Source organism: Erithacus rubecula (assembly GCF_903797595.1).
Source record: "Erithacus rubecula genome assembly, contig: SUPER_W_unloc_3, whole genome shotgun sequence".
NCBI classification, from domain to species: domain Eukaryota; kingdom Metazoa; phylum Chordata; class Aves; order Passeriformes; family Muscicapidae; genus Erithacus; species Erithacus rubecula.
In genome coordinates this window covers 154,476-226,027 of record NW_027636312.1, presented here as the reverse complement: position 1 = coordinate 226,027, position 71,552 = coordinate 154,476, and the positions used below count along the sequence as shown (strand labels likewise).

General features: G+C 45.3%; 1 protein-coding gene and 1 long non-coding RNA gene across 2 annotated transcripts; both read left to right on the top strand.

Annotated features, from left to right (window-relative positions):
• Positions 1–30,983: 30,983 nt before the first annotated feature.
• LOC306814093 lies at positions 30,984–34,130 on the top strand. The gene is made up of 4 exons (XR_013777088.1): positions 30,984–31,175; positions 33,047–33,130; positions 33,684–33,745; positions 34,031–34,130. It is a non-coding gene; the product is annotated as an uncharacterized lncRNA (long non-coding RNA).
• Positions 34,131–55,399: 21,269 nt separating this feature from the next.
• On the top strand, positions 55,400–63,339 carry LOC306814092 (ATP synthase subunit alpha, mitochondrial-like). Its single transcript, XM_079329814.1, has 12 exons — positions 55,400–55,678; positions 56,721–56,799; positions 57,833–58,002; positions 58,765–58,938; positions 59,018–59,184; positions 59,290–59,438; positions 60,348–60,499; positions 60,629–60,853; positions 60,960–61,067; positions 62,236–62,380; positions 62,604–62,754; positions 63,128–63,339. The coding sequence occupies exons 1-12, from the start codon at positions 55,619–55,621 to the stop codon at positions 63,207–63,209; spliced, it is 1,662 nt and encodes a 553-aa protein (XP_079185940.1). The 5' UTR covers positions 55,400–55,618; the 3' UTR covers positions 63,210–63,339.
• Positions 63,340–71,552: the final 8,213 nt, after the last annotated feature.

Here is a 71,552-nt window from a genome sequence, read left to right as displayed (position 1 = left end):
AAATTAAATTTTAAAGTTTGAATAAAACATACACATCAATGTAAAGATAATAATGCATCATCTCTTTCCACAATTCACTTTAAGATTTCGTGTGCTAGAAATTTTGTGCTGAATTGTAACATATTTCTCTCTCAAAATATTTTTTTAAGGGCTCTGAATGGTATGCAAGTTCTCTCATACAGAAATAAATGTAATGGTCAGCTCTTTGACACAAATGTCAAGGAAACTTAACAAAATCCATCTTTATCCAAACATAACTTGGAAAAACTATTCTTACAGAGAATCTCTGTTATTAATCCCTACTTCAAGATTTTGTACTGATGATGAATCTATCATAGCTGTTTTCTCACGCCCCTGGAAATGCACCTTGAGTGATTTAGGAGAATAAATGACATTTTGAATAAATTCAACATATTTTAGCAAAGCTGCAGCAGCAGCAAGAGTAATACCTTAGAAAAAAACAATATTTTATGAATGTTGAATACTGCTATTGGAATACCACAAAAGTAGTGAACTACAGCAATAACACTCACACTACTCACTTTGTGTTCCCAAGTCATCCTGTAATTCATCACCTGCACTAGTGCAGACCAATCTGACATAGGGAAGTAACATATCCGGCTCTTAAGCTCCAAGCCACATGTCCCCGATGTAAACGGAAGTCAAAAACACAAAAACAGCTGTGGAAGGAAGATGAGAGAAAAAATCAGAAGAGATATTCTTCTGTTTCCATGCAGAAATACTGAGCCAAGCTGTTCACCTCCAGGACTATGTTTTAAAATAGTTCCCTAATGCTTTTCTGTCGTGGTTTGAAAGGACAGGTGTCTGCCAGTAAGGGCAGAAGTTTTGCTTTGAGACAGAGACTTTGGTTCCACTCCCCCCCAAGTATTATAATTGTTTGAATCAAGGACTCTGAGGCAGAGATAAGGGGGTGGGAATAACAGCTCTTTTACTAATATATCTAACTGTACAAGCAGAAAACAACAGCAGTTGTTAAAATTGATAACAGAACAGAATAGATAACATGGTGTCAGTCCCTTTAGATAGAAGCACCCTGTTTCTGTGCTTAGTCCCAGCCCATAGTTGCCGAGGGGCAGGCGGGAACGGAGGCAGGAGGCGGGGGGGGGGCGGCAGCGGCCATGCCGGTCTCGGGTGGGAACGGGCTGGAGCGGTGGCTCCTCGCTCACCGTTTGTGTTCGGGTGATCAGCTGTGTCCGCAGAGGCAGGAGGCTGGAACGGGGCAGATGCAGGGCAGGTGATCACAGAGGGTCTGGCTCTGATGTGCTCCGGCCGCGTGGGCTGAAGATCCAGGCGTCCTCCTCTGAGATCTCTGGAAACACGAGTCCCCTCCCGGAAGCCTCAGAGGCCCCTCCGGGAGCCGCGGCAATTGACACCTTTTGTGTGGAGACATCAGAGATCCTGGGTGTAGCCCGGCCAGCTCCATTGTCATGATAATGAGAAAAATTTTTTCAATTGACACAGTAATAGAAAAAACACTCAACCCCCAACATTATAGACCCCGAATTTTTTTCATGCCAACATGCTACATCATATTGAAACCTTTAAATTATATACATACATGTAGTTACAGGCACAGTATCATAGATAGTTCACCCTAGAACAAGGTCCCCTTGGGGTATGCATCGGGTCTCTCCATCCTTTTGCATCACCCACCAAGGGCAACCTGGTCCTTGAGCGAAAACCACCCCACGAACAGGATTGTCTTTGCTGGAAGCAGAATTCACCCAGACAGTTTTCCCTAACATGTCTCTCAGGTGTACCACTGGAACCTTATCTCCATCTGCTGCTCCCAAGGGCTCTGATTGGGCAGGGCCTGCTCGGTTAGTGGAACCTCTGGTATTCACTAACCATGTGGCCTTTGGTAGATTGATCTCCCAGTTCTTGAAAGTCCCCCCACCAAGTGCCTTTAAGGTGGTTTTAAGCAGACCATTGCATCGTTCGAATTTCCCAGCCGCTGGTGCATGGTAGGGAATATGGTACACCCACTCGATGCCATGTTCTTTAGCCCAGGTGTTTATAAGGCTATTTTTGAATTGAGTCCCATTGTCTGACTCAATTCTTTCAGGGGTACCATGCCTCCAGAGGACTTGCTTTTCCAGGCCCAGGATGGTGTTCCGAGCAGTGGCGTGGGGCACAGCGTAGGTCTCCAACCATCCGGTGGTGGCTTCCACCATGGTCAGCACGTAGCGCTTGCCCTGGCGCGTCTGAGGCAGTGTGATATAGTCAATCTGCCCGGCCTCTCCATACTTATATTTGGACCATCGCCCCCCATACCAGAGGGGCTTCACCCGCTTGGCCTGTTTGATGGCAGCGCATGTGTTACAGTCATGAATAACCTGAGAGATGCTATCCAAGGTTAGATCCACCCCTCGGTCTTGTGCCCACTTATAGGTGGTGTCCCTACCCTGATGGCCTGAGGCATGGTGGGCCCATCGAGCCAGGAACACTTCTCCCTTATGTTCCCAATCTAAGTCTGTCTTTGAGACCTCTATCTGTGCAGCCTGATCTACCTGCTTGTTGTGCCTATGTTCTTCATTAGCCCGACTCTTGGGATCATGGGCATCGACATGACGGACTTTCACGGGGAGCTTCTCTACCCGAGTGGCAATGTCTTTCCACTCATCCGCAGCCCAGATTGGTTTTCCTCTACGTTGCCAGTCAGCCTTTTTCCACCTTTGCAGCCAATCCCACAGAGCATTGGCTACCATCCACGAATCAGTGTAAAGGTAGAGCTTTGGCCATTTCTCTCTCTCAGCAATGTCCAAGGCCAGCTGAACAGCTTTGAGTTCAGCAAGTTGACTCGATCCACTTTCTCCTTCGGTAGCTTGTGCAACCTGTCGTGTGGGGCTCCATAAGCAGCTTTCCACTTCCGGTTCATCCCCACAATGCGGCAGAAACCGTCGATTAAAAGGGCGTAGCATGTTTCATCTGCTGGCAGCTGGTTGTACGGTGGAGCTTCTTCAGCTTGGGTGACTTGCTTCTGCTCCTCTTCATCAGCGAGACCAAAATCTTCACCTTCTGGCCAGTTTGTAATTATCCTCAAAATCCCAGGGCGATTCGGGTTGCCAATGCAGGCACGCTGCAGGATGAGGGCAATCCACTTGCTCCATGTGGCGTCAGTGGTGTGGTGAGTAGAGGGAACCTTTCTTTTGAACATCCACCCCAGCACTGGCAATCATGGTGCCAGGAGAAGCTGTGCTTCTGTGCCAATCACCTCTGAGGCAGCTTGAACTCCCTCATAGGCAGCCAAGATTTCCTTCTCTGTGGGAGTGTAATTGGCTTCAGATCCTTTGTAGCTTCTGCTCCAGAATCCCAGGGGTCGGCCTCGGGTCTCGCCAGGCACCTTCTTCCAAAGGCTCCAGGACAGACCATGGTTCCCAGCTGCAGAGTAGAGCACATTCTTTACCTCTGGTCCTGTCCTGACTGGGCCAAGGGCCACTGCATGAGCGATTTCCTGTTTGATCTGGGTGAAGGCTTGCTGTTGTTCAGGGCCCCAATGGAAATCGTTCTTCTTGCGAGTGACCTGGTAGAGAGGGATCACAATCTGGCTGTACTCAGGGACGTGCATTCTCCAAAAGCCTATGGCACCTAGGAAAGCTTGTGTCTCCTTCTTGCTTGTTGGTGGAGACATTGCAGTGATCTTATTGATGACCTCAGTAGGGATCTGGTGCCGTCCATCCTGCCACTTCACTCCCAGGAACTGGATGTCTCAGGCAGGTCCTTTGACTTTGCTCTTTTTAATGGCGAAACCGGCTCCCAGCAAAATCTGGATGATCTTCTCTTCTTTCTCAAATACCTCCATTGCTGTGTTCCCCCACACAATGATGTCATCGATGTACTGCAAATGTTCTGGAGCCTCACCCTTCTCCAGTGCAGCCTGGATCAGTCCGTGGCAGATGGTGGGGCTGTGCTTCCACCCCTGGGGCAGTTGGTTCCAGGTGTACTGCACTCCTCTCCAGGTGAAAGCAAACTGAGGCCTGCACTCTGCTGCCAAAGGAATGGAGAAAAATGCATTTTCTATGTCAATGGTGGCATACCACCTTGCTGCCTTGGACTCCATCTTGTACTGGAGTTCCAGCATGTCCGGCACGGCAGCGCTCAGCGGTGGAGTCACTTCATTCAATGCCCGATAGTCCACAGTCAGTCTCCATTCTCCATCAGATTTCTGCACAGGCCAAATAGGACTGTTGAAGGGTGAGTGGCTCTTGCTGACCACCCCTTGGCTCTCTAGATCACGGATCATCTTTTGGATGGGGATCACAGCATCTCGATTTGTCCGGTACTGTCGGCGGTGCACTGTCATGGTGGCAATTGGCACCTGTTACTCTGTCACTTTCAGGAGTCCTACTGCAGAGGGGTTTTCTGACAGTCCAGGCAAGGTGTTCAACTGCTTAATGCTCTCTGTCGCTACAGCAGCTATTCCAAAAGCCCACCTGAACCCCTTTGGGTCTTTGTAGTAGCCGTTCCTGAGGAAGTCTATGTCTAGAATGCACGGTGCCCCTGGGCCAGTTACAATTGGATGTTTCTGCCACCCCTTCCCTGTCAGGCTAATCTCAGCTTCCAGCAAAGTGAATTCCTGTGATCCCCCCGTCACCCCAACAATGGACACCTGTACCTTCCCCACATGTTCTGATGGTATCAGGGTGCATTGTGAACCAGTATCAACTAGCACTTTATATTTCTGTGGCTTTGATGTGCCAGGCTATCGCACCCACACTATCCAATAAATCCTGTCATCCCATGCCTCTCCCTGGCTAGAGGCAGGGCCCCTCTAGCCCTGATTATTATTTCTTTCCTGGGCATACATAGTGGAGGTTCCTTTCTGGGGATCTGAGAGAACATCCTCCTTGCTGTAATACCCTGCATCTTGCTTGTGGGAGGTTGAGGCTGCCTTCATTTTAGTGCGGTTCCCTCAGTTAGCATTTCCCTCCCGGAGCTGACGCACCCGTGCTGCCAGGACAGAAGTGGGTTTCCCATCCCATTTTCCCATGTCTTCCCCATGGTCTCGCAGGAAAAACCACAGGTCAGCTCGTGAGGTGTACCCTCTCTCCCTAGCTGGGGGACGTGAAGCTCTGACTTGGGGGCCTGTGACTCGTACTGGTGCTATGCTGATCTTCCTCACCTCCTCAATTCTCTCCATCATCTCCTCTCTCATATCCCTCATCCTATCTTCGACCTGTTGGAGGTCCCTGGCCACGGCAGAGACATTGGCCTGCATTGGGCTATTCATCATGCTCTCAAAATTTCTGAGTTTCTTGGCAACAGAACACACTGTCTCTGGGTGGTTATCAGCATTAATCATTGCTATGTAGGTGGTATATTGAGATGGACCCAAGGTTGCCAAATTCGATAACATCTGCCCTGTGCACTTGACCTTGTCAGGGTCATTGTCATGCTGTCCATCCCTCCCAAAGAGTACCTCTAATACTGCTGTCTCTCTCAGCTGCTGGATCCCTTCCTCAAGGGTCTTCCAGCGCATCCTACGGTGGTGCTCCTGCATTCTCTCTCTGTGTACAAACTTCTCTCTCACACTCATTAAAAGCTGGTCCCAGAGGGAAAGGAGGCCCTGCTCCCTTATGAATATCTGGTCCACACCTGAATCCTGGGCCAAGGATCCCAAATTCCTGGCCTCAGTTCCATCCAGTTGTACACCTGTTCCTGTAAGGTCCCAGACCTGGAGTAACCAAGTTGTAAAGGGCTCACGGCCCCGCCGAGCAACGTTTTTACGCAGGTTACGGAGACTATCGTATGAGAGGGACTCGGTGACAATCTCAACCTCTGGCTCCCTTGCTGGTTGTGAGGACCCTCCTTGCTGATCCCCATTAACTAAGTGCCTTGTTTTAATCTTAGATTTCCTAGTTTCCACAGGAGCAACTGCTGCTGGCTGTGGCTGCTCCTGTGATCCAGCTGGAACCTGGACAGATACAACATCTACGGGTTCCACTGCAGCACCATCTGACTCTCCCTCTTTAGGGCAGGGGGAGGGTTTCTCACCAGCTGGAGAAAAATGCTCCTTCATCATCTGGCTGTGCTCCTTAAAGATCTGGCTATGCTCCTTCAACATTTGGCCTATATCCTTCACTAGAGCCCCCACCCACTCTGGGTGGCTCATTTCTGCGGTGGGCTGTGGGGCAGGGTTAGGCTCTGGGGCAGCATTCCTAGTCCCTGGGGCAGAGGCAGGTTCTGGGGCAACATCCCTAGTCTCAGGGGCAGGCTCTGGGGCAGCATCCCTAGTCCCTGAGGCAGAGGCAGGTTCTGGGGCAGCATCCCTAGTCCCTGGGGCGGAGGCAGGTTCTGGGGCAATATCCCTAGTCCCTGGGGCAGGTATCAGAGTTGTTGTCCAATCCAATATTCTCTTGTTTCTGAATGCTAAGTAGAACAGGCCTATCAGCAACACCAGCCACTGATTAATAACACTAGCAATTAAAGCAGATCTGAAATCCTTGAGAATTGGTGGGGTAGCCTCAAAAAACTGGGTGATGGGTTGGGAGAAAATTTCCCTTGCACTCATTATCTCACAGTAAGTACCATTACTGAAATAACCCCAGAGACACGCATTTAAGAGTACGATAGCTCCAGATCCATGCAACCGCTTCCCAGAAAAAATTAAAAACCCATGAATTCCTGACATAATCAATCCACTAAACAAATCGGATACTAGCTACAATAACTTTGGTGAGGGGGCCCAAATTCAAATAAGGGCTTGCAAATTGGAGGGAGATGGCTGTGACCACATGGAACACAAACCAGATTAAACCAGACAACATATTGCCAGTTAAGAGAGCTGTTATTCCTGTCTTAACTCTCAACTCAGTGCTCTCTGTCCCACGTCTGGGCGCCAAAATCTGTCCTGGTTTGAAAGGACAGGTGTCTGCCAGTAAGGGCAGAAGTTTCCCTTTGTATCAGAGATTTTGGTTCCACCCCCCCCCCCAAGTATTATAATTGTTTGAATCAAGGACTCTGAGGCAGAGATAAGGGGGTGGGAATAACAGCTCTTTTACTAATATATCTAACTGTACAAGCAGAAATACAACAGCAGTTGTTAAAATTGCTAACAGAACAGAATAGATAACATGGTGTCAGTCCCTTTAGATGCAAGCACGCTGTCTCTGTGCTTAGTCCACAGCCCGGAGCTGCCGAGGGCAGGCGGGAACGGACACAGGAGGAGGGGGCGGCAGTGGCCACGCCGGTCTCGGGTGGGAACGGGCTGGAGCGGCAGCTCCTGCTCACCGTGTGTGTCCGGGTGATCAGCTGTGTCCGCAGAGGCAGGAGGCTGGAACAGGGCAGATGCAGGGCAGGTGGTCACAGAGGGACTGGCTGTCCTGTGCTCTGGCCGCGTGGGCTGAAGATCCGGGCGTCCTCCTCCGAGCCCCCCGGAAACACGAGTCCCCTCCCGGAAGCCTCAGAGGCCCCTCCGGGCCATTCCCACCTATCCCTTTTGTCTGGAGTCATCAGAGATCCTGGGTGTAACCCAGCCAGCTCCATTGGCATGATAATGGGAAAAATTCTTTCAATTGACACAGTAATAGAAAAAAACACTCAACCCCCAACACCGCCCTTCCCCAAGAAATCTGAGGATCCACTCATGATCTATTTTGTACTGGAAGCTGCAAGGAAAAATACCATCATGAGACATTTCAACATTTCCAAACAATACCTGCTCCTAAGAGCACAAAAACCTGGTTCCCTGTGAGTGTCAGCTCAGGGCTTACCACAGCTTGCTCTGGACTTCTCAATTTCCATTCCTATAAAATTTCATCACTAACATCCATTAGGAACAGTCATTCTGGAGCCCAAACATGCAGTGGAAATGGAATATTACATGTTGCTGTTCCTAAAATACCTCAGTTGAGCTCAATGACACTAATCTAAACTCAAAGATGAATGTAGCCTAGCTGGGGCAGAATATTTTGATTACTGTATTGTTCTCACAGAGCATACACAGCACAACTCACTCTGTATTAGTATTAAGAAAACAACAAAAGCTCCAGAGAAATCACATTTTTAATTCCAATATGAAACAAAAGAAAGATGCCAGATGCCTCTAATTATCCACCTATGGGAGAATGAGATTTCATTGTATCTTTATGGTTTTTTTCTATACATTTCTGAAGAATTACTGGATACCTAAAATGGGATTCTTACCTCAAAATCAAAACTGTAGAAAACCTGGAAAAAATCTGGTGCTTTCCTCAGGTCCAAATACTGGTGTGACAGAAGGAATCTGTTTACCTTTATATACATGTGCTCCTCTGTGAAGAGAAAAAAGTGGCACCATGGAGGAGGACAACGTTCCCAACCCACAACCACGGACAGCAATAAATGGAAGCTGCACTGCGCAAAGTTCCAAGCTGGGAGAACAGCCCAGGAACTGCAGAAGGCCTTTGCTCTGAGGCTCATTATATTGCTGTTCATCCCTCCCCTTCTCTTCCACAGAATGAAAAGCTCAGTCAAGAGTTCATGAACACAGAGCAGCTGAGGAGATCAACATTCCCCAAGGCTCCACTTTCCACCCCAGCAGTGACACATGCAGTAAGTTCCCATACCTGGCTTCAACATCTGCTGTGCCACACGAGCAATGTTGAGGGTCAGGGAGAAGGTGAACCTGAGCTTTGGCTGCCTGATTCCATTCTGCACAGCATCCAAGAGATACAGCAACTGCAAGAGCCCAGGGAGAGAAGCCTAAGCCACAGCCCAAATGAACACAACAGGAGCGTGAACATATAAATTAACTTCTGGGACATTTCATAGACCATGTAGGTCAAATATCAATTCCATCAGCATTTCCATTCCTACAAACAAAATTCCCAAGAATTTCTACAATGCATTTCCCACTTTCTCAGTCTGCAGATTATAACAGGAGGAAACACAAAGTAGCAGAGGAGAAACAAGGGGAGAGAGCAATGATAAAAGCTTCTTTTAGCTGTCTCACCACACACACGTAAGTGGCTGAGCAAGGCAACATCTCTCCCACACACATCCATGACCTATAAGGTTTCACCTGCCAAACTGGCCTTACCTGGCTCTTCTCTCAAAAGCGAGCCCCTTCCAGATGGGAGCGGAAGGAAGCCAGGACAAAATATGCGGCCACTCTCATGTTGGGGTCATAGCTGCTCAGGGCAGCCACTGTGAGACCCAGGGCGAGGAAACGGCCTCATGTGATCCCAGGGGAAGTTCAGGCTGGATATTGGGAAGTCTCATTGTGGAAAGGCTGTCCAGGACTGCCACAGCTGCCCAGGGCAGTGGTGGAGGCTTCATCCCTGGAGGACAGCTGCCTCCTGCTGGCTGCTCCTGGCTGCGGGCAGGGCGATGGCTCAGGCAGCTCTGCGGACTGTTCTTTCTTCCTCGATGCATTTGTGTTTTCTCCATTTCCCCGGGCCGGAGGGGAGTGAGGGAGGGAGCGCAAAAAGCCGGCGGGAGGAAACGGGTGATTCTCAAGATGGCAGCCGCAGCAGGACCCCGTCAGAGAGCGGCATCCGCACCGCTGCCTGTCGGCGCCCGCCCGGCTCCCGCGCACCCCCGGCACTGCTGAGCCCATAGCCCATGTCCACGCGCCTGTAAATGCCGTGGAAAATCGCCCCGGGCGCGGTGTCGGCGTAGGTGTCACGCACAGGCAGCCAACTAGACAAAGCGGAGTCCTTGCTGTCCCGCCCTTTTTCGTCCCTACCCAAGGTGCATGGGCGGGTTGCCTCCATCCTTGGAAGGTCAGTAATTTCATTTAAATTGTTCTCCCATCTGGAGCAGGCGAGGTGGGGTAGGTGTTGCCAGCTGTGTCTCGCTGCGCAGGAACGTGGCGGCCCGGCGGTAGCAGCCCCGTGGCTCAGCCGTGCCCTGAGCCCGCCTGGGTGCAGAGGGGGTGCGGAGAGTTCAGAGCGGGCAGTGCCGTGTCTGCTCCGGAGCTCAGGGAGCTGTCGGGAAGGGAACACAGAAAGCCCCACTCCGGGTGCTCCCTAGCCGTCCTCCTTTGCTGCGTGTTCATGAACCTCAGCATGGGAAACTTGGCTGCTCTTGCACTTGTTTATGGTTTGCTGCAATGGGAGGGTTCTGTGGGGTTTTTTAAACATCTCACTCGTGTGGCTGCTGTGGCAGCGTCACCACCACAGCACTGCAATGTTTTAGCCGCCGCAGGGCAGGGTTTTGAGAGGAATGTCACATTTGTCTTTATAAATAAGTTGTAGATCTGTTGGTAGATAAAGTTAGCACCTAGAGATAAAAGAAACAATGGGAGGGGTTACACTGATTGATGAATGGAAAAAGAGATTTGCCTTTACAAACAAACTGTAGGTTTTCTGGTAAATGAAATTGGGTAACAGAAGATGAAAGAAGCAACAGGGGGGGAATCTATGAATTCTACAATAATTAAAAATTAAAAGGAAGGGTTATACATTAGAGGGGAATGTCAGGTGTCAGGCGTTCCAGGAAGTCTGTGCCTCTCAAGTACCTCAGCCAATGGGGAAAGAGAGAGGGAAAAGCGGCCAGAAAATTAGGATAAAAAGGGAGGCTGCATCCTCCAAAAATCTGAGAGATCCCAGGGGAATGCCCCATGGCCTCTCCCTTTACTCAAATAAAGCAAAAAGGACTCCTCTGTCTCCTTTTTGGACATAAACCTCTGGCGATTGTGGGTTAATTTTCCTTACAACTGGGGGCTCTGTCCGGGATATTTCCACCATCCGGGGCGGCAGGCAGCGGGTGGAGCTGAAGGCGCGCCTCACCCAGTTTTGGTGATCAGCTCCCCTGGGTGCCAGCTGGCACCGGGCGATCGATTGGGTTCCCCAGACTGTCCAGGAGACAGATGAGTGACGGACCAGGGGGGTCAGTGAAGAGTCCACAGGGAAGGACCACTGAAAATCTCACTGGTGAGTAAAGTGGGATCCTCGGGGAGCAAAACTGGGAGGGCGCCCATGGAGGGTTGCACAGGTGAAACAGGACACCCATGGAGGGTTGGAAGGGTGAAGCGAGGAAAGGGCCCCCAGAAAAGTCCCTTGGGGAGAATGCTGAGGTCTTGGGACAGATTGTATATTCACCCAGAAGTAACTATGGAAATTATGATAAAATATTGTTATTTTGTGTGTCCAGAGTATAAGTTGTCAAAGGGGCTTATAAGGCCATGTTATATAGATGCCCTGGGGGGGCAATAAGGGAAATTGAGAAGGGGTCTCGATAGTTCATGCCCTGGGGGGCAAAAAGGGGAGTCGAGAGAGGGTCTCGACAGCGGCGGATGGATGGAGAGTGTTTGTGTGTTGGAAGAGAATTGAGGAGGAGTGTGTGATAGGTATGGGTGAGGCAATGAGCGGCAGGTCCAAGCACGGAGCTGCGGGACCAGGAACACGGGCTGGGGGCTGTGGGGCTTCCGGGGCTCAGCGCGGGGCTGTGCCTGACCCCGCCATCCCCGGGCAGGGCCAGCAGTGTCCACTGGCCCCCGTGAGGCTCAGGGTGCCCCGGCCCCGTAAGGTTTGGGGTGCCCAGCCCCCTGCGATGCTGCGGGCCGTGCTCGCTGGGAGCATCGGTGGGGGAGGAGCCATGTTTGCACTGTGACAGGACACAAACTGACTCTGGTATACCGTGTGTGATAAAGAGAGGGAGAATGAGAATAAAGGAATATATGGGAAATGCAGATTGTACATGGAAAGATTAGGATTCTGTTTTAAGGATTTTGTGAGTTTTGCTGGAAAATACAAGTAATACAGGGAAAGCCATGGGAATTTGCCAAATGTGTGACAGGGGTTTGAAAAGCATGAGTTTCTGATTGCTCCTCATTGTGATTGGAATTTACCGGGAAGAGATTTGATGACTAGAATGGGAAAGCAAATTAGTTTTGTGAAAAGTAACAAGAGTAAAAAAAAAAAAAAAAAAAGAAAAAAAAAAAAAGAAAGAAATGTCTGGTAGGATTTATGCTGAAATGCAGCTGCAGAGATATACGAAGTTTGTTTAGGCAAGCTTTGCAGAAATATTAAGAGTTTACTCCACCCTCAGGAGTTAAGCTGTTGCAATATGTAGATTATTTGCTGTTATCAGGGGAGCAGAAAGAGGTGGTTGAGGAGAGAGTCAGATATTTGGGACACCTTCTGACTAGGGGTTGCAGTGTGTTGGTCCAGAAGGAGTGCAGGGGATTTTTGCCCCAGACTGACAAGGGGTTGTGGCAATTTTTGGGGTTGGTGGGGTACTGCGGAGCTTGGATCCAGGATTTTTCTGTTGTGGCTAGACCTTTGTGTAACTTTTTAACCCAGAGCGGTCCTGGTGTTGTGATGTGGACACCAGAAGTGGAGCAGTGCTTTGGAAAATTAAGGGATGGATTGGTTGGTACCTCGGTCTTGGCTCTTCTGAACGCAGAAAAGGAATTTCAACTACATGTGAGTGTTGAGCTGGGTCATGCTAAAGGAATTTTCGTGTAAGAGAATGAGGAACACAGAGGCCTGTCGCCTGTTTTTCTGAGTTGTTAACCCAGCGGCCAGAGGCTGGCTCCATTGTCTGCAGAAACTGTGACCACAGCTCTGATAGGGGCTGACAAGGGGAGGGTATGTGATTGTAATAAGTTTAGCATCAGATTAAAGCTTTGTTAACTGAGAGAGCCTCTATGTGGATGACGAGTGCTCAATTATTACAATATGAATCTTGTTTAATGGAACAGAAGGATTTAGAATTTAAAAATGGGGAAAATTTTAATCCAACCTCCTGTTTAAATGGCCCAGAAGAAAGGGGGAGACAGGAGCAAAGCCATGATTGTATCCAGGTGATAGATCTACAGACTAGAGCTAGGGAAGATTTGAGAGATACTCCCTGGCCTGTGGGAGGGAATGTGTTCATTGATGGGACTTCAAGGGTAATAGAGGGAAGCTGTTTACAGGATACTCTATCGTGAATGGGGAACAATTAAAAGAAAGGGGGAGGTTACCCCCACCTGGTTAGCTCAGACTAGGGAGCTGTATGCACTTATCAGAGCCTGTGAGTTATACCGGGATAAGACAGTGAATGTTTTTACCGATTCTAAATATGCATATGGGGTGATATATGCATTTGGGAAACTGGGAAAGGACGAGGTTTATTAAATTGTAGGGAAAGACGTTAGCCCATGAGAACTTAGTCTCTCACATATTGGAAGTGGTGAATTTACCAAAAAGGGTGGCAATAATCCACATTAAGGGCCACCAGGCAGGGTACTCAGAGGAGGCAATAGGAAACCGATTGGCTGAGGAAAAGGCTCGGAAAACTGCATTGTTGCCAGAAATCTCTAAGATCCTCCCCTTACTCCCAGTAACTGCACCGCTGCCAGAGAAACTGCCTTTCCCACCAAAGGAACTTAAGATAATTTAAAAAGTGGGGCAGAAGAAAGAGGAAATAATTGGTTTACAAAGGATGGGAGGCAGTGGATCCCAAAATCTCTGGCCTTACAATTGTTAAAACAACTTCATGAAGGGAGTCATTGGGGCTCTCGAGGGCTGGCAGAAGCCTTCCTAAAAATGTATGCTGCCGTGGGTCTTTTTAGCTTGGCAAAATGAGCTATTGAGGGTTGTTTGACTTGTGCTGAAACCAATAACAAAGTTACAAAGAAATTTGCCAGGGGAGGGAGGCCTTGGGCTCTAAGTCCCTTCCAGGGATGTCAGGTGGATTTCACTGAAATGCCCCGAGTGGCAAGGTTTAAATATCTTCTGGTAATAGTATGTCAATTAACAGGGTGGCCAGAAGCATTCCCTACTTTTTCAGCAACTACAGGATCATTTGTTAAAGTATTTTTGGAACAAATAATTCCAAGATATGGAATTGTAGAAGCAATAGACTCAGATAAGGGAACTCATTTTACAGGAAAAATTCTTCAAGGAGTTATGGCTGCTTTAGGGATACAATGGAACCTCCATACCCCCTTGGCACCCCCAGAGTTCAGGTCGGGTTGAAAGAATGAATGGAGAAATAAAGAAACACCATCTGAAGTTGGTGATAAAAACCAAGATGCCGTGGGTGTGGCTCCTGCCCCTGGCTTTGGCAAGAATAAGGGCCAGACCCAGGGGAGATATTCAATTATCTCCCTTTTAGTTAATGTTTGGAATTCCTTATCCTTGCAACTCTCAGCCTAGTGCGGGATAGAGATAAGTGATGTGTATTTGAAACATTATATGTCTCGGGTACTGTCTCTTGTGAAATCTCTTCGACAGGAGGCTCAGCTGGCACAGACCCTGCCTTTGGACTTTGCTGTTCACAACATCCAGCCAGGAAATTGGATCCTAGTTAAGGAGTGGAAAGAAGCACCACTGGTGGTGAAGTGGAGTGGACATTTCCAGGTGTTGCTGACCACAGAAACAGCCGTCAAGACAGCTGAACATGGGTGGATCCATCACACTCGGGTCAAGGTCTCTAAGGAGAAGGACGGGAAGCCACGAGTGACACTCAGCTGGAGTGGACTGGAGCAGTAGCAAGTGCGTCGACATCGGGGGAAGCCTCGTGTGCCTACCCATGGACTGCCTGCTGAAATAGTTTGTGTGGGCATCCCTTCTCTCACATCTCCAGTCTGCCTGGGGGGTCAGCCCTTTGCTGTCACTGTTTTCTTTATGTTAGCCTGTTTCTGTACCTTCACTCACCACAGGTGCAGAAGACAACATGAAAGTAAAAATTAGGTTAGGGAATTACATAACCCAGTTAGAATGTTTCTCTTAATGATCTTAGCTTTATGCTGTCAGTTAGGGTGAGGCCAAGAATGGAAAATAAGTTTTTAACCTTAGGAGAAGAAGTAGCAAAAACCTTTAAACTCAGCAATTGCTGGGTCTGTGGGGGGCCAGGGAGATCTGAAAACTGGCCATGGGTGGCCAGCCCAGTTGAACCTAAATGGTGGATTAGCACCCTGAGTGAGGTTCATAATGGAACAGGATTCTGGGATGAAGAAGGAAGTCCATGGTGGCTTCTTTCTTCTGAAAGAGGCACTTATTGTCTAAATAGGAAGCATATACATGGGAAAAAGTGCTTGTGACTGGACTTTATCTTTGGGTTTTCATTGTTGGACCCCCAAATGCCTTCCTTATAATTGTTCCAGATATCAGGGCAGATGGAATCAAACACGCTAAACTCTCAAATGGTAGCTGGGTTAAGTGTTCCTACCATAATTACCAGAAAAATTTGGAAGACTGTAAAGCAGTGGGAAGGGATACATTTTTTAACTCCTTATTTTTAAGCTGCTCCTGAGATTATTGCACAAGTAGGACACATGTTGTTCATGACTATCAATGGAAGTGGCAACACTGGAATGCAACTCGAACTCTTTTTAGCAGGTTCTGGTCCAAATCTAATAAAACAGATCTGGGGTATAACTGCAGCGGGAAACCTCAAGTGGGAGCATGAAAGTGCAAATACTGTGATTCCTCTGGTGGGGCAACTATTGTTGGGAGAACACTAGGCCCAGGAAGCAAGCTGTATTTTGACCCCGCAGTGGATTATTGCTACAAACTGTAACTTCTTCCTATTGTATCAATAAGAAGTAGCTAGGTCTAGCATATGAGACAAGCACGAGGTTCAAAAGAGTGGCTTCTTGCCTTTTCTTTATTGCATGGTGGTAGCAGGGCAAAAGAGGAAGCGCATCTCAGGTCTTGGCTTTTTCTAGGAAAGGGTCAGGGAGGGGATTTCTGGCTGTCTGCCAATAGGATAGGGACAGGAGGGACAGATAAGACATTCCTTATACCTCTGGTATCGGATTACAACATCTCACCGTTTTTTGTTTAATTATGTGAGGGCAAGATATTAAGTTTATTTTGATTGGAATTATGATTTTGACCAACATTTGTAATTGGTGGGAGAATTAGATTGTTCTATGTTTTGCATTTCTATGCGATTGACTTTAGAGGTAGAAGGAATGATACTAGTAGCTTTGAACACTAAGTGACATGGGATCTCGAATGCCATTATTACAAGGAAAATAATAACAAAGAATAACAAAATTGTTTTAACAATAGAAGTCCACCACCCTGAGAACCCCCAGCCTTTAAACAGTTCATTGAACCAATTTTCTGATTTTTGTTAACAAGAAGACAACTTCGAAGGGGTTCTTTCTGGGGTTGAGTGGAGGGTAGGTTTTCTCTAAAAGGAAAACCAAAACATTTTAAAAACACATTAAATGTCTCTGTCTGCCAGAAGGTCCTTCTTTATGAAGAATTTTCCTCTTTTTTCCAGCAGCATCTTCTTTTTGAAGCAATGGCAACTTGCTTCTCACCTTCTTCTGCTGGAGCTGGATTTTTTGGAACAAAAGGTTTTACCCACTTTTGGGGGATCTACTGAGGGCCTGAGGGAGTGGATATGCATGCATAACCCCTTCCCCAGGTTACTAGCTTATAGGGACCTTTGGTTTGAACAGGGCTTTACAGAGCTTTTGCTGTGGAGACATCCCCACAGTGGAACTGCTCTGTCTAGCCAGGACCTGTTTGAGTGTCTGGTGGGCACGCTCAATCACAGCTTGACCTGTGGGGGAGTAGAGGATGCCAGTTTTATTTTCCACTCCCCACTACTGGATAAACTCTAGGAACTCCTTGGATATGTATGCTGGGCCATTATCTGTTTTGATTTCCTTAGGGATCTCCAGCACTGAAAAGGATTGCACTAGGTGTTGTTTAGCATGAACAGCCTTTTCTCCTGGAGCTGCAAGGGTGTCTGCCATACGGTTCTCTTCTGTGATCTCACCTGGCAAATCCGTGTGTGACCTCACATGCATCACATAGAAGGAATGCTCTCTGTGTGAAACCAAATACATTAGTTTTGACAGCAGCCTAAAGAGCTGCTCATTATTGATGTCTTTGAGCACTGCCTGCTCCACTCTGGACACTACCCCAGCAACATAAGCTGAATCTGTTACCAGATTAAGAGGCTCTGAGAACTTCTCAAAGGCTCTCACCACTGCAGCCAGTTCGGCTATTTGAGGTGACCCCTCCACAAACTCAACATCAGCTTCCCAATGCTGAGTCTGTGGGTTTCTCCAAGTCATCACCGATTTATGAAAGGCCCCTGATGCATCTGTGAACACTGTGAGTGCCTCGAGCGGTCTCCTGCTCCTTTTCTCACGAGGGATGAGGTGGAATTCCTCATTAAACAACTTATGTGCTGGGCTGTGAACTGATATCTGTCCACTGTAGCTATCCAGAGATATCTGGAGGGTGGCATTGCTTTGTAGCAGATGTTCAAACATCTCTTTTGTCAGCCTTTCAGGAGAATTCTTTCCCTCCCCAGAAAGTTTAACTGGCAGGTGTATGCATGTGAAATCACAACCGGACAGTTCACGCAGCCTCATTCTTGCTTTTTGAATCAACTGAGCCATCAGCTCCTGTGGTTGTGTAATATTTTTGGATCTTTGGTGGGAGAGGAAGACCCATTCTATGATTAAGAGTGAATCTTTCTGCCCTTAATTCACTGGAACATTAGACCATGCAGGTGTGGAAGTTTTCCCAAAACAATGAATTTGAAAGGCAACTCAGGCTGATAACGGTGAGCCTGCCTCTCTGCTAATGCACAAATAATTTCCAATTTCTGTGGGACAATAGTCCGTGCAATAATTTCCAAGCCCAGATACTTCCAAGATGGCATCTTTTGAATTTTGTTTTCCTGCAATTGAAATCCAGCAGAGGTTAAAACTTTAACCACTAGGTCAAGTGTGTTTTGGAGTATTAAGTTGTTGGCAGCACACACTAATACATCATCTAGATATTGCAAGATATTATGAGACAGGATATTTTTTCTTTCATAATCATAGGAGCTATTTCAATTTCTAAGGGTGTGTGTGCTGTGTCTCCCACAATGAAATTACTCACTCTCCATTTTCATGTGAAATACCGTCATGTCTAATATGCTGTTTGACAGGTCCACTGTTAAAATTGTCCAGACAGTAGACTTGAAATGAAACCCTTTTGGTAGTCTCCAGCCTGACACGGCCACAAGACTGCCTGACATGGTTAAGAGAACATTTGACATTTAATTTGTTTTGTATACCCACACCTTTTATCCCAAACCCCCCCCCCCTTTGTTTTTAAGAGAGGCTTTTTCCACAGTAGTGCTCCCTGTATTTGTGTCATAGCGCTGAATGTTAAAAGCGAGCTGGCGCTTTCTACGCTTTTTTTTTTTTTTTTTTTTTTTTTTTTTTTTTTTTTCCTGGTTAAGAGGGCAGTCCCCAGCAAAATGTCCTTGCTTTTTACACTGGAAGCAGGTGACATTCTGCAGCTGTTCAGGTGACACTGGGTGCTTCCTCGCTTGTGGTGCTTCAGCTGCTGCAGGCTTGGATGGTGCTGGCCTGGGATTTCTGGATCATGGACTTGCCTCTCAATCTGTGAGCGAAGTCTATCTACGGACTGCAAAAAAAATCTCAGAAGCATATTGTTTAACATCAATATAATCTTTGGAATTTACAGGGCTTTGGAGAATTTCTGTTAAAAGAACCATTAAAGAACATTTCCAAATATTAAACCACAAATCATATTCTGAGGGAGTTAGCAAGCACCTGAAAAGGTCCTTCAATTTATGGGGAACTAATTCATTTGAGGTAAAAGTTGCTTTCATCATGCTCTTAAAAATTTCACTTTCATGGCCAAAATTTTTCTATGATTTATAAATTTCTTTTCTTAGCATGGTAAGACAAAGGTTGATAAACTTTATTACCATTTTTCTTCTACCCATATAAACTACAGGAGTAACTGAGGGTACATAATATTCCAAGTTTTGAGCTTTAGGGCTAGGTGTATCCTTATCTATCAGCCTGGGAGGCAATGCAGTTTCTCCCTCCCGAGGGACAGAGTCCCTGCTGTTAACCGATTTTTTTTATTTTATTTTTTTTTTCTTGACTGTCTGTAGCTTCCGGGCACTCAGTCTGGCACTCTCTGTAATCAGAAGGATTAGAAGCTGTAACTTGAGCCGGGAAGAAGCGACTAGCCAAACCTGTTCGTGTAGTTACACGGTAGCAGGAACAGGTCAGGAGGGTGGGGGGGAAGGGGGCAGGGAAGGGGATTGAGGAGGAGAAAGGGTTAAGAGATGAAGAAATTGAAGCGTGGTTGCCACCATTAGAAACGTGGTCCTCCCCGTGAGACAAAGGAAAGTTTTTTGCCGAACTATTCGGTGGTAAACTGAGGGAAAGAGACAGGAACACAGAGAATCCTGTAGCAGGCTGTTCAAAATTTTCAGAACTTGGGTAGCTGGAGGGGAGGGGCTTAGTATTTTCTGGTTTTTCTGGTTTTTCACTATTTCCAGGGACAGGAGATTTTGGAGGAGAGGAGGGGGGATGGTTTAAAGAATTTGTTTGTGGCTGTCTTTTATTTTCGGTTTCCAATAAGCATTTGCGTACTTGTAAAAATATTGGAAGAAATACAGCAGCTTTAGAGTCAAATTTTTCTACTTTAGATGTTAATAATTTTCCCACATTATCCCAAAATGAAACTGAATTTTTATTTTGTAATTTGCAGTCTGGAATTTTAGAAAACAGCCAGAAAACAAAAGACCTTAACTGTTTTTTAGAAACTGTAATTTTTTCAGCATGCAAAATTCCTTGAATTTGCGAAAAAACACTCTTTTGATATGCAGTTAACTCAGCGCCCATTGTTGTTCCAAAGAGAGCTGCACAACGCCTCTCACTTCCACGCACACCCCACAACACACACGACTCTGTCCCGCCGGCAGTGCCGAGCCTGGGGGAACCCTGCAGCCTTGCACTGCTTTCGGGGGGTTACCCAGTCACTGCACAATGCCTCAGCCGTGAGCAGCTGCGTTCCGAACGGGTTTTTCTTGCGGTTTCCGCGGAAACTGGGGAGGAGCCGCCCCGCTGAAATCGCGGCTGAAGCGGAGGCGCTCCAGGCTGCTCGCGCGCCCTGGCACCGCGCCCGCCACCAGTCTGCATGGGGGAACCCCCCTCCCCGCTCCTAGGGGCACTTCCCGGGGTTCACGCCTCCCACGAGGGACTTTACCTGTCCTGCAGACCTGGCTGTTGTGTGTTTTGTGAAAGCTGCCTGTCTTCGAGCCGACTTACTTCGGCGCTAAAGCAAGCTACCGGCTCTGTCCTGCCTGGGGCTGTATAAACACAGCTACCAAGCACGGAGGTAGTTGATCGAACGAACAAGCGGAAAATCCTGAAACTGGGATTCCAGCTACCTGTGGGTTCTCAATACAAGCCCCAAAGTTGAGTCGCCAACTGCTACAAACTGTAACTTCTTCCTATTGTATCAATAAGAAGTAGCTAGGTCTAGCATATGAGACAAGCACGAGGTTCAAAAGAGTGGCTCTTTGCCTTTTCTTTATTGCATGGTGGTAGTAGGGCAAAAGAGGAAGCGCATCTCAGGTCTTGGCTTTTTCTAGCAAAGGGTCAAGGAGGGGATTTCTGGCTGTCTGCCAATAGGATAGGGACAGGAGGGACAGATAAGACATTCCTTATACCTCTGGTATCGGATTACAACAGATCATTAAAATTGGGAAGGTCCCTTTGCCAACAGAACCTGGGCTTTAAAAGGGCATTACTGGATTTGTGGCCAACATGCCTATTGCAGATTACCCCCAAACTGGTCAGGGATGTGTTATGTGGGGTATATCAGACCACTGTTCTTTCTGCTACCACAAGTTCAGGGAAACCAGTTAAGAATCAAGGTATATGATGATCTAATTAGGGAAAAGCGGTCAATTGATGTATCCCTGGCTGGGGGGAGCACCCAAATTGGGGTGATAATGAATGGCCACCTGAACGAATCATACAACACTATGGACCAACCACTTGGAATCCTAATGAATTAATATCAGGTGCCAGAGAACCCATTTATAATTTAAATGGGATAATTAGATTACAAGCTGTCTTTGAAATAGTAAGTAGCCAGACAGCTACAGCTCTTGACCTTCTTGCTGACCAATCTACTCAGATGAGAAATGCAATATTTCAACACCGGATGGTATTAGACTATTTATTAGCAGAAGAAGGGGGCGTGTGTAGCAAATTAAATGACTCAAACTGCTGTTTGCAAATAGATGACAATGGAAAGGTGGTGAGACAAATAGCAAAAGGAATAAGAAAGTTAGCTCATGTACCTGTCCAAACCTGGAAAGGATGGGAATGGGACATGGTTTTGTGACTACCTGGTGGACTGTGGGTTAAACAACTGCTTTTTTTTTCCTCTTATGTGCTGTAGCAACTCTAGTCTTTTTACCATGCATGATCCCTTGCTTAGTACAGCTTATTCAACATGTGAGCAAGGGAATGCAGGTTATAGCCGTGCCTACTGACCCAGAGATGGCTACACAAGGACAGAAACTGATGTCAGTGCAAATAATTGCAAAACCAAAAAGGACACAAGAACAAGAAATTAAGACAATGATAGCTAAAGTTTGTAAAGACAATTACTAAAAATAAGAGGAGGGATTGAGAGGAATGTTACATTTGTCTTTACAAATAAGTTGTAGATCTTTTAGTAGATAAAGTTAGCACCTAGAGATAAAAGAAACAATGGGAGGGGTTACACTGATTGATGAATGGAAAAAGAGATTTGCCTTTACAAACAAACTGTAGGTTTTCTTGTAAATGAAATTGGGTAACAGAAGATGAAAGAAGCAACAGGGGGGGAATCTATGAATTCTACAATAATTAAAAATTAAAAGGAAGGATTATACATTAGTAGGAAATGTCAGGTGTCAGGAGTTCCAGGAAGTCTGTGCCTCTCAAGTACCTCAGCCAATGGGGAAAGAGAGAGGGAAAAGTGGCTGGGAAAATAGGATAAAAAGGGAGGCTGCATCCTCCAAAAATCTGAGAGATCCCAGGGGAATGCTCCATGGCCTCTCCCTTTATTCGAATAAAGCAAAAAGGACTCCTCTGTCTCCTTTTTGGACATAAACCTCTGGCGATTGTGGATTAATTTTCCTTACAGTTTAAATCCAAATCCAATCCTGCTTTCGTTTAAAAAAGGGAGGAAAAAAAGCCGGAAATAGGTTGACATTTTTGTATGGTCCCTTTAAATGTCTTAACTGCTTTAGTGTTTAAAATATACTGTCCTTTTTACAAGGTCAGAATTAGTAAAAAAGATCTAAAAATTGAAGGCCGCCCCTCTGCTTTTGGCACTAGTTTACCATTGACATGGTTGCTACTCTTCTGTATTGCTGGTAGATGGAAAACCTTTTTTTATTTCCCTAAGAAGAAATTCTGTTTATTAAGTATTGGGAAAGAAATTGCTTTAAACTAGAAGAGAATAGGATTAGATGTAGATATGTTCCCTGAGAAGGTAAGTAGGCCCTGGCACAGGGTGCCCAAAGAAGCTGTGGTTGCCCCTGGATCCCTGGAAGTGTCCGAGGCCAGGCTGGATGGGGCTTGGAGCAATCTGGGACAGTGGAAGGTGTCCCGGCCCATGGCAGGGAGTGGAACTGGATGAACTTTAAGGTCCCTTCCAACACAAACCAGTCTGGGATTCTGTAAAATTCTAGTTGTCTCAAAGAAGCTTTTAAATGGAATCCATATTTTGAAAGGCATTTCTCTGGGTAGTTCTGGTTTTGAAACACTCTCATGTCATCTTTAGGTAATCCCTATATTTGTTTGGACAGAGATAAACTAAGTCTCATGAGGTAGAAAGAGGGAGCAGGGGGTCAAAGCTGTTTTGCAGAAGGTGTCTGGAAGCATAGGGAGATTTCACTAACATCATCTTGTGTTGGACAGAGCTGCCTGTGTTTGAGGCAAAGTGGCTTTCAGTAAAATATACCATGTCTATCACAAGATGGTGCCACTTCCCTTCAGCGTGATGGTGGAAACCAGGGACAGAGAAGAATGTCCCATGTTTGAGTCCGGAGCTGTGGCTGTCCTCTGTAAGTTGATCTGTTTTGATAACTACTGTGTTAGAAAGGTGGCAGACTTGACATTGTGTGAGCCATTTCTTTGTGGAATGTGTTGGGGGTTTAGTGTTTTTCTGTTACTGTGTCAATTGAAAGAATTTTTCCCATTATCATGCCAATGGAGCTGGCCGGGTTACACCCAGGATATCTGATGACTCCAGACAAAAGGGGTGGGTGGGAACGGCTCCCGGAGGGGCCTCTGAGGCTTCCGGGAGGGCACTCGGGTTTCCCGCGAGCTCGGAGGAGGACGCCCGGGATCTTCAGCCACGCGGCGGAGCACAGCAGAGCCAGACCCTCTGTGATCACCTGCCCTGCATCTGCCCCGTTCCAGCCTCCTGCCTCTGCGGACACAGCTGATCACCCGGACACACACGGTGAGCGAGGAGCCGCCGCTCCAGCCCGTTCCCACCGAGACCGGCGTGGCCGCTGCTGCCCCACCCCCCTCCCTCCTGCCTCTGTTTCCGTCTGCCCTTCGGCAGATTCGGGCTGGGACTAAGCACAGAGACAGCGTGCTTGCATCTAAAGGGACTGACACCGAGTTATCTATTCTGTTCTGTTAGCAATTTTAACTGTTATTGTTTTCTCCTTGTACAGTTAGATATATTAGTAAAAGAGCTGTTATTCCCACCCCCTTATCTCTGCCTCAGAGTCCTTGATTCAAACAATTATAATACTTGGGGGGGGGGGGGAGTGGAACCAAAGTCTCTATTCCAAAGGGAAACTTCTGCCCTTACTGGCAGACACCTATCCTTTCAAACCAGGACAGAATGTAAAGGAGCAACTCTTCTGTTTGCTGTTGGAGAAGCTTCTGATTTAAATGAGAAAAGAGACATTTTCTTATCTTCATCTGTTGAGAGAGAATTTTACACATTTAATTACATTTCTTTATGCATCTATATTTTCATGTCCACTAAATTTTCTTATAATTGCTTCCAACATAATTTTGTTTCTTGGGTTCTGAACAACCCTATTTCAAACACATGATAACTCATTGAGGAGCTAATTTTCTGTGTTGCATTTCATAACAATAAATTCCATATTCTTAAATGTTATATCATAATATGGTTTTATCTCATTTTGTGTGACTTTTCATAGCTTTTTGATTTCTAGCTTTATTTTTTCCCTGTATTTTTAACCTATCTCAAGACTCTGTATTGATTTGTCTTTTAATAAAATGAGTAATATTTGCAGCAAGGTGTCTTGCATTGCAAAGTTATTTTTGCATGTTTTAAGTGAAAAATGCATGAGATGTTTCCCTAAATTTTTGCCCCCCTCCCCTTTATTTTTTGGTGGAGGACACTAAACTGAGAAGAGCAGAAGAGAACCATAAGGCCTATACATAGGCTTTTTAAATGTGGAAAATTATAAACTATGTTTGTGTTCTTTAGGAAGTCAAAGCACCTAGTTGCACAGCATTTCTGAGCTTGCTTTTGGTACTTTTATAGAAAGCTTTCATTCCATGAAAGTAGTTTTCTCCTTAGCCATCACCTGTTAGAGGCCTGGCAGTGACTGACATGGTTGCTGCAGCTGTATGAGGGTCCAGGTGAACAGCGAGAGCTTTTCTCCTATTTTTGAAATCACTTAAATGCAGAGTAAAAAGAAACTGTACCAGAAAAAGAAAGAATCTCCTTGACTTTGGTAGCAGTATCCATAAAGCACTGTAGTGTGGATTGGGAATAAGTGCCCAGTCGTAAAGGTAGCAAACAGGTTTAGTGCAAGTCATAAAATGTTTCGAAAATTTGTGGAACAGGTTGTTTTAGCCTGTGTTTAGTAATTACGAGGCATGCTTGAGCTACTTAAGGGCCAGCAGATGAAAAATTATTTATTCCTGAAGGTTGTGCTCAGAAAGGGCAGTGAGTCACTTCTCATGCTGGGATACACTGTGGGCACCTGGATAAATGCCCTTCCCTTAAAAATTAAAACCCATGTCAAATTTTTTGCCCACTTCCCTGCCTTGTTGTTACCAAGTAGAGGAAGCCAGACCTGAAGGAAGTTTGAAAGCCTCTCTCCTCTTGGATTCTCTACTTAGTGGTAGCTCATTTTAATCTGCAAAGCACTATCCTTGGAATTCTAATTGGTAGATTACGTTATAGCAAATGTTCATACTCAGCTGGAAGTAGTCACTGAGTGTTGTTCTCAGTAACCTGAATCAGGAAACTGCTTATTCTTTCTCTGTCTGCTACATGGGCATAGTTTTCCATCGAATATTTAGCAGTGGCATTTTTCTTTATTCCCCTCTATTTAATTTCATGTAATTCCCTAAATTCTTTAGGTACTGAAACTTTTCTTAAAGGTTGGAAAATTGCAATCTTAGGTGGACAGTACAAAAAGCCCAGGAGTCCCCTAGGTTGTGGGCTTCATTGAAGCCACAGGCTGAAAATTGCAAGGGCCTGAGGCCTTTTTCTCCTTTCTCATGCTAAGGAAAATTTCTCTCGGGTCTGCTGCAGTTTGCCTGTTCCTCCCTGGATCTTCCCAAGGTGATAAACCTCGGGAAAAACAGGAAGGAATTCACAATAAGATTAAGCACCTGCTGTTTTTCAGAAAGTAAGGAAAAACAGTTCTCACGATCCGTGAGAACGTTCTGTTTTCTTCTACTATCCAATGGACGGCCGTTCCTCTCTTCTTCAGCGATCCACACTATAAAAGTGGTTCGCCTTCACAATAAAGTTGCTTCTCTTTGCTGCTAGCTGGAGGAGTCATTGTCGTTATTCTCTACGGCCGTATCGCGAATAACGACACTAGGTCAGGTTTGTTTCTTCTCTTTTTCTGTTTGCTGTTCCCACCTGGTATTGGTTCTTTTTAATGACTATTTAAAGGAGTACAGTTATTGGTGCTCAGGGAAGATTTGTGAAATGCCACTTCTCCATCTCACTGGTCATGTCACAGAATTTAGCCAGAAGATTCCAGTCTGTAGCTGTACAAGTTTACAAGTATTTGTACAAATCATAGACCAAGTTAATGAAATACTACTGTCCCTTGGGGAAGATTTCCCATGTTTGTAAAATCTGTGTGAATAGATAGAAAAATGGTCAGATCAAGTATATGTCGATTTAAATCCAGAACAGCATCACTTTAAACTGTCAAAAACTTCTGGGTTTTGATGACAGTGCTACCACTTTTTAGATGACAAAAATTGACAATACTGACCTCAAAACTGTTAGACATTTTCCCAAATATTTTAATAAATACTGGAGATGAAGTAACATGTTTAGCCTTATACCTAATCATAGTTCTTACCCGTATGTAGAGTGGATAATACATGCACAGCCTAGTAAAATACATTTTAGCATTCAAACTCATTCATGTAGTTCAGTTCTGAAAGCCTTAGGGAACTGCACCTCCTGGAATATCCACATACAGAAATTTGGCGCTGAAATGGGCTAAGATAAAGGAATGGAAGCTTTCTGATCCTTTCAGTGGCATCTCAAAGGAAGCACATGTCATTTTGCTGAGGGCAGGATAATTGCGTTAACCTTCCTGCCCGTGCCCTCAGTGAGGCCCTGCCAGACAATCCAGAGGCTTTAGTTCAGCCTGACTAGGAAATGCTGCACAGCTCAGGTGTTGGGTGATGTTCAGTGTGTGCCACACACTGCTCCAGTCAGCCAAGTCAGAGGGGAGCAAGGAACAGGGTCGAAGGGATAGCTCAGAGGTGGTGGTTGTGGAACTGTTCAGTCTGAACGTGGGAGCAGCCAGGCCATGCTTCTGCTGGACGTGTTCTGTGTGAATTGACTCATGTTGCTGTGACTGAAACACCTGAGCAATACTTTGCTTTCCTTGTAACATTTAACACCTCTTTGGTCGGCATGGTCCTGGTATTGGGTTGGCCTGAGACACGAGTGTGGGGGATCCTTCTCAAAGCCTGGCGAGAGCACTTGGGTTTAAATGTCAGCAGATTCACTGCTGATTTGTTTAGAATTTAGTGGGAGGGTGTCATAGGTCTATTTTTCTTATTATCCATTGTTGGGGGTTGAGTGTTTTTCTGTTACTGTGTCAATTGAAAGAATTTTTCCCATTATCATGCCAATGGAGCTGGCCGGGCTACACCCAGGATATCTGATGAGTCCAGACAAAAGGGGTGGGTGGGAAAGGCTCCCGGAGGGGCCTCTGAGGCTTCCGGGAGGGACTCGTGTTTCCAGCGAGCTCGGAGGAGGACGCACGGGGATCTTCAGCCACGCGGCCGGAGCACAGGAGAGCCAGACCCTCTGCGATCACCTGCCCTGCATCTGCCCCGTTCCAGCCTCCTGCCTCCGCGGACACAGCTGATCACCCGGACACACACAGTGAGCAAGGAGCCACCGCTCCAGCCCGTTCCCGCCCGGGACCAGCGTGGCCGCTGCCGCCCCTCCCCCCTCCCTCCTGCCTTTGTTCCCGTCTGCCATTGGCACATCCGGGCTGTGGACTAAGCACAGAAACAGCGTGCTTGCATCTAAAGGGACTGACACCGAGTTATCTATTCTGTTCTGTTAGCAATTTTAACTGTTATTGTTTTCTCCTTGTACAGTTAGATATATTAGTAAAAGAGCTGTTATTCCCACCCCCTTATCTCTGCCTCAGAGTCCTTGATTCAAACAATTATAATACTTGGGGGGGGGAGTGGAACCAAAGTCTCTATCCCAAAGGGAAACTTCTGTCCTTACTGGCAGACACCTGTCCTTTCAAACCAGGACATCCATATGCAATGGGCAGTATATTTATTCTTTCAAATAGCGCTCTCTGAGATGTCTTATCTGGAAAGGTTTCCCTGCCTGGGCAGGAGTGTGTTCTCTCTCCCTCTGCCTGCTCTGGGTGAGTCATCCCAAAGGAATGCTGAGCTGTCTTTATTCCTGTGCCTGTGGAGAACATTCTGGCTGGGAAAACACCGAGCCTCAAGCACCCTGAGCAGGAGCATCATGCACGCCCTTGGGCTTCAGTGTCCCAGTAAAGCTGAACAGAGAGCAGCTGTGAGCAGGAGGAGGCACAGGGCCCACCTGGGTTCTCTGGAGCTGAAGTCAGAGCTGTAGTAACGTGTGCAGCAGCACCCTGGAGCTGTTCACTGCCGTGGCTGGCAGTGCTACTCAGCACTTAGAAAGTTCTTCCATGCAGTTAAACCAAGGTGGTCTCAACGGGCCTTGGAAGCAGTCTGGCAGGGTTTCCTCATCCCCAACATCCTGAGCTGAGCCAGTACTAAGGGTGTGCCAAAATAAGAGGTACCAAAAGGAATAAAATAGTTCTTTGGTTGGTCAATTTAATAAATGAAAGTGGTGACTATGTTCTGATTTTAATGTCACCTCTGTGGTAATATTCAGATGTTAGCTTTAATTGAAATACCAAAAATTTAAATGTCCTAATTTGGCAAAACCCTTGAAAACCCTCGTCTTAAAAGATCAAAACCCAATTTTGTTTATAAAATTTTCAGGGTTTTTTTTATATTTCAGATTCTAGGCCTTTTAAAGTGACAGTTGTGTGGACTTTTTCTCGTCTAATGTAAGTTAGAAGTCTTTGGTTTGAAGGAAATGCACATAATTTCAGGATTTTGCTTTTGTTCACAGCCAAGTCCCATATTCTACCTGGAAACTGTACCCACTAACTTGAAATGCGTTGTCTTGTGGCACCCTTTGAGCTCACCAAGAAGAGAGGCCAACCCTAGAAAGCCTCCATGGTGACTTTCAATGTGATCTGAACCTTTTAATTGTTAAAACTGGGCAACTGATTTCTGGATCTGGATTGAAGCAGAATGCATGTTGAACCAGACTATCCTGAAAACAGGATTGTAGGTGGGGTTCCATTTGTATAACACTGGGAGGGCTGACATATTCCCTTCAAAATAATTGAATTGGTCACCTTTTTTATAGGAGTCCTTGACTGATAAGGTGTGCTTATTGCAGATGACATTTTGAAATGCTGTTACCTGGTAATCCTTAAGAAACAGTGACTTGAAATTTTGTTGGTTTTCTCTTGACTCTACAAATGGGGCTTTCTGGCTTTCTCCAGAGGTACATTAGAAATGGATTTGAAAATCACTTTGTAAGTGTTGTGGTTTTGTGGAGTTTTTTGTTAGTTTGGTTTGGGTTTATTGATACTGCTTAACAGTGATCATGAAAGGATAAAATCTTAGCATTTTTGGAGGGTTAAGGATAGGGGTCAGTATCCTGGTGCCTTGGGCTTCTGGAGAGCAGACTTTGGCCTGTTGAGGAGACTGGATGAGAGTCCCTTGGGAAGAGAATGGAGAGTAGTGTGGTGAAGCTGTGTCTTCCTGAGTTCATCTTGGTTTTCAGAAGCTTCAAGTGCTTTTTCTTGATGTTGTAACACTCCTGACCACAGGAAGTTCCTTACTGGGCACTGCCTCGAAAGCAGAAGCGTGAGGTGAGTGAGCATGGACCAGGGCAGGATGGAGGAAGTGATGCCATAGTTGACATTTTCCCATATGAATTTTGGCCTTAAAAAACAAATTGAGGTGGGAAAAGTGCGGGCAGTATGAGAGAGAAATGCTGAGATGGTCACTGTGGAAAAGCTTTGAGTTCACACTGAATTAGGTCCAATGTAAATGAAAAACATGGCATGAAATGCTTTTGGTTGGTTCTTGGGCACTTAAAGACAATAATAATTGACTAGCCACAGTAAATTTCTCTGGTTTTAGTTGGTTGGTTGGTTGGTTTTGCAAGCCTTTGCTGCTTTATTAGCCTTTGTTGGCCTTTTTTGTTGGTCTGAATTTGCAAAGCCCATGTTACTTAATTTACTTTGGACATTTACTTATTAAGGCTTAACAAGGATATCCAGCATTTTCTGCAATGGAAAAAGAGAATAAATCCACAGAAGACAGAAAAGGCATTGTTGACATGTCATTAAATCCCAGCAGGCACCTTTAAGGAAAATCCTGTAAGAAGTTTGAAAGGAAACCTGATCTTTCCATAATAATTTCCAATGTGGAGAAAGAACTTTCTGGTTATGGGAAGCTGAGTTTAGAAGACTACTTTGGTATCATTAAAGCCTTTCTAAAAACAGATTAAAATAACCAGTTTAGAAGTTCTTTCCAGCCCACTGGTTTTCTGGTTAAGAAAGACACAGTTTGGTGATGCTGACAAAATATTTTTAGATTGGCTGCAGGTTCTTAACACTCACCCTGGGTGAGGGCTTTAGAAAGAAATTCTCATGCTGCTATAAAACTCTTTTTATTACATCTGTATTACAGGAATATTAGTGTAATAGGTAGCAGTGCAATAAGGTAAAGAAAGTTTTAAAAATCCACTTAATAAAACATTGAATGGCGTTGGATTTCAAGCTGTAGTTAAATAATTGTTTCATCTGTATTAAATTGTCTGATCAACTTTAATAAGAGAGCTGGCGGATATTTGAACAGAAGCAGTAGGGTTGTGCACAGGCAGGGCTTTACTAATCTTAGGGAAAACTTGTTAGGAAGGGCAATTCTAAGTAAAACAGAGGTTTTTTTATTCTAAATAAAATACAGATTTTATTCTAAATTACATAGCTCATGTGAGAGACAGCACAGCAGAATTCCAAGGCAAATAGGCATTTTGATTTACTCTTCATGTTATGTTCTGAGGTTTTTAGTGTCAAAGTAAAATGGTGTTAGTTGTTGGTAAGCAGGGAACCTTGATCCCTGTAGATGCAGTGGCAAATCTGGAATTGTTGATGTTGCCCTTGGGGTGCAGTCTCAACACGAGCAGAGGCTCAGGATGGGTGAGATGCTGCTGCTCTGAGCATCTCTCAGCTGGCTCTGCAGCCAGGCTTGGGACTGGTGTTACAATGCTCATCTGAGGGCTGAGGTGTGCACTTTACTCCCAGGAGAGCAGTGGCACATCTACTTTCATTGAAGGTTGTTTGGGGTTTTTTTCAAAGCTGTCTGAATTTTTTTTTTTTTTTTTTTTTTTTTTTTGTGGGTGACAAGCAAAGGCTGTAAGGGTTATTATTTTAAAGTTGTTGAAATTCATAGCTTCACTTCATCTTCTTATTGTGTTATTTGCTATTTCAGGGACATTTAAATGAAAGTTATGTCACAAAACTGTAACATGCCTATTTTCCTGATCTTATTTGTGTTAGTAGGTGTAAAATGTAAGGAGTCAGTAGTTGGCTTAACAGTTGGAGCTGAATTGTAATTCCTTGTGGTTATTTGGTGGTTGTTTTCTCTCTGATAGGAACCTGTCACTGCATTTCCATCTGAAGCACTACGGTGTGAGCTGTGATGACTGATGTTACACCTCGTGTGGAGGAGTGGAGATCAGGACAATTGATGCAGCTCACAAGCAGGCAAAGGCTTGTCTCATTTCACACTAAGCTGTAAACAGGCTGGCATGCGATTCAATGTCTGGGGAACAAATGATGATGGTCACATTGCCAATTTTGTTGAAACAGAGCAGGTATGTTACACTCCAGTGCCCATAGCTTGGCTGACAAGCCAATGTAAGTCCCTGTGTGGTTAGATTTTTGCTCTGAATCAACAAATCACAAGTCAAGTCTGCCAGCAGCAGATATTGGAATAGTTTCTTTGATGCTAAATTAGGAAGCTAAGTGTCACTGCCCGAGGTGTCTCCTTAGACCTGAGATCACCTCAGGAGGACATAAAGGTGGTCTGGAACGCAGCTCTTTCCAATGCCCGCCGATGAGAGACTGCAGGAGGCTGTTCTTAGAGGTTTTCATGGTTGTTTATTGTTTCTTATCTCAGGAATGCTTTGTCCAGCGAACAGCAGTCTGCTCGCCAGACGTCCAGGGCAGAATCTGCCTGGTAGAGGCAGGACTTATCTTTTATAGTCTAAATTATGTATTTGATATTTACAATTATTTTCCAATACAATACAATCTTGTTAAACTGTCCAGCTTTGTCCCCATCCAATCTGAAAGTGCCAGCATGTCACCCAGCATGGATGACACGGAGAAGGAGGAAGAAGTATCCACACCCCAAATTCTCCATCTTGGCCATGTGTCCCTTATCATAAACATCCCCAAAAGTCTATTTATCTACATTCTAACAGTCTAATTTACACTTTGCTAATTTTTGTGGTTTGCTTCTCTTCCCTCTGTGTTGGTAATTTCCCTCAAGAGTTTGAATTCAGCGCCTGAGACACCTGGGTCTCACTCAGGGGTCTTTGAGGACCCTCCCAGGGGGATGTTAAACCTCCCAGGGAAGCCAGAGGAATACTCTGGACTCCCACAGCTAAGTAGGTTATGTAATTTGATGATCTTGGTTATTAGTGTGGCTTATGGTCAGGGCATGCCTGGGTCTGAGTTGCAGTAGCTTAAGAAGGTGCTGAACTCCTGTGGGTGGCTGTGCTTCCCCGGAGCCCCTTGAGCTGGATGGCAGCATGTGCCACTTCTTGCCTGAGCTAATCTAAAGTAATAGAAGCAGGCAAAAGGGATTTCTGGCAAATAGCAAACACCAGTACCTTGTGGCTCAGGAAAGATAAAGGTGTTCCACTTAGCACAGCTCCTCTGAAAGGTAGCTTGTAAAGTCACTGCCATTCTGTTGCCTTGGATTTCATAGCTGTGCCCTCATGATACAGAAATGTGAGAACCTGCTCAATCTTTCTTTGCTGGCCTTCCTTGGCTCCCTTTCCATGATAGCCTATTCCCAAGAGGTTGTTTCTGCAGCCATGTTTGTGCTCCTAGGTTTGTTTGACTGACTCGGTGACTCCTTCCAGAGCCCAGGAGGCTGAAGGAGGACTTTGTGCAGGAAGGGCTCTGCTTGTACCCCTCCAGTTTCAGGAGTTCAGTCACAGCACTCCTGTTACACTTTCTCTGCCCTAGTTTCCTGGCATTCCAATGTCACTGAATGGCTGTGGTGTGTTATTCCACTTATGTTTTCTTTTCCTGGATGCTTCATGGATCGCAATATGTTCATTTCTGATGCAGAAAATCTGTGCAAGCGTTCTGAGTAGGCTGCATGGTGATTTTCTGTGCATTGGTGTTCATTTCAACTGTTCCTGCAGCAAAGTCTTACCGAGTTGTTTAAAGCATCTTACTCCTAGTGCAGAAGTTACTGAAGCCCAAATAATAAAAGCTATATTTCCTTCCACATTGTGAATTGTGATTCTGCAAGGGAGCGTGAGAGTGACGGAACTTTTTGTAGGAATTGTTCAGAGCAGACAAAGAGAAGTCTTGGAAACAATATTTGAGCTTGTGGTGTGGAATATGTAATACATAAATATATTTTATTTGCTCCATGTTAAGGCTAAGAATTCTAAAATCTTACACTGTGATAATTATTAATACTAAGCTTTACTTTCCTTAACAGGTGATATATTTGGATGACTCTGTGTCATCTTTCATACATATTCGAGGATCTGTTCCATTATTTTGGGAACAGCCAGGACTGCAGGTAAGCAGGAGATAGATTTAATTATACAGATAATTCTTATTAATGTCTTTTTAAACATTATCTACTAGCCTTTGGGCTCTTCTTCACAGTTGCCTGTGAGGATGAGGCAATCCTTTGGGAGCACGTTGGTGCTACTGTGACTCACCAAGCCTGTTCCTCTCAAGTCTAAAAGTTGCTTTGCACACAACTTTAATGTCCATTCTTTTTCCATGTCTTCTCTTTGAAGTTCTGACTTTTTCCTCCTTTAAATGGGTTATCTAGGGGCATCCAAACAGACTGTTTTCTTCTGAATTGTTCTTGAGGATGTCTTATCAAGAAGTCAATAAAAATCAAGAGTTACTGTAATAGAATTTCATCACAATTTTCTTGAAAGAGGGACTGATTCAGCAACTACTGCTGTGACACATTTCTTACAGGAAAGGTTAAAAAAATTTTGTGCCTTACAGGGACTCTAGGTTCTTTAGACATATCAGCATTGTGCAGTATAACTGCTGAAATATTCACATGCCTTTTACTCAAAACAAGACAATTTAATGTAACCTTGGTGTCATAGGTGGGATCCCATCATGTCAGGATGTCAAGGGCTTTCGAGGCAAATGCACCATATTTTGACAGGTAAAAATCATCTAAAGTTTTTGCTAATGCACTGAAAACCTCTGATAAGTTCTGCTGCATCACAGAGATGGGATGTATTATTCCAAAGGGGAGGCTTTGTCTGTGCAAGTGTGGGATTCAGCAAAGCTGGCAACTTCCTGGGGATTGCTTATGCCTTTCACTGCTTTGTTGGAAAGTGTGAATAAAATTTATATTGAATACTTTGCAAGTTCTCAGTGTTGTAGGTGTTGCTGTTTATTTTCTGTGTGCCAGAATATGACTGTGGAATTTTTCTTCTGTTAACAGGCATTTCCAAATTCTTAAAAATGTATATGGCAAGCAAATGATTGTAAATTTACTTGGGGCAAAAGAAGGAGAGCACATGCTCAGCAAAGCTTTTCAGGTGAGTATGTCAGTTCTTTCACTGTGCATATCCTTGGAGTTTGCTTGATTGCAATAAAGCTTTTACATAGCCTTTGGAAACCAAACCCCCAGGCATGCTGTGCTCTGGGAGCTAAAATTGGATTTATCATAACAGCACAGCTTAAGATGCATGATGTGAAATAAATTATTAAAAGCTTTCCACTTAATTCCTGTTTGATTCTGTTCAGGTTGGTAACTGTACTGGAATATTATAACAGCAAGGTAGACAACGTTGAGGGATTTTAAATTATTTTCATATTTCATGCTTACTAGTGTCTTATTGAAAACATAAGTCTCTTTTACACCCTAAAATTGATGAATAAATACATGATACTTTACGATATTTAACGCTGCAATGTTTAAGGGTATTTCTTTTGAAATTAATGGATAAATCCCTTAATTTTTTTTTTTAATAGAATTTATCAATTTAAATATGGAGCTGCTTCATGATTAGCAGGAAATGTTTGTTCAGGAGATGTTAACTATTAAGTGGCTGCTCTCATTAATTTCCACTTGTTAGTTTAAAAGAAAACCTCACATTGCAGTTCATAAATGCTGACCATTTGAGGAGTTCTGTCTGAAGCCAGAGAACATCAGTAGCCATGTGTTATTTCCCTCTCCCCCTGTATTGTTGTGATTGAATGGCTTGGGGTATTCACTGGGGTATTTGCTGCATCCAGCCCTCATGGTGGGAGACAGGAGCATTCCCAGATGCACCTCAATACCCAGGGCTTTGCCAGCAAACATTCTGTGGGCACTTACAGCTACTTCAGGGAATATTAGGGCAAGTTTTTCTCAAGCCCCTCTCCACAGCAACCTAACTCATTTTGGTGGGCTTTTTATCAGTAGTAGTTGATGAAGTGTTTACTCAATCCCCATTGCTGACCAGCACATCAGTGACTCTTGGTGAAAAGGGGTTTCACTGAAACAACCTTTTGCAAGTAAAAGCATTTGAACAGCAGAAGAGACCATGGGCTGCCTTGGTGACCCCTGGGGTAGTAAGGGAAAAGCCTGACTGTGACAAAAATACACGTGAAATATTAATCAGTTTTGAGTGGTTTGTTTCATTTTACCCAAAAGAAACCTAACAAAACTTTTAAAATACTTGTAATCTCTTGTTTAGCTCCTACTTCTGTATGTTCATGTACTGGTATATTTATATTTTTTTCTGCTTACAATGGCAGAGCCATTTGAAAGCATCTGAACATTCAGCTGATATCAAAATGGTGAACTTTGACTATCATCAGATGGTTAACTGTGGAAAGGCAGAAAAACTACACAGTGTGCTTAAACCTCAAGTCCGGAAATTCTTAGAGTGTGGATTTTTTTATTTTGATGGAAAGGAAGTGAAAAGGTTTGTGTGTATAACATCTGCACATTTCCTCAGATTAAATTGTGGTGCTGGGATGTGTTTCAGACCTCAGCAAGAAGATAAGATAAAGAATGTTGCCTCTCTTTCTGTGGTTTTAGTGTACCCTGGGTGCTGCTTAACAGCTGAAATAGGAGTCTCCTATTTTACTCTGGTAAGGTCTTGTCTTATTCCATATAGGCTCTAAAAATCTCCGAGGAAGGTCTCTGTGAAACCTTAATTTCAGGCCTTTGACCTCAGGATTTAGTGAAAATGGTCAATAATCCTTTTTCTAGCAGGCAGCCACATGGAATTCATGACTGTTTTTCCATCTTCTTGTATAACATGCTGCGGATTTCCCTCAGTTGTGGAACGCACCATTTTCTGTGAGCTGTAAGTGTTCATGTTCAGGGCAGTGTTTTTGACTGCACTGGATCCCCCACTGGAGAGATTCCTTTCTCTCAAAGGAGGATTGAGATGCATGTTTCCTGCTCTGCTCTGTACTTATTCCTGATCCCTGGAGCAAAGGCTGTGCTTATCTCAGCAGGACAAGAGAAGCAGGGACAGAAGTAGGCAACATTCCTTCTCTTCGCCCTTCCACACCTTCCTCCTTTTAACTAGTGCTCAAAAAAGCTTTGAAAAGCAGGTTTTTTGTTAAACAACTGGAATATTAATAACTAAACATCCTAAGATTATTTCACATCACTGCTAGTACAAAACATTGTAAGGATTGAGGTTCTTCCATGTTGAAATTATGTCAAGACGGACTGGACTGACACCATCATCAGTCCTTTATTAAAAGTCTTCATGCCTTCTCTAAGTGGACTACTCTCAAGCAACTCTGACTTCTTCCCTCATAGGTAGCTCCACACAGCACTGACTCCTCTCCTCTCTGCAAGTTTCCTTCTTCCTTCTGCATGACTGGCTAACCCAACCTGTCTCTTAGCCACCTAACCCCATCTGTCCCTCACACAACATCATCTTACCTTATCTATCCCTTGCACAACCACATGTTCTTTACCTCCTCACAGCACAGCCAGCAGACTCTGATTCTCAAGCTCCAACTGCAACTTACTCTTGGCTAGCTGACCCACTCTTTTATAACACCCATCCTCATTGGGCAGGCAAAGCTGTCTCTACTGCTTGGTAATCGGTACAGCTGTAATTCATTGGGGAAAATTGCCTTCTGCACTATCCTTACAAACTATTCTCCTACACTTCCTGATGGAGTCTCTCCCAAAATATTAACTACATGGGAAATGGAATTGCTTGTGCCAATGGATCATGTGGTGGGACTACAGCCCATTAGTCTAGATATAAAAATTCATGTAATAACCCCTGACAATGCAACACAGTTCTCTACTCCAACTTCTCCCCTTATGCTACATCCTCTGTTAATATCAGATTCTCGAGTTCTTGTATTTCAGGTATCTTTGACAAATACCTGGACCTTATCTAGGTGGGACAGCATTGGAACTCTGTTATTGGTGCCACAAACTCACCATCAAATTTCAGTTCAGTCTGAAAAAGCACAAACCAAACCTCTTCAATCCATGTGGGCAATCATCCCATCTGAAGCTGCCAGGCCTGGAGTAATTTTAGTTGAAGGAGCTGGGACAACAGCACATGTACTACTGGAAGGAGATGACACTTCCTTATCACAGGTTGGCTCATTGGGCTTTGTAGACTTGCATGACATGCACACACTCTGGATACATTTCTGCAGGATTACTATGTAAATACCTGTGTGTGGTAACTTTTTCCTTTTCCCTCTCCACACAGCAAATATAGAGCACCTAAGGTATGCTTTCACCTAGGGTTTAAATTGGATATCGAAGGCAATTGTTCCTTGTAATGCAGGAGTAACTGCACTACACCTGGGAACTTTACCAGTCCAGTTGCTAACGAGCTGCCTCCTGTCTCAACACCACATATGCTGTTCCAAGTTCGACATGCTACTTCACTGTGACTGTTGAATCATCTGCATTGAGAGGAACATTTGACGTCAACAGGACTTCATACATCAACTAAGGGAACCTATTGGTAGTTGGTGGGGTTTTATTTCTCCTTTTGTTTTTTTTCCTCTTAAGGAATTTCCCCCTGTAGTGGTCTTGGTTTGCCAGTCTGAGTTTCCTGGCCAAAACACCAATTAATGTAGTGAGTCTAGAGCTGGCCAAATGCCAGTGCACCCACTAGAATTATTTACTCATTTTCTGCTGTGAGATAAGGATTAGGAGGAGAGCAAAGCAGGCTCAAAACTTTAAAGGGTATAAAGAAAACTTTATTAGTAGAATTAAAAGAAAAATAATGAGTAATCAGAATAAACCTTCAGAACACTTCTCCTCTCCCCAACTCCTCTTTCTTTTCCCACTGACAATGTAAAGAGACAAAATTTTATATATTTAGTCAACTTACCACTTCTAAAATAACCTTACTTCAGTTCACTTAGGGAGAGGAGTCTCTCCTGCCATGCCATGGAAACTTTTACACAAGAAACAGTTCTCTTGTGGTTTTAATTTTCACGAAGAGCAGCTGCCCAGAAATCTGCAATCATGAAGTCCTTCTCATGGTTTGGTAGTCTTCCCACAACTACCACCATGGGTCATCTCAGCTTATTGGGGTGCAATTTTAAGGATGAGCTGTTCTAGTATAGACACAAAAATTCTCTTATCTCTGGGAACAGAGGTTTTCTTCTTCCATCCCTGAGGCAAGGTTTCTCATCACTCTCATCTCTCTTTGTTCAAGCTTCTCACTGGATCACAGCTACTTCAACATCTGTTTGCTTCAACATGAGTGTCTCTGCTCATAGCTGTGGTTAGAACACTACATGCCCCCAATACATTCCATGAGTTACAGGGAAAGAAGAGTCTGATGTATTAATTATATCTTCATCATAGCCTTACAAGAGAATTTCAGCCCAAGACTAGGGCATCTCCTCATTCTCCTCCCATCTGGGATTTGACTCCTTCTTCACTGACCATGGTGTCTCCATGTTGTTTTCTTTACGTGTTTTTACCCTTTCCTTTTTTCTCACTTCAGAGAGGATTGATGTCTGCAAGTTTCATCTGTGCACTGTGTTAGTAGTTGGCTTTTTCTCTTTTTATCTCTGTGGAATTTTTCTCATTGTCATGCTAACAAATCTGTTGGCTAGGCCCTAGCATGATGGCTAGTGACAGGAGGAGGGGAGAGACTCCCTGTCCCTTTCGTTGGAGTTTCTCTCGCAGGGTGGGGGGGGGAAGGGGGGTGGGGGAAGAGGGAGAACACTGTGAAATTAAAGGGCAGGTAATAGAGGTGTGGGTAGCTGCTTGCTCTCTCTCTCTCTTGCTCGTGGAGTCAGAGGAGGACGGCCAGTGCTGCTACCTCCCCCTGCCCCCCCTGCCATCCCAAAGCCAGGAGCCACGTTTTCTGCTGTTGGACCCTGCACTGCTGCCTTCTTGCTGCAGCCTGCCACCTCCAGGCACCTGCTGAGCACCACGACCGACACTGTGAGCGGAGGGGTCTCTCCTCCATCCCTCTCAACCCTGGGATGCCACCGCCATCACCCCAGTCTGTCATATTTCCCCCCGTCTCTCTGACCTTTCTTCTGTCTAGCTCTAGGTCAGAGATGGATGGAGTTTGACATGGACAAAGCAAAAGACTAAGGACGCTCTTCTTCCTGGGATAATCTAAGCTTTATTCCTGAAGGCTTCCAAGGGAAAAAGAGACCAGAGCATGGCACATGTGGGGAATTTCAAACCTCGGGTCAGGGGCAGAGGAACCCCAGACCACAGCCAATCAGGTCTGAACAGGGAAAAGAGGGAGGGGGAAAGGTTAAACCATATACCAGACCGTGAGAGGAATCATAGGAGGAATCATTTCAGTGTAAAATGTAAACCAAATTAGTGAAATACAACACCAGTCCTCCTGCAGCTGCGCAGGACATGCCCTGCCTCCACCACCAGTAAATGCTGTGCAGGGAAAGGGTGTCTGCAACCGAAAAAGGACTGGAACTGGGTTACTGTCCTGATGGTGTTAATTTCATAGCTGTTGTTTTTTTGTGTTGCTGTATAGGCAGATGCGACACACAAAAGGCACACTATACTTCAGAAGGCTAATATCTGTTTATTATAACAACCGGCTGTCTTTTATACACTCTATAATAAAGTCTACACTTTGTTCATTGGCCACAATAGATCAACATAACATTCATTGGTGAAAAATCCATCTACGCCTCTGTTTTTCCCAAAACTTTTCTAAAAATACTTTTCCCAGCTGCAAGTTTCTTCTTGCTTATCTTCTTTTTCTCCTTCTCTTCTTGTTCTTCAGGTCAACAGCCTTGGTCAGAGAATATTTCTCAAAACATACCTCGTTTATTAACCCTCTGTAACCCACAGACCAGCTGTGGGTTCTACTATATTTTTTGTTTGTCTTGTTAAATATATTAGTAAAGAACTGTTATTCCTATTCCCCTATCTTTGCCTAAAAGCCCCTTAATTCCAACATTATAATAATTAGGAGGGAGAGGGGTTTATACTCTCCATTTCAAAGAGAGGCTCCTGCCTTCTTAGCAGATACCTGTCCTTTATACCAGAACAGATTTCGGCACCCAAAGTGGGGCCTGAGGGCATTGAGAGGAGGGTGAAAAAAGGAATAACAGTTCTTGAGTTATCTAAGTTTTGTGTTAGGCGGCATCATGTTTTCCAGCTTACCCTGGTTCAGGCTCCACGTGGTCACAGCTGTATCTCTCCCATTTGCAAGCCTTTATTTGAACATGGGTCCTATCACTAAGGCTACTGTGGCTATTATCCAGTTCGTTTTCTCAGTTGATAAGGTGAGGAATTAATGAATTTTTAACTTCCTCTGGAAAGTGGCCACATGGATTCAGAGCTATCGCACTCTAACTGTGTGTTTTTGGAGTTACTTCAATAATGGTACTTACTGTGAGGAACTGACAGCAGGGGAAATTTTCTCCCAACCCATCATGCAGTTTTTTAAGTCCACCCCACCAGTTTTCAAGGGGTTCAAATCTGCTCTAAATGCTAATGATATTATACAGTGGCTGGTGTTGCTGTTATCCCTGTTAAACCTGTTATATATAACATTCAGAGATAAGGGGAGATTGACTGGGATAAGAACCCTGATACCTACCCCAGGAAATAGGGATGCTGCTCCAAAGCCTGACCCTGCCCCAGAGACCAGGGATGCTGCCCCCAAACCTGCCCCTGCCCCACAGCCCACCTCAGAAAGGGACCACCTGGAGTGGGTAGGGGTTCTAGTGAAAGACATGTGAGATGGGCCAGATGCTGAAGGAGTAACTTTCCCCAGCTGGTGAGAAACCCTTCCCCTGCCTTAAAGAGGGAGAGCCTGATGGTGCAGCAGTGGAACCCACAAACGTTACATCTGTCCAGGTTCCAGCTGAACCACAAGGGTAGTCACAGCCAGCAGCAGTCACCCCTGTGGAAACTAGAAAATCTAAGATGAAAACAAAGCACCTAAATAATAAGGATCAGACAGGAGAACACTCACAACCAGCAGGGGAGCCAGAGGTTGAAATAATCACCGAGTCCCTGTCGTACAAAAGTCTCCGTAATCTGCAAAAAAACCATTGTACAACGGGATCGTGAGGCTTTTACAACTTGCTTACTTTGGGTCTGGGACCTTATGTGTACAGGGTGTGCAACTGGATGGTACTGAGGCAAGGAACTTGAGACCCTTGACCTAGGACTCAGGTGTGGATCAGGTATTCATGAGGAAGCCAGGCCTCCTTTCCCTCTGAGAGTGGCTTTTAATGAGTGTAAGAGAGAGGTTTGTCCACAAAAGGAGAATGCAGGAGCGCCACCATAAAATGTGATGAAAGACCCTTGAGGAAGGGATCCAGCAGCTGAGAGAAGTGGCAGTATTGGAGGTAGTCTTTGGGAGAGGCAGACAGCATGATAACGACCCTGACAAAGTCAGGTGTACAGAGCAGATGTTGTGGAATCTGGAAAACCTAGGGCCATCTCAATATACCACCTTTATTGCAACGATTAATGCTGATAACAACCAAGAGACAGTGGGTTCTGTTGCCAAGAAGCTCAGAAATTTTGAGAGTATGATGGATGGCCCAATGCAGGCTCGTCTCTGCCGTGGTCAAGAAACTCAAAGAGAAATTTAAGGAGATGAGAGGGATGAGGGAGGAGATGAGGTGGATCACTGCAGCACCAGTGAGAGTCAGAGCCCCCAAAGTTAGAGCCCAATGTCCCCCAGCAAGGAAGAGAGGGTACACCCCACGAGCTGACCTGAGGTTCTTTCTGCGTGACCATGGGGAAGACATGGGAAAATGGGATGGGAAACTCATTTCTGTCCTGGCAGCACGGGTGCGTCAACTCATGGAAGGAAACACTAACTGAGGGAGCTCTGCTAAAGTGAAGGTAGCCTCAACCTCACATGACAAAGGTGCTGGGTATTACAGAAGAGAGGATGTTCTGTCAGATCCCCTTAAAAGAAACTCTAGTATGTATGCCCAGCAAAAGAAATAATAACCAGGGCTAGAGGAGCCCTCCCTCTAGCCAAGGAGAGGCACAGGAAAACTGGGTCTTTTGGACTGTGTAGATCTGATGGCCTGGCATATCAGAGGCACAGGAATATAAGGCATAAGTTAATACTAGTTTACAGTGTACCCTAATACCTTCAGGAAATGTGGGGGAAGAACCTGTTTCCATTGCTGAGGTGACGGGGCAATCGCAGGAATTGAGTTTGCTGAAGGCTGAGGTGAGCCTGACTGGGAAGGGGTGTCAGAAACATCAAATTGTGACTGGCCCAGAGGCTCCGTGCATTCTAGGCATAGACTTCCTCAGGAATGGCTACTACAAAGACCCAAAGGGACTCGTGGGCTTTTGGAATAGCTGCTGTAGAGGCAGAGAGCATTAAAAGTTGAACACCTTACTTGGACTATCAGAAAACCCATCTGCAGTAGGACTCCTGAAAGTGAAAGAGCAACAAGTGCCAATTGCCACCTTGACAGTGCACCGCCAGCAGTACTGGACAAATTGAAATGCCATGATCCCCAACCACAAGATGATCCATGAACTGAAAAGCCAAGGGATGGTCAGCAAAACCCATTCACCCTTCAACATCCCCACGTGGACTGTGTGCAAGTCTCATGGAGAATAGAGACTGACTGTGAACTATTGTGCATTGAATGAAGTGACTCCACAGCTGAGCGCTGCCGTGCCAGACATGCTGGAACTCCAGTACGAGATGGAGTCCAAGGCAGCAAGGTGGTATGCCACCATTGACATTGCCAATGCATTTTTCTCCATTCCTCTGGCAACAGAGTGCAGGCCTCAGCTTCCTTTCACCTGGAGGGGCGTGCAGTACACCTGGAACTGACTGCCCCAGGGGTGGAAACACAGCCCCACCATCTGCCATGGACTGATCCAGTCTGCACTAAAATAGGGTGAAGCTCAAGAACATCTACATTACATTGATGACATAATTGTGTGGGAGAACACAGCAATGGAAATATTTGAGAAAGGAGAGAAGATCATCCAGATTTTGCTGGGAGCTGGTTTTGTCATTAAAAAGAGCAAAGTCAAAGGACCTGCCTGAGAAATCCATTCCTGGAAGTAAAGTGGCAAGACGGACAGCGCCAAATCCCCACTGAGGTTATCAATTAGATCACCGCAATGTCTCCACCAACCAGCAAAATCAAACACAAGCTTTCCTAAGTGCCATAGGTTTTTGGAGAATGCACATTCCTGAGTAAAACCAGATTTTGAGCCCTCTCTACCTGGTCACCCGCAAGAAGAACTATTTCCACTGGAGCCCTGAGCAGCAACAAGCCTTTGACTAGATAAAGCAGGAGATTGCTCATGTGGTAGCCCTTGGTCCAGTCAGGACAGGACTAGAGATTAAGAATATGCTTTACGTTGCAGCTGGGAAAAAGGCTTTGTCTTGGAGCCTTTGGCAGAAGGTACCTGGGGAGATGTGAGGCTGAACTCTGGGATTCTGGAGCCGAACTTACAGAGGGTCCAAAGCCAACTTCACTCCAACAGAGGAGATCTTGGCTGCCTAAGAAAGAGTTCAAGCTGCCTCAGAGGTGATTGGCACAGAAGCACAGCTTCTCCTGCCACTCGACTACCAGTGCTTGTGTGGATGTTAAAAGGAAAGGTTCCCTCTACCCACCACACCACCGATGCCACATGGAGCAAGTGGATTGCCCTCATCACGCAGCACGCCCGTACTGGAAACCCAAATCGCCCTCTGATTTTGGAAATAATTAGAAACCGGCCAGAAGGTGAAAACTTTGGTCTCACCAACGAAGAGGAGCAGGAACAAGTGACCCGGGCTGACAAAGCCGCACCATACAACCAACTGCCAGCTGACAATACACGCTATGCTCTTTTCACCGACAGTTACTTTTGCATCAAGGGGATGAACCAGTAATGGAAAGCAGCTGTATGGAGCTCCACATGACAGATTGCACGAGCTACCAAAAGGGAAAGTGGATCAAGTCAACTTGCTGAACTCAAAGCTGTTCAGCTGGCCCTGGACATTGCTGAGAGAAGTGGCCAAAGCTCTCCCTCTACACTGATTCACGGAGGATAGCCAGACCTCTGTAGGGTTGGCTGGAAAGGTGGAAAAAGGCTGACTGACAACGTAGAGGAAAACCAATCTGGGCTGCTGATGAATGGAAAGCCATTGTCACTCAGGCAGAGAAGCTCCCCGTGAAAGTCCGTCATGTGGATGCCCATGTTCCCAAGAGTCGGGCTAATGAGGAACACCAACACAACAAACAGGTAGATCAGGCTGCACAGATAGAGGTGTCAAAGATAGACTTAGATTGGGAACACAAGGGAGAAGTGTTCCTGGCTCGATGAGCCCATGATGCTTCAGGTCATCAGGGCAGAAATGCCACCTATAAGTGGGCACGAGACCGAGGGGTGGATCTAACCATGGACAGCATCTCTCAGGTTATTCATGACTGTAACACGTGCACTGCCATCAAATAGGCCAAGCGGGTGAAGCCCCTCTGGTATGGTGGACGAGGGTCCAAATAAAAATACAGGGAGGCCTGGCAGATTGACTATATCACACTGCCTCAAACCCGCCAAGGCAAGCGCTACATGCTGACCATGGTGGAAGCCATCACTGGATAGTTAGAGACCTATCCTGTGCCTTATGCCACTGCTCGAAAGACCATCTTAGGCCTTGAGAAACAAGCCCTCTGGAGGCATGGTACCCCTGAGAGAACTGAGTCAGACAACGGGACTCATTTGAAGAATAGCCTTATAAACACCTGGGCTAGAGAACACGGCATTGAGTAGGTGTACCATATTCCCTACCATGCACCAGTGGCTGGGAAAGTTGAACCGTGCAATGGCATGCTTAAAACCACTTTGAAAGCACTGAGTAGAGGGACTTTCAAGAACTGGAAGATTAATCTACCAAAGGCCACATGGATAGTGAACACCTGAGGATCCACTTACTGAGCAGGCACTGCTCAGTCTGAGCCCTTGGGAACACCAGATGGAGATAAGGTCCCAGTGGTACACATGAGAAGTATGCTAGGAAAAACTGTTTGGGTGAATTCTGCCTCCAGCAAAGACAATCCCATCCATAGGGTTGTTTTTGTTCAAGGACCAGGTTGCACCTGGTGGGTGATCCAAAAGGATGGAGAAACCTGATGCATATCTCAAGGAGACCTTGTTTTAGGGTTAACTACCTATGATACTTTGCCTGTATCTGGAGCTGCATGTATGTATATAATTTAAATGTTTCAATTTGATGTAGCATGTTGGTATGGGAAAAATTCGAGGTGGATAATGTTAGGGGTTGTTTTTTTCCCTTTATTCTCTCTGTGGAATTTTCCATTTTCCCCATTGTCATGCTAAGAAATCTGTTGGCTAGGCCCTAGCATGATGGCTAGTGACAGGAGGAGGGGAGAGACTCCCTGTCCCTTTCTTTGGAGTTTCTCTCGCAGGGTGGGGGTGGGGGGGGGGGGGGGAAGAGGGAGAACACCGCAAAATCAGGAGGCAGGTATAAGAGAGGTGTGGACAGCTGCTTGCTCTCTCGCTTGTGGAGTCAGAGGAGGACAACTGGTGCTGCTACCTACCCCCGCTCTGCCATCCCAAAGCCAGGAGCCACGTTTTCTGCTGTCAGACCCTGCACTGCTGCCTTCTTGCTTCAGCCTTCCACCTCCAGGCACCCTGCTGAGCACCATAACCAACATTTTGAGCAGAGGGGTCTCTCCTCCATCCCTCTCCACAGTAGGACACCGCCACCGTCACCCCCATTCTCCTGCAGCTGCGCAGGACGCGCCCTGCCTCCACCACTGGTAACTGCTGCGCAGGGAAAGGGTGTCTGCGTCTGAAAAAGGACTGGAACTGTGTTACTGTTGTGATGGTGTTAATTTCATAGCTGTTGTTTTTTTGTTTGTCTTGTTAAATATATTAGTAGAAACCTGTTATTCCTAACCCCCTATCTTTGCCTAAAAGCCCCTTAATTCCAAAATTATAATAATTTCTAGGGAGGGGGTTTTACTCTCTCCATTTCAAAGAGAGGCTGCTGCCTTCTTAGCAGATACCTGTCTTTCAAACCAGAACACACTGAAAGAGTTAAAATCTCACCTGGGCCTGCGGATGGTAATGTGATCTCTGCTGGGCAGAGGTCAGTCTGGCTGCATGGCTCTTTTCTGGCCCCTGCCGCATTCAATTCCAGTTGCAGGGCAGCTTTCTGCGTAGGGCTGCAGGGCCACCTCTGTTCTTAGCTGCATGATTTTCTGTGGCGCTGGCAGGATGGCTTGGCAGCTCATGGCCAGTGCAGAACCTAGCTCAGCTCCATCTGAAGCCGAGTTGGAACCTGGCCTGGCCTGCCAGCCATGGTTGGAACTTGGCAGTGGCAGAATCTCAGCCGAGCCACACCACAGGCTGAACTGTCTGGGCCATGTGGCAGAGCGGGGCCTGGCCCAGGCAGTGTCCAGTGACCTGTTCAAAAGCAGAAAGTAATAGAGTTTTTCCCAGGGCTTGTTTGTCTTTAAATGTGATTTCACAGAGGCATGTTCAGCTTTCTTAAGTGGTTTAACAGGGTGTCAGTATTCAAAACTAGCCAGCTGATTGATTCTGTCAGGTCCGAAGGAAGCTGCCAAGGTCCTTACAGGGAATCACTTCTGCAGTTCGTGGATTTTTCCTTAACTAAAACCCAAATCATGTTAAACCATGACACCCTCATACGTGTTGCTAGGAGACAATAATGACTGGATATTTAACAGAGACAAAATAAGTCAGCTCAGGGGAGGGGTGCAGCTGGCTACTCTCTCTTTACCTGAGGTTTCCTGAGTAGGGCAGAGATACCATGAGATTTGGGACTCAGAAAACTGGGTTGGGTGCAGTCCCTATGGCTCTTTTGCTCCCAGCATTCGGAGGGGAGGGAGGCTGCAGCGCTGTGGGGAGAATTGATCACTGCAGGATTCTGTCTCCTGCTACCTTTCTTCTACCGTGAGTGGAGCTCTGCTCATACAAGTGGCTGTTGCACTGGGACTTTTTTCACCATCTGCTCGGGTGCCTCAGGGAAAAGCCCTAGGATTCCAAGCGTGCCTTTCCCTGCCCTGCGGGGAGCCAGGTCACCACTGTCCCGCCCTGGCCACTTCTTCAGCACTGCTCGGAGCTTTTGCTACACTGTAGCCCCGCACCCCCTGCCTGCTGAGATGTCCTGCAGTTCCACCACCCCAGGATATTTTGCTCATTCCTGCCGTTCAAGCTTGCTGCTTCGGAAAGTCCTGCTGGGGCACTTGTGTGTTGCAGAATAAGGACTTTACAATTTAAAATTGTAAAGTGGTATGTTTTATTTCTATCTGGGACGCATGGGGGATATTTCCACCATACATGCGTACCTGGTCAAGACAGATTTCAGGTTCAAATACACATAGATCCCACAAACCCACACCTCCTGCCCACCCATCCCTGCCCCTTCTCCGCCTCCTTACGATTCATATTATTAGTCTTCTGCGGTGCCGTGCCTCCTGGTGGTCGCGGGTGGGAGTCTTCTAATGAAGTAAGGATGTCTTCCTCAGGTGTCCATGGTTTGACCCCGTCTCAGGGCAGGCGCAGTGGGGGCTTAGCTAATTCCCAGGTCAGCTTTTTCTGGCCAAAACCAGGAGCCTTGTCCTTGCTGATTTCTCAATCCACCGGTTCTGCTTTATTGATTCTTCCCAATACCAAAGTTCTTCTTTACTAAGTTTTCATAATATACTACTTATCTCTATGGCCTTTACCTAGCAACTAAATTCTTTATGTGTTCTGTTACAACTTGTTTCTACCTAACAAGTTGTGTTCCTATGTGTTTTATTACAAGTTGTTCTACTTTTACAAAATTGCTGAATAGGCTATGTATTTCTGTCTTCCCCTCCACCTTCCTAAGCATCTTATATGTTTCTAAAATTCTGCGCTGTCATTCTGCATATGTGTCTGCATTTCCCACATCACTGGGACAGACTGCCCCAGGGAATTTGTGAAGCAAGCAATTCCTCCATCCCTTCCCATCCTGGCCAAGCCACCATTACCACGTGCTCCCCGACCTTGCACCAGAGCGCCCCCTGCAGCCGCGGGGAATCATCACACCTGCTCTGCCCACTGGGAGCCACCAGTACCCCCTGCCAGCTGTGACCACCACTGCACCACAGGGGAAAGTACCTGCAGCCAAGAAGACTGTTACTGAATCTCTGGTTTTGTTTGTTGTTGCTGTCATAGTTATTGTTGTTTGTTTGCCTTGTTATACATACTAATAAAGAACTGTTATTCCTATTCTCATATCTTTACCTGAGAATCCCTTAATTTCAAAATTATAATAATTTGGAAGGAAGTGGGTTACATTTTCCATTCCAAGGGAGGCTCCTGCCTTCCCTAGCAGGCACCTGTCTTTCAAACCAAGCCACTGGTGCCTTGCTAGCTGAGTGGTTTAGTGCCTGGATAAGAGGACTGGGACATTTACCTTAGAGCATTGCATGTTGTGCTGGTTTAAAAGTAAACCAGTGGCAGAAATGAACTCTACATAAATACCTTGAGAGAGATTTCAGGTCGAAGCTAAAATTTAATAAAAAGATTACAATAAATGCAATGATACAGAAAAACTGGTTTAAACCCACAAAGTCAGAGTACAACCTGGCACCCTGTTGGTCAGGGTGATAGTCGCAGTCTTATCAAGTAGTGATTGCAGTCCTGTTGAAATGATGGTTGCAGTTGAGAGCAGTGGTCCTGTGGAAGGTATGGTCTTCCTGTGGAAGTTTGGGTCTGCCTCTGGATCTGGTGATGTCCCAATTCCCCAAGGCGCCCAGATTATATATGGTCAGATTCAGGCAGGAATGTTCAATACCTCCCCCAGGGCAGGGAATTTCACAATGGAATGATGTAATCCTACGAGTCATAGGATATCTTGGGGAGTCCTTGATGGCTTAAGTCATTACAGCTGCCCATTGGCAGAGATGACCCCTTTGGGCTGAGTGTAGTTATCATGGCTGAGTCAATTTGTGAAGACAAAGAAACACTACTCTGCCGTGCAGGGTTTGCTTCTTTTCCTTATCTAACACAGCTTGCACCTTGGGGGGGGTTAGGTGTGCACTGGGCAACTGTTGCAAATGACCCACCATTAACAGTTCATCAGGAATAATGTAGATGGGAGTAGAATACATCGTTTGGTTACAACCCACATTGTAACCCAGGACATATGTTTATTCCTTTTTTCCTATATGCTCCATTAAGTGCCTCTGCAAATTCCTGTCCTACACTTACAGCCCCAGCCTGCTTTCCCTCTCCGCATTTAACTGATCCTACAATCCTTTAACCAAATCCTGCAGAGATCCTTTCCCCTTTCATACCTTTTGTTTGCTTAAACCCGCATTTATCTGTTTAACTGCAGCCTCAGGGCTATACCAATTTCCATTTGCCCATTCCATGCCCAGTGGAGTGAGGCAGACATTATATTCTCTCAATTTCTCCAAAATGGGGGAGATTCAAGCACTGACATTTTCTGGACAGTCGGACAGTCATGGTTTGCAGCTGCTTGGATCCCTCCCAGCTGTTAACAGCCAAAGGATCGCTTCCCAGCACTCCCTGCCCAAAACTCATGAGAAAAGTGATGGTATCCTGCACAAACACCTTCAACTACGGCACCCTATCCATGGCGCCAATAAAAAATATTGCATCCCCTACTTAAGGGGAAGGGAGCACCCAAGATTTGCAGACGCTTGTGGTCGAAAGAAATTACAAAAGTTGGAGGGTTCACAAAAGACTACAAAGTTTTATTAGTAAGTTAAACACTTGTCATGGAAATTGGTATAAGTTAGTTCCTGATCTAGTATAAGCACACAGCAGACGGTTTTGGATAAAGGGGTAAGGTGAAAGGAAAGAGAGACAGATTAAAGAGGGAGAGAAAGGAAGAAAGAGATCACCATTCCTTGCTGCAGTGTTGATTCAGGTTAATGGTGTCTCCAGGATTCTGGATTGCATGTGTACCTGGGCTTGGTGGGGGTACCTTTTTATAGATGTTTTCCCTACCTTGGAGAGAAGTTTATAATTTTCTATGCAAATTAGTTATCATGTGCAGTCCGTTCTTCTAGACCTTCCTGGAGATGGGTTGAAGAGTTCAGGGGTCTCAGATGGTCTTGATTTCCCCCCTACTGGGTTGGCTTTTGCTCGACAGTCTGTTGCCGGATGAAAAATCATTTCTACCTCGTGGGCTAATACAATGTTTATTCTTCAAAAACCACTGGGCTGTGGAACCACACAATACTTATTCTGTAGGAAGAACTGGAAAGCAACCAGCCCAGTTGTGCCAACTTTTACCAGTTCACTAGGCAGTCAGGTATGATTTTGGGGTCGCTGACCACCAGGGACCACCAAAGAGACCCCCAGGAAAGAATGTGTGTGTAAAGGGGAGGGAACATATATTAATGATTTTGGGGAAATTATTATCATATCTATGTTTATTTTGGGAAAATCAATGAATATGCATGTAAAACATAATACATAAACAGGAACTTTTTCTGTACTCAGCATGCGTGACATTTTGGAGAAGGTATCCCTTTGTGCATGTGGCCGAATAAAGAATGCCTGTTTCTTAATGCTACATTAGTGTTAAAGAGTTTTTTTATTTTTACCAATTTTTGGTTAAAAGTCCATGCCTGCTTCTTGACCTCATTTCTGCACTGTACTGTGTTGTGCTTATCTCCAGAAGCCAGAACAAGGATATTTGTCCCAGAAAAATGCTGCCCTACCTTTGTATGGCCCATCCTCTAGCCACATCCTGTTCTTTCTCATAGCATGTTATTGCCAACAATCATTGCTTGGCTCCACAGCCATCTGGGTATCAGTGTTTGTGACATACACATTAGCCCTTATCTTCTGGGATTCTAAAACATCTGCCTTTCTGTTTCTGCCATACCAGCATCTTGGCCACATACACTATACACAGCAAACATCACCCTGAACTATTGTGGGGAGAAAACCATCACACCCTTAGAAGCAAAGTGCACTAAGTACATGTAGATGAAAACTGTAATACTGCAAGAAAGCCAACTTCACAAACAAAGGATGAATTTGATCTTTCTGCCACTCTCTCTAGTGGGAAAGACTTGAAATGAAAAATCTTCAGGCACACAAGATCTTCATAATGTTAAACCAGCTGTGGGCTTATACTTAATGGTGAGTGAGCTGGGGCTGTTATCTAGTAGGCAGTGGAGGTTGAAGTGGGTGAACACAGTTCACTGCTACAAAACTCACTCAGCAACCACCTGCCCCCAAAGCTCAAGAGGGAAAGGAAACATCATGGGCGCATTTCTATTCCTGCACTGCACACGCCAGAGTGCCAGGCGCAGTGACACTGCCATGGCCCAGCAAAACCTTCACCATAACCAATTGGGTGCTAGTGTGGAGGGGCTGGAAGAGACCCTCTAGGAGAGCAGGGTGAAGCCTCCGATAATACACTGGGGCTAGCTTTGTGCCGGGACCTTGCCCACCCCGGGGATGGGGCTCATGGCACTAGCCCTACCTGGCACACATCCACTAGGGTGTGAGCTGGGCCAGCAATGAGTCCCTAGGCGGGTAGGAGGCATCCAGTCCCAACCTCAGGCAGCCCTTGGATGGGGCCACCTCCCAAAACCCTGCACCATGACAGCTGCACCCTGCTCCACAGTTACCCACTGGAGCTTTTCCTCCAAGGCGGCCCCACCACCTCAAGCCTCCCACCTAAGTCCCAGTTGCCCCTGTGTAGAGTCACCCTACTGGAGGAATGAATGACTGAGGCACGGACTCAGACTGGCAGGGAATCTGAATCCTGTATTAAAAAATGAGCTGATTTTATATACATTTTCAAGGCACAGTATTTCCTTATATGGTAATTTTCACTATGTGACCTATCTCACATTGCCACGTCACCAATACACTTTCTTAATGTCCTTATATGGGGTGATCACATGCTGTTCACTTGCCAGTCAGCTTCCTCTCCATAGGGGTCTGCCATGTGGCATCTCTTCCCCCCAAGGTCAGATGGAGACAAGTGTGTCTGCGCTGCCATGTGCTTCTTCAGGTGTGTCCCACAGCTCACAGCTCAATTCTATCCCATCTCTTCCCACAGGGGACCTGACAGCAGTTAGAAAGAGGGGGTGGTCTGAGAGCAGGGCTGAGGTGGGCCCACCCCCACCCAGCCTCACAGTCCTGCACTTGGGTAACAAAAACCCCAATGCAGATTGGGGGCAGAGTGGCTGGAAAGCTGCCTGGCAGAAAAGGACCTGGGAATGCTGGTCAACAGCCAGCTGAACATGAGCCAGCAGTGTGCCCAGGTGGCCAAGAAGGCCAATGGCATCCTGACCTGTATCACAAATAGCGTGACCAACAGGATGAGGGAAGTGATGGTCTCTGTACTCAGAACTGGTGAGGCTGCACCTTCAATTCTGTGTTAAGTTCTGGGCCCCTCACTCCAAGAAAGACATTGAAGGGCTGGAGTGTGGTCAGAGAAGAGCAATGGAGCTGGGGAAGGGTCTGAAGCATCTGAGGGAGCTGGGGTTGTTTAGTCTAGAGAAAAGAAGACTTGGGAGAGATCTCATCTCTATAATTTCCTGAAAGGGAGGTTAGCATCTTCTTCCAGGTAACAAACTGTAGGACAAGAGGAAATGGCCTTAAGTTATGCCAGATGAGGTTTAGATTGGATATTAGGGAAAATGTCTTCACAGAAAGGTTTGTCAAGCACTGGAATAGGCTGCCCAGGGCAGTGGTGGAGTCATCATCCCTGGAAGGATTTAAGAGACATGTGGATGTGGCACTTGGGGATGTGATTTAGTGGTGAACAGGGCAGTGCTGGGTTAGCAGTTGGACTGAATCTTAGAGGTATTTTCCACCCCAAATATTTCTATGACCCAGCCCAGCAGAACCCAGTTTCCTAGCTTTGAACTCTTCAAACACATATATAATAACACAAAATAATAATATTAATAATAAAAATAAAGAAAACCCAGTTCAACTCACTGGATGCAGTTAATGGTTTTACCAAAGTAGCTTTAAATGCTACAAATATTCTGAAATAATTTGCTTTTCCCCTACACATAATAGTTTTAAAGAAATAGTCTTGAATTAGTAAAATTATCTGACAGGTGTTAAGAATGAGACGAGAGAGCTTAGACAAGTCCCTGCCTTTGCCCAGGTTTCTGGCAGTAGACAGCAGCTTTACTGAGGGGGCCAGCACCCCAAAGCCCACTCTCGTTCACAAGTTCTTAATAATGACTGGTTAGGTCTATCACAACATTAATTGTTTATTTAATAGACACAAGGAAAGAAACCAGACGTAAGACTTTAACAGGCTTACTACACAGGATAATCAAAAGAAACACTAGTAGATTCATAAGACAGTGCATGATAATAAACCTATGTACCTATGTTACAGCTAGCAAAGAAATACTATAGATTAGGAGCCAATGTCACCAACACATGACAGTAGTGTGCAGAAGTCTCCTAATCTCCAGGGAAGTAACTTGATACCAACATCTCAGCATCAAGGAGAACTCTCCACCCACTCAGACAGTGTATAAGAGATTTCTGATTTTATGAAAAATCATAGTGGTCTTTTATAGTTTGTAAAAGTGCTTGTGTTTGTCAGAATTTTTTGCTTCTCCTTTTTCATGCATTCAAGGCAGGATGTTTATTGCTGGCTAAGGGTGTTTTCAGCTGAGATAATTCATCACATGACAAACCATTCTGGCCTAGTTTAGCCATGGGGAGGTAGATAAGTCTCAGGGGTGAAAGGTCCTGTCACATCAGGATTTCATTTTTGATGGAATTGTATGTTTTATGCATATCATAAGGCAAATTACAAAAAAAGGTGTATAAAACCCTTCATCAAATAGGCTTAAATCATATTTTTAAGTTAAAGAGTAAAAATTTAAATATTAATAGCTTGTATATTGCTGCCTATAGGAATTCATATAAAAGTTGTCCTCCTCGTTAAAAAATAGGTCATTAAAATGCATCTTCTGAGTCAAATCTTTTAAACAATTATCAAAGAACCACCTTTCTTTAGCAATAAATTACAAATGCATGAGTCTTAGATGGGTTATTTAAATCACTGTTTATTTCAGGCAGTTACACGCAATTTGAAATGATTACTGAAATAATCAGCATGAGAAACATTGCGGAAGCATCATGTTGGAACACATGCAAAAATGGTTGAGGACTTTTCACTTGACGATTTCAATTTCCAGAAATGTCTACTGGGATCTGTCTTTAACAACTTCTCTGGATTACCAAGGGGACACCATCACACTGTGCCTGAGTTTTGGTACTTTTTCCCTGGCAGACTAAATCCTGTGTCTCACATATAGGTCTTGTTGCTAAGTGCTGTTCCCACCAGGTTAGACCTTGGCAGACAGCTCATGAGAATGAAGATCCCCATGTACTTAAAGCAGGTGAGCCTCTTGCGATGAGGTCTTCCTCAGCTTCTGATGCTGCTGTCCTGTCACCATCACTTCTGACGGCACTGGTAAGGCCAGCTTTCATGTTTCACTTGTCAGCAGACTAAATTGAAGATTCTCTGTAGCAACAGTGATACGAAAGATGTGTGCTAATGTCTTTACAAACAATTATATGGGCGAGGGTATGGGTGTTAACATCTTTGAAATGGGTCTTAATGTCTCTATTAACTTCAAGCACCAGGTTTGTTACAGAACCCAGACAGCTTGGCTCCTGAAACAGACAAGTGGGTCTGCACAAGCCCGAGTTTTTGAACTTTGGGGTAAAACAGTAGGTTCAAGGGGGAGCATGTGGTAGGCACTTCAGGAAGACTTTACCTTCCTAGTACCTCAGCCTGTGGGGCAAGGAAGAGAGCAACATACGGCCGGGAGTTTAGGATAAAAGGAGGCTGCGTCTGAAAACCCCGTAGGCGTGTGCCTCAGTGGACTCTCTCAATTTATTTGAATAAAGTTGCAGGACTCCCCCATCTCTTTTATAGACACTGGCTTTTCTTAGCATGATTTTCCATACAACAGTAAGAAAACCAACAATACGCCGCACATGACATTCCTTTTAACCATTTCCAGAGCACAGGCGAGATGCCAGCAATTCTCTACCATACTTCTTCTACTACCCAGCTGCTACATTGAGACAGGGGCGGTCAGGAGTGCAAGCACCCACAGCTCCCAGAAATTGGTGTTGAGGTCATTCCCCCAACTACCCCCTGCCCCACACCACCACCCTCTGCCTCCCAGCCCCTCACATTTCTACCCTATGCTCATGTTTCTGTCCCATAATCCACACATCCCAACTTCGTGCACCTCACAACGGCTCCCACCTTTCTCAGGTTCTCATGTCCCTTGTCTTGTCTTGCCCCGGCGCCACTCCGTCTTTTCCGCCCACCGAGGAACATCTCAAGGGCACTTTATATATAAAAGTATGCATCTGTTTCCCCATCGCTCAGAGACGCGAGAGATGCAAGGTGCCAGGACACTTGAGAAGACTAGCGGAGGAAGCAATTCCCGGCCTCGCCCCTCCCGGACCTGCTTCCTGGGCGCGGCCTCGTCGTAATAAGAGGCGGAGTGAGCTGCTGCCATTTTGGGGAGATAGTGTGTGGTTGTCGCTTGTTTTCTCTCTGCTTCAGGCTTCCTTAAAGGAGTCGTCGCTGTCGTCATGTTCTCCGCTCGCGTGGCTGCCTCCCTCGCCCGCTCCCTGCCTCGGCAGGGAGGCTTGGTGAGTGCGCTCTCCACTCCCTGCAGTGAGCGGAGGTGGTAGGTGGGAAGCGGCCGCCGCCATCTTGGGGGCCGCGGTGACATTGAGAGACTGTGGCCTCCCGCTCTCGGGAGTTTGGGATGGGGGCCTCGCCTTAGCGCTAGGTCTCAGCGGGGCCAGACCTACTACTAAGAGAGCGAGGATGCCCTCCCTTGGGAGGTGGGGGAGGGTCTAGAGAACGGCCTGTCCTTCCTCGGTGATGTCGCTTGACGCTGTTTGCGTTCAGGTTAATGTCTGAAAGCTGCCAGATCCCAATCAAAGTGAGGAATTTGCGCTGCAAAGCTTTGCTAGGTGGTTCCCCCTCCTCCCCGTGTTGGTGGGGGGAGCGATGGTGTAAAGATCTGTCCCGACCTGTTCCCTCTGGTGTCCCTTGTAAAGGTGAAGGGAGGAGAGGCCTGCCCAGTCGTTCAGAGAAATACCATTAACGAGGCCTGGATCTGCACTGGGAGCTTTACTTAGGACATAGGATTATAACATTTTATTGCATTCATTATCACAGTTTTATTTTTTTGGTCTTTGTTCTTGCTCTCGTATATATTTTAGCCATACCAGAAATTTTGTAGATTTTTTTTTTTTTTTTAAGAAGGCCAACCCTTAGAAGACACACTTATTTCTCCCTTGTCGAGAACTGTGAGAGTTGTGATTTCTTTCAGCCCCAAGCATTTGATGTTCAGCACAAAGGTGGCAAGCGAGAGGAGGTGTTGCTTTGGGATCTGCTGTGGTACTGTGGTGGTGACAGCAGTGCAATGCAGAAAAATGCAGCTAATAATTTAGAGCAATCTCTTTTGGCAGTTGTCCTTGCTTAGTAGTGCTGGACTTGGTTCCATAACTAAAACCCGTGATTGGAGTGCTGTGGAGCTAAACTCAAAACTGAGACACATTAAATTTATAAGTTCATGATCAAAAATGTCACTATTATCTCTCAACTTTTTTTTTTTTTTTTTTTTTTTTTTTTTTAATGAATGAGGAAATTTCACTGTTACTGAAAAATTACTTGTTTTAGATTTCCAGAAACACCCTGGGTGCAGCGTTTGTTGCTACAAGAAACCTCCATGCCTCCAAAACATGCTTTCAGAAAACTGGTGAGTCTGAGGAACGTCTTCATATAACAGTGTGGTTTAAGAACTTGCTCTATCAGACAAAAGGGAATTTGAATATGATGTGTGTATCAGTCGACAGAATGCTTGAGGACATTTATGTACTGACAGTATTTAACTGAACTTTTGCAGTCACATCCAGCAGACTTCACTTTAATAATTATTTGGATTATGCCCAAACCAAGGAATGTGACATGTCAGTTTATGCAGTTTACCCACTTTGTGAGGCTTTAATTCAGGATTATCTTATTCTGATATTCAGAACTCTTGCAGAATTATTTGGGGAAAAAAAAGCCTCAAATTCTAGTTTTCTGTCTTGTAGCACTATGAAGGAACAGATGACTCCCAGGCCTGCCAGTTTTGTCCTTGAGCATACCTTTTTGCTGCCAGCATTTTGGTGTTTAGAGAAAGCAGTCGCCCTGCATAGCTATGTTTTTGATAGTGGCTCATATGCAATTTTTAAAGTGGCTTGGGGTTATTAAATGTATTAGGAAATAAAAATTTCACAATTTTTTTATTTACTATTTCCTGGCTGGGAAAATAAAGGGTTGTTGGAGGCACACTGCCAAACAAATTTGAGGAGTATGAAGAATACATTTTTGCAGCTTATATTGAACAACTTCTTAAATGTATCAAGTTCCTTTAAATATGTTTCGATCTTGGATTACAAATCACAGGGTGTTTTGATGCCTCCAGTTTAAGTAACCTCTCTGCAAGTGGAGTGAAAATGTCTCTTCTTAGCCTAATTTGATCTAATTTCTTTCTAGAGGGAGAAATTGTTAATAGTGTAAGACATAATGAAGGAAACTGGTAACTAAACAGTCATCAATGTTTTAATTGAAGCTGTCTTGTAATCATGCATTGAAGCTGCTTTTCTTAGCTGGGAATACAGAAGCTGTTATTTATCTTATGCATCTAGCATGTTGCTTGTTAGACCTCATGGGATACCAGAGAGGGCACCTTGGCCTGTGAATTCAAGACAAGCTTACTGTATTCATATCTTGCCTTAATGTGCCAGGTACTGCTGAGGTATCCTCTATTCTTGAGGAACGTATTTTGGGAGCTGACACCTCTGCTGAACTTGAGGAGACTGGCCGTGTGCTCTCAATTGGTGATGGTATTGCCCGTGTGTATGGCCTAAGAAATGTCCAAGCAGAAGAAATGGTTGAATTCTCTTCTGGACTGAAGGTAAGCTTTCACTAAAGCACTTTCTTTAGCCTAGGAATCTATATTTTAAAAAATAAAGACTTTTAAAGGAGAATGAGGCTGTTCTTGGAGGTACCTGTATGAACCTCTTGCAAACTTAATTTCAACTTTAATAAGTAGTAGCTAGTTAATATAATACTACAAAAAGCAAATATTCTTTGAATTCATGACACTTGGCTTTCAGTGTCTGGTTCTTGGCTAACATTTGAATTTTGTGTGTCATCATCTAGGAAGTAAAAGAACTAATGTGCTATTGGATTGTGTTGTCTTGGGTTTCATGCTGCCTTTTTTGTTTACCGTTGAATAACAGCCTCATTCTACATTAGAATAAAAAAGCTGTCTGACTGTTCTGAGAGTACTGCAACAGCTCTTCCAATATTTTTAATAACCTAACTCACCTTGGCCAGAGAATAAGATAGTGTTTTTCCCTCATACAGTACTTAGGCAAGAGATAAATGTTGTATTTGAATCCTGCTTATCCTTTCTGTTCTTTTTAGTGAGATAAATGACAATGCTAGACTGCTGCAGTATAATTATGTCATAAATTGAAGGCTTAGGCAAGCAGGTTCTCTAACCAATATGGAAATAGGTGCATTGTTCATAAAAGCAGAACATTACAAATAAGATTGAGGTAGATTATGTGGCATACTCTACACTGTAGAATGATCACATTGGTATTAAACTGTGACAGTTTTTGTAGATGTTGGTATGGGTTTTCTCAGAATAATGTGACCTTTGTCCTAGGGTATGTCCTTGAATTTGGAGCCCGACAACGTTGGTGTTGTTGTGTTTGGTAATGACAGACTGATCAAGGAGGGGGATGTTGTGAAGAGGACTGGTGCCATTGTGGATGTTCCAGTTGGGGAAGAGCTGCTGGGCCGTGTTGTAGATGCCCTGGGTAATCCAATTGATGGGAAGGTAAGTGTAACTAGGTGCTTACTACCTCTGCTTGTATGTGTGTGATACAGACGGCAACAGTTTCTTTCCTCTTTTTAAGGGTTCTATTGCATCTAAGACACGTAGGAGAGTTGGCTTAAAGGCCCCTGGGATCATTCCTAGAATCTCTGTGCGTGAACCTATGCAGACTGGGATTAAGGCTGTAGACAGCTTGGTGCCAATTGGTCGTGGCCAGCGTGAACTCATAATTGGTGACAGGCAGACTGGGTAAGTTAAATGCCCAAGCCAAAAATGTACAGAACTGAACACAAAACTGTGTAGAGGTTGGGAGAACTGCAGGCAGCTTAACTTATCAACCTCTGTGTTAACCAGGAAAACTTCAATTGCAATTGATACAATAATCAACCAGAAACGTTTTAATGATGGGACAGATGAGAAGAAGAAGCTATATTGTATCTATGTTGCAATTGGCCAGAAGAGATCTACTGTTGCTCAGTTGGTGAAGAGGCTCACTGATGCAGGTACAGATTTTTTAAGATGGTTGAGCCTGGTAACTAGTGACATCTGTTCTCATTGTAATGCTGAATACTGCTGTGGCCTCTCCTAGCTGCAAGTATAGACAGAATTCCTTTTTTCATTAAATGAATGAACTACTTTTGTGGACAAAAAATTTTTCTAGATATCTGGGGGGAAAACAACCCCTTATTTTTGCTACATTGCATTAGAAGACTCATTTTGAGGTCCCAAAACTGCTGATTTTCTTCTGGAAAAGTCAGCTTTATTTTTCCTAGCAGAGTTGAGAGGTTTCTCTTGGCAGGCCTGGTGACAAGCTATGGCCTACAAGTATTTATATGGACGTGATGTGTTTTATATGCATGTATGTGTGAATGACAGTTAAAATTTAAGTGGAAAGATTTGACTGCCGAAGCATAAGGGATTAAATGATAGCATCTTTTCAATAACAATTGACCAAGGCTGCAATGTAACAGAGATTGATAGAGATCAGGTACCTTACCTCTTGTCTGCTGATCAAGCAGAGTCATAACTAGCAGGAAAAAAACCCACATTTTAGGACAGTAATTTCTTTGGAACTTTGAAACAAATGAAAGTGTTGCCTTGCAGCAGCCAGGAAACCATGGACTTTCAGGCTGAATTACTTCTAGAACAAAAGTATGTCTTGGTTAAAGTTTAAACTTAATTTTAAATGAGAAAGAAGCCTGCAAGTGTTAGGTGGCTGTGAACTTGCTCTTGGAACTTGAGTTAGTTGATCTAACAGACATGTTAATCTAGTAGTGGACTTTCCTGTAACAATGTAGTGATGCTGCCCAAGCTTGCTTTAGTAACTTATTACTTCACATGTTTGTTGTATTTGCTGTAACAGGCATGGTGAGGTAATATGCTCAGTGATGTGTTTCTCCAATTCTTTCCAGATGCTATGAAGTACACTATTGTGGTGTCTGCCACAGCATCTGATGCAGCACCCCTTCAGTATCTGGCTCCCTATTCTGGCTGCTCCATGGGTGAATATTTCAGAGACAATGGAAAACACGCGTTAATCATCTATGATGACTTGTCCAAGCAGGTCAGGAAACATTGTTTATAGGCCTCATAGTCTAACACGGTGTTTGTAGCTGTAAGATCACCTCAGGTTTAGAAATCCAAAATGTTAAATGAGCTTCTGAGGTCAGAAAGCTTGCTTTTTACCATGCAGGCTGTTGCCTATCGTCAGATGTCTCTGCTGCTGCGCCGCCCCCCTGGCCGAGAGGCTTACCCGGGTGATGTGTTCTACCTGCACTCCCGCCTGCTGGAGAGAGCAGCCAAAATGAATGACTCCTTCGGGGGCGGCTCTCTGACCGCCTTGCCTGTCATCGAGACTCAGGCTGGGGATGTGTCTGCTTACATTCCAACCAATGTCATCTCCATCACTGATGGACAGGTAGGACTTCTTCACATCCCAGTGTACATCTGTGTTACTTACTGTCTGGCCTCTGAGGAGGTTTCCAAGCTTCTGACCAAGATAATAAACCAATTCTCTCTTACAGATTTTCTTGGAAACTGAGTTGTTCTACAAAGGTATCCGTCCAGCCATCAATGTTGGTCTGTCTGTGTCCCGTGTAGGTTCTGCTGCTCAGACCAGGGCTATGAAGCAGGTAAGCATGAAACTGCTGCTCCTCTTGCTAGAGATGAGTAGTGTGTAGGGCTTCCAACCCATTTCACTCTAAAGAGCTGTGAATAGAGAGGGAATAAAGCTTTGAATTCCTCAGTGTTATGAAACTATAAAAGAATAAACTTTAGGGATCGCTTTGATACTTCCATTACTTGTTGAGTGAGGTGGGGGAGAAAATAGTATCTGCATAAAGATGTAGGATTATGTTTCAGTATGGTGAGCTGGGTACTGATCTCACTAGAAATAGAGAATGCTCTCTTAACCCTGTGCTTTTAGTCCATATATGGAATTAGAGGTTTAATATCAATGGTCACTGTTTTAGGGAGTGTCCTGGTTTAGGGCAAATTTAGGAGGAAACCTCTGAATGGGGGCCCTCAACTGGTTTGGGGAAAAAATATTCCCTCAGAGAGAAGTGGGGGAAAAAAAAACCTGTTTATTTAACTGACAAAGCACTTCCCAGCACAAAATTGAACAATACCAAACAGCAAAACCTCTTGCCATTCTGAAGGAGTTGACAAACTCAGAAGAATCCCTTCTGTGGGTCACAGCCTGACTCTCTCAGTCTGTTCTCAGTCCCTCCAGCGCTGGGAAATGCTGCGGCCCAGACCAGGCCTGGTGGGCCACAGGTGTGAGCTCCCAGTGCTTTTCTGGGTTTTTGGTCCAGAGCAGGTTCAAACAATTCCAGGAAAAAAGGAAAATAACAGTCCAGGGGAACTCCTTTGCCTCAGTTAGCCAGAAAAACTAACTAAAAGCAAAAAGCAGCCTTCTTCTGCTGTTTACTGCAGACAACACAGTCTGTGTGAAGAATGTGGGGGAGCAAATGCAGTCTCTGATAACAACTCTGCACCTCTTTCTCTCCCTGCTTCACTCCTGGAACCAGTCTTAAAGCTGCAGAATTTAATATTCACCACCAACAGATGATTTGGGGATACAAGCATCATACAGTCACCCCAAGACAGGGAGGCATGCTTATACTAAAAGGTGGGATGTTTAGAAGTGTAAATCATCTGTCAGAATCTTGGGATTCACTTTTCTGGTATGGAAAGCAAAGCTGACTTTTGAGAATTGTCATCTGAAGATAACAGCCTGCAAACTCTGAAATATGTTTAAAAGGTCATCAAACTCAGTATGATCTGTATCTTGTGTTGTAGGTGGCAGGTACCATGAAGCTGGAATTGGCTCAATATCGTGAAGTAGCTGCATTTGCCCAGTTTGGCTCTGATCTGGATGCTGCTACACAACAGCTGCTGAACCGTGGTGTACGTCTGACAGAGCTTCTCAAACAAGGACAGTATGGTGAGTGTCTTGAACTTAAAGTCTGCATTTCACATTGGTCTCTTGTGCTAACAAGACTGGTCTTGGTTGCAGAATTTACCATGTCCATTCTGTGCACATGGTAAATGCAGACTTGCTTGAATTGTGTTGTATATGTGCAGTTGATCTTCAAAGAAAGGACTGCATAGTACTGATGCGTCCTGATGTGAGTTACTGATGGTGTGAGTGCTCTCTTTTTCTGCAGTTCCCATGGCTATCGAGGAGCAGGTTGCAGTCATCTATGCTGGTGTAAAAGGTCACTTGGACAAGCTGGAGCCTAGCAAAATTACTAAATTTGAGAGTGCTTTCCTAGCTCATGTACTCAGCCAGCACCAGGCCCTTCTCTCCACAATCAGGTATGATGATTTATCCTGCTTGATCCCAAGGGTATTGATTTGATGGCTGGAGTGCAGATAATGGTCACTGAACTGTTAATTTAGTGTATCCCAGAACATCAGGCCTTAAGCTACCTGTACCAGAACTGGAAATTAAATCAGTCTTCCAGCTTTCCAGAGCTCAGCTTCATGACTTTGGTTCTTAGGAAATCCAGTTGATGCTTAAAATGGAAAAAAGGGTGTCTTGTTAGTAGCACAAATTCATGCATCAAACAAAAATGTTTTAATTCATCTACTAATTTTTTTAGGAATGGGAAGATTTGCTGTGAAGCCTTTGTCTTAGGGATTGACCATCTATTTCTGTGTCAGAAGTTTAACTAAACTCTTTCAACAGGACTGAAGGGAAGATCTCTGACCAGACGGAAGCTAAGTTGAAGGAAATTGTCACAAGTTTCCTGGCTACTTTTGAGGCATAAACTTAAAACTCTTCGAACAGACCAGACTCTTGTGATCCAGTGCTCCAGTTCCATCAAAGATTTACAAGTATGTGCAACTTGAATGTACAGATCTCAATGAGAATAAAAGTTCCTATGTAAAAAGGCTTGTGTATTCTGATTGCCTTCTGGCTAGCTGCTTTCACCTTTAAGACTGTGGAAGACTCCCTGTGACATGTGCTTGCTTAAAGGAACTCTGAAAAATTTGGGGCATCTTAACTCCCCAGATGGATCAAACTCCCCTTACATGAATGAGGAGATGTAGCAGTTAGTTTCTGGAGCTATGACCACAGTTCCCATTGTGACAGAGCTGAGGGTTGCTCTTGCAGTTTTCATACTTTTTGCCAGGCACCTGATCTCTGAGAAAGGCATTCAGCTGGGGAAACAGTTTGTTGTCTTGTCATGGGTGGTAACTAGTTGAACCTCACAGGAATTTCTAACAGCCTGATACTGTTACAGAGTATTTCTTAGAATTGCTGGCTAACCTGTCCTGGGGCCTGGCTTTTAGAAGATGGGTTCTCTCAGAACTGAGGTCCTTGTGTCTTGGGACAACTGTAGTTGATTCTAATTTTGTCAGTCAACTGTCACCAACTGTTAGTGGGAGGGAGGTTATATACCAGAACATTGCTTTTGTTTCCCAACTTCTGCATGCCATGTGAGGCATGAGGTCCCAGTGTTAGACCTAGCTGGGATGTAGGGAAGTTAAAAGTTGCTCTACTTCGTGTGGTGTATTCAACTTCACCTGGTACACTGGAGCTTGGTCCTTAATCCTTGGTGAGCTTTTGTACTTGCAGTTACCTGTGATCAGGACTGCTCTTGAGGCTATTCACTCTGTTCCCAGTCAATTTCCTTCACAGGAGCATCTTGCCTCCCAGTTCAAACCTGCTGTGTTACAAGCAGCTAGAAGCATTCTCTCACAGTTACAGGCTAACAAGCTGCTCTGTTGTACTGGGTCTGAGGTAAAGTTCACAGCCCTCACAGTGCTGTGTTTTGCATTAGTAGCTGGAAGGGTGTTGATAACAGACCAGTATTTTGGCTACTGCTGAGCAGTGCTGTCCCTCTGATATTCCTTCCCCCTATGAAAGGGATGAGAGTGGACAAGATCCTGGGAGGGGACACAATCAGGCCAGCTGACCCAAATTAGCCAAAGTGATATTCCATACTGATGCCTTTTGGGACTACCTAAAAACAGAGGCCAGACAAAATTCTAGGAATAAAAAGCAGTTCTCTTTCCTCAAGGGCCTTCAGGTACATTTTGGGCAGGTGAAGCCCACCTAGGGGGTACACCCAAAAAAATGGATGACAGGTCACAGGTTTTAATACTTTTATAAGTTTGGTTCATTTGCATATTGGGGGTTAATCTTTCAATTCCAGCTTCCAGTAATGAAGTAATTTGCCCCAAATTTTCTCTCCCCTCAATGCACTTTTGTTTACATTTCTTGAGGCCTGAGACAGTAAGGTGTCCTTGATTCTCAGGCCTAGAGAGGATCTGTTTTGTCTGACTAAAATGGGAAAACAGTAGCTAACACTCTATTTGGAGTTGAGAGTTATACACTAGAGAATTGCAGGATTACAAATATATGAAAAATCGAAAGCTAAAATCCTAAGGCATCAATACCATATGACATCAACTCAGGTATATAAAGCTAAGGGAGAGAAGAGGAAAGAGGGACATTCATGAGTCTTCAAAGTTTGCCTTCCAGAAAACCCATTACATGTGCTGCAGCCCTGCCTCCCAGAAAGTGTCTGAACATCACTGCTGATGGGAATCAGACTGACTTTTCTTTCCTTTAGTTTCTGCATGTGTAGACTCTCACTTATTTCTTTACTCTCACTGTAATAAAACTGTCTTATCTCACTCACTGGTTGCTCTCTATCTTATTTTCTCCCTGTCCCATTAAGAAAGGGAGTGATAGAGCAGCTTAGTAGGCACCTGGCCAAGGTCAACTTGCTACATCTGTTAAGGGCCTGAGTGTTTGGAGTGTGAGCTCTGCAGAACAGGAAAAAAAAAAGAACACTTCTAGAGTGGGGAGTGGGGAGGCCTGGGAAAGTCAGCTGTTGTAGCCCCTTTAGGCCATGATGTTGTGGATTTGTAATGATGGCTTGTGCCCTCTTGGGAGTGTGGACAGGGTTAGTCTAGTTTAAATCAGCCTCAGGTTACAATTAAGCAGATTTGTTTCAGTAAGTGGAAAATGTGCTTTCCAGCAGTGTCCTATCTCAGCTGCTTTCATCTTTAAGCACTGCTCAGAGGTTGTTTACCTGGCATCTCATCTTGGTCAGTGGCCCATAATAAGCTATGAATAAGGGCAAGATGTGTATTGTGAAGGAGGATTGTGTCTTATGAGAAGCAGCTGAGGGAGCTGGGGGTGTTTAGCCTGGAGAAAAGGAGGCTCAGGGGAGACCTTTTTGTGCTCTACAACCACCTGAAAGGAGGTTGTAGCAAGGTGGGAGGTGGTCCCTTCTCCTAAGTAACAAGTGACAGGACAAGAGGAAATGGCCTCCAGGTGCACCAGGGAAGGTTGAAATTGAATATTAGAGAAACTTTTTCACTGAAAAGGTGGTCAGGCATTCGCCAGGGAAGTGGTGTGTGAGGTTCTTGACCTCCGATACTCTATGGCACCAACTCCGGAGCTCTTGGCTCCTACTTCATTGGGTTATCTTAAATAAGCGAAGCAGCTAATAGTTGCTAAAAAAGGGTATTTATTACAAAGCACATTGCAGCAACTATCTGGACTCCTCCTGGCTAGCTCAGTACTAGGAGGAAGCCCAGAGCCCTGCAGGAATGAGATAAAAGACCAAAAGAGGCTCCTTTCCCTGGAGGTGTTCCAAGCTTTATTTCTCGAAGGCTTCCAGGGGGAGAAGAGGAAGCTGCATTGGCTGCTTGGGCTTTTTCAAACCATCAGATGAGGGCGGAGGGAACCCAGACCTCAGCCAATCAGCTCAGGGTGGAGGGAAAGGAGAGGGGAAATGCAAAAACTATTGAGCTTCCCTCTGGCTAGCTCAGTATTAGAAGGAAGCCCAGAGCCCTGCAGGAACGAGATAAAAGAACAAAAGAGGCTCCTTCCCCTGAAGGGGTTTCTCAGCTTTATTCCAAATCACTTCCAGAGAGAAAGAGGAAGTAGGAATGCCTGGCTGTGATGTTTAAACCCCCCACCAGGGGCGGAGTGAAACCAGACCTCAGCCAGTCAGCTTAGGGCGAAGGGGAAAGGGGAGGGGAAAGGACTGAACCACAAGACAGGGTATAGGGGAAGTCCGGGAGATACCATTCGCAGTGCTACACAAACCAAGTATATGAAATATAACATCTCTCCATTTTTTGTTTAAACAAAGCTAAAGGAAAGCATCAGGTTCATTTTGATTCAGAATATGAATTTGTCCACCACTTGCAGCTTGCAGGAAAATTAGACTTTTTTGTTTGTCAACTCTATGTAGTTGACTACGGAGTTAGAAGAAATTAGACCATTAATAGCTTTGAAAATTAAGCTATGAAGGATCCCGAACACTACAACTATAAGGAAAAGAATAATAAAGAATAACAAAATTGTTTTAACTATGGAAGTCCACCACCCTGTGAGTCCCCAGCCTTTGAACAGTTCATTGAACCAATCTCCTGATTCTTGCTTCACTTGTCCGATCAGGCTATTTATGTTTTGGAGGGCAGCGTGGACATTAGGAGCTTTTGAGGTCAGATTCATGCAGCAAAGTCCTTCAAATTCGTGGCACTCCTGTCTATGCAAGAGAAAATCTATAGCAGCATGATTTTCGAGTGTGGCCTGCCTGGTAACTTCCTCATCTGCTAGGAGGGAGCTGATGGCAATTGATGTTTAATTTGCCTGTTTTACAACCCAACACTCTAGGTGGCCTAATTCACCTAGAGCTTTGGCTGCTGCAACCCACAGAAGAAACGGACACAGCTATTCTTTTTGATTTGGCCCAATGGAAAATTTCAGAATTACAGTTTGTTTGGGTCCAGATTGTCAGCACTTCTTTTTTGTATTTTATCAGCTGATTTATTTTTGTGAGTCCAATCACGAATTAAGGTTTTGTTGGGTGCCAACAGGGACAACCACCCAAAGGTACATGGCCCTCCTAGTATCTGAGAAGGAATCTCTGCCCATGCCCAATCTCCAAAAATCAAAAACAATCCCCTTGGGAGACTCTTGGGACTTGAATAAGTTGGGGTGTCAGCTGCAATATAGTTTAGAATATTATACCACCTTTGGCCAGGAATTCTTTACAAAATTGTCGTATGAGGTAGAACTTTTTAGTGTTAGTAGGTTTTGGGATGACACTAAAATGAATGCAGTATTGTGCTGGGTAGGAACCCAATAACTCTAATTCTTGGAGTTCCTGAGCTGCTTTGGGCAACGTTGGAAGCAACTCCTCCATGGGGTTTTTGCTCATTGCAGCTTGCTGCCTAGGATTTTTGTAAAATTAAATGGTGTGTGATTTGGGAAGTTCATTTGGCTTCTCTATTTCAAAGCTGGCTGAATATTCTCCAGCTTTCAATAGGACTCCTACCAGGCAGGTGGGCATAGGGTCATTTGCTCCTGCAGTGGACAGACATATGTTTTCCTGTTGGAGTGTCTGTGCCAGGGTTACCCAGATGTTTTGACATGGCTGAGGGACGATCCACGCAGCTGCCAAACTGTTCAGTGTTAACAAGAAGATAACTTGGATGGGGTTCATCACGGGGTTGAGTGCAGGATAGGTTTTCGCTAAAAGGAAAAACAAACATTTTAAAACATGTTAAAAGTCTCTGGCTGCCGGAATGTAGTCCTCTATGAAGACTATTTTCTCCTCTTTTCGGCGGCGTCTTCTTTTTGAAGCAATGGCTACTTGCTTCTCATCCCCTTCTGCTGGAGCTGGATTTTTTGTAACAAAAGGTTTAACCCACTTCTGGGGAATACACCAAGGGCCTGAAGGAGTGGATATAGAAGCATAACCACACCCCCAGATAACAAGATCATAGGGACCTTTGGTTTCTCATGTTTCTGGGTCCCTAATCAAAACTGGTGGATGCTGAGACAATTTGAACTATTTACTGCTGTTAAAGTGATGTACCACAGGAGGACTCATGTTTTCAAATGAACAATTTAAGAAATTGACAGTGAACAGGGCTTTACAGAGGTTTTGCTGTGGAGACATCCACACAGTTGAACTGCTCTGTCTAACCAGGACCTGCTTGAGTGTCTGATGGGCACGCTCAACCACACCTTGGCCTGTGGGGGCGTGGAGGATGCCAGTTTTATGTTCCACTCCCCACTGCTGGACAAATTCCAGGAACATATTGGATGTGTACGCTGGGTCATTATGTGTTTTTATTTTCCTAGGGATCGCCAGTACTGAAAAGAATTGCACTAGGTGTTGTTTGGCATGTACAGCCTTTTCTCCTGCATGGGCAGAGGCATAAACTGCACCTGAATATGTGTCAATGCTTACATGGACATATTTGAGGCGACCAAAACTGGGAATGTGTGTGATGTCTGTCTGCCACACTTCACAGCTGCCAAGGCCTCGGGGATTAACCCCCATACCCAGTGATGGCATGGCCTGGAGCTGGCAGCTGGGACAGGTGGCCACAATGGCTTGAGCCTGACTCTGTGTTAGCTGGAACTGACGAACCACACCTGGAGCATTTTGGTGGTATTGCTGGTGGCTCAGCTTTGCCTGTTGGAAGATGTCAGGGGGGCGTGCTTTCTCAGCTGGGGCTGCAAGGGATTCTGCCATTCGATTCCCTTCTGCGATTTCTCCTGGCAGCTCTGTATGTGACCTTACATGCATCACATAGAAGGAATACTCTCTGTGTGAAACCAAATAGATTAGTTTTGAGAGCAGCCTGAAGAGATGCTCGTTATCAATATCTGTGAGAACTGCCGGCTCCGCTCTAGACACTACTCCTGCAACAGAAGCTGAGTCAGTTACCAAGTGAAATGGTTCTGAAAACTTCTCAAAGGATCTCACAACTGCAGTCAGCTTGGCTATTTGGGGTGAGCCCTCCACAAATTCAACATCAGCTTCTCAATGCTGAGTCTGTGGGTTTCTCCAAGTCATCACCAACTTGTGAGAGGCCCCTGATGCATCTGTGAACACTGTGAGAGCTTCGAGTGGTCTCTGACTCCTCTTTTCATAAGGAATGAGGTGGAATTCCTCATTGAACGACTTATGAGCTGGGCCGTGGACTGATATCTGTCCCCTGTAGATGTCTAGAGATATTTGGAGGGTGGCATTGCTCTAAAGCAAGTGCTCAAACATTTCTTTGGTCAACCTTTGTCCTGGTTTGAAAGGACAGGTGTTTGCCAGTAAGGGCAGAAGTTTCCCTTTGGAATAGAGACTTTGGTTCCACTCCACCCCCCCCGCCAAGTATTATAATTGTTTGAATCAAGGACTCTGAGGCAGAGATAAGGGGGTGGGAATAACAGCTCTTTTACTAATATATCTAACTGCACAAACAGAAAACAATAACAGTTAATATTGCTAACAGAACTAAATAGATAACTCAGTGTCAGTCCCTTTAGATGCAAGCATGCTGTTTCTGTGTTTAGTCCACAGCCCGGATCTGCTGAAGGGCAGGCGGGAACGGAGGCAGGAAGGAGGGGGGGGGGAGGGGCGGCAACGACCATGCCGATCTCGGTGGGAACGGGCTGCAGCGGCGGCTCCTCGCTCACCGTGTGTGTCTGGGTGATCAGCTGTGTCCGCAGAGGCAGGAGGCTGGAACGGGGCAGATGCAGGGCAGGTGATCACAGAGGGTCTGGCTCTGCTGTGCTCCGGCCGCATGAGCTGAAGATCCGAGCGTCCTCCTCCGAGCTCGCGGGAAACCCGAGTGCCCTCCCGGAAGCCTCAGAGGCCCCTCTGGGAGCCGTTCCCACCCACCCCTATTGTCTGGACTCATCAGATATCCTGGTTGTAGCCCGGCCAGCTCCATTGGCATGATAATGGGAAAAATTCTTTCAATTGACACAGTAACAGAAAAACACTCAACCTCCAACATTATCCACCCCGAATTTTTTCCATGCCATCATGCTACATCATATTGAAACCTTTAAATTATATACATACATGTAGTTACAGGCACAGTATCATAGATAGTTCACCCTAGAACAAGGTCCCCTTGGGGTATGCATCGGGTCTCTCCATCCTTTTGCATCACCCACCAAGTGCAACCTGGTCCTTGAGCGAAAACCACCCCACGAACAGGATTGTCTTTGCTGGAAGCAGAGTTCACCCAGACAGTTTTTCCTAACATGCCTCTCAGGTGTACCACTGGAACCTTATCTCCATCTGCTGCTCCCAAGGGCTCTGACTGGGCAGGGCCTGCTCGGTTAGTGGAACCTCGGGTATTCACTAACCATGTGGCCTTTGGTAGATTGATCTCCCAGTTCTTGAAAGTCCCCCCACCAAGTGCCTTTAAGGTGGTTTTAAGCATGCCATTGCACTGTTCAACTTTCCCAGCCGCTGGTGCATGGTAGGGAATATGGTACACCCACTCGATGCCATGTTCTTTAGCCCAGGTGTTTATAAGGACATTTTTGAAATGAGTCCCATTGTCTGACTCAATTCTTTCAGGGGTACCATGCCTCCAGAGGACTTGCTTTTCCAGGCCCAGGATGGTGTTTCGAGTAGTGGCGTGGGGCACAGCGTAGGTCTCCAACCATCCGGTGGTGGCTTCCACCATGGTCAGCACGTAGCGCTTGCCCTGGCGGGTCTGAGGCAGTGTGATATAGTCAATCTGCCAGGCCTCTCTATACTTATATTTGGACCATCGCCCCCCATACCAGAGGGGCTTCACCCGTTTGGCCTGTTTGATGGCAGCGCACGTGTTACAGTCATGAATAACCTGAGAGATGCTGTCCATGGTTAGATCCACCCCTCGGTCTCGTGCCCACTTATAGGTGGCATCTCTGCCCTGATGGCCTGAGGTATCGTGGGCCCATTGAGCCAGGAACAGTTCTCCCCTGTGTTCCAAATCAAAGTCTATCTTTGAGACCTCTATCTGTGCGGCCTGATCTACCTGCTTGTTGTGCCTGTGTTCTTCATTAGCCCGACTCTTGGGAACATGGGCATCCACATGACGGACTTTCACGGGGAGCTCTGGCTCCTATTTTCATAAGGAATGAGGTGGAATTCCTCATTGAACAACTTATGAGCTGGGCCGTGGACCGATATCTGTCCCCTGTAGCTGTCTAGAGATATTTGGAGGGTGGCATTGCTCTGGAGCATATGCTCAAACATTTCTTTGGTTAACCTCTCAGGATAGTTCGTTCCTTCCTCAGAAATTTTGACCGGGAGGTGAATGCATGCAAAGTCACAACCAGCCAGCTCACG

Coding starts and splice junctions, on each gene's coding strand:
- LOC306814092 (XM_079329814.1), top strand. CDS start 55,619: ATGTTCTCCGCTCGCGTGGCTGCCTCCCTCGCCCGCTCCCTGCCTCGG. Junction 58,939..59,017: donor GTAATCCAATTGATGGGAAG/GTAAGTGTAACT, acceptor CCTCTTTTTAAG/GGTTCTATTGCATCTAAGAC. Junction 59,185..59,289: donor ATTGGTGACAGGCAGACTGG/GTAAGTTAAATG, acceptor TGTGTTAACCAG/GAAAACTTCAATTGCAATTG.